This window comes from Macaca nemestrina, chromosome 5, assembly GCF_043159975.1.
Source record: "Macaca nemestrina isolate mMacNem1 chromosome 5, mMacNem.hap1, whole genome shotgun sequence".
NCBI lineage: Eukaryota > Metazoa > Chordata > Mammalia > Primates > Cercopithecidae > Macaca > Macaca nemestrina.
Genome location: NC_092129.1, coordinates 135508870 through 135580958, shown reverse-complemented (window position 1 = coordinate 135580958; position 72089 = coordinate 135508870). Strand labels below are relative to the sequence as shown.

The window sequence follows — 72089 nt, the reverse complement described above, 5'->3', positions numbered from 1 at the left end:
CAGATCCTTCTGATCCCCTCCTATCCCCAACTATCTCTAACTGCCTGCAGGGACTTGTCCCTTCTCTTTGTTCTCCACTTTCCTCATCCTTTAAACGAGTTGTTAACAAAATCATCTCTTGGCTTACATTTTTCTGACAACCAACAGCAGTAAAATATCGAGTTAATTGACCTCTTTTCCTGCTAAGACTCAATTTACTTGAATAAATTTGGTTGGAAAGCATTCTAGGGGAGAAACAAACTTCTCTGACTCTTAAATAGGTCATATTGATCCTACCCTTCATCAACATCTTTTCTAGAGGACGTATAAACGTCAATGATTAGGCTAAGCACAGTGGCACGTGTCTGTAATCCCAGCACTTTGGGAGGCTGAGGTGGGTGGATCACCTGAGGTCAGGAGTTTGAGACCAGCTGGCCAACAGGGCAAAACCCCGTCTCTACTAAAAATACGAAAATGAGCTGGGTGTGGTGGCATGCACCTGTAATCCCAGCTACTCGGGAGGCTGAGGCAGGAAGATCACTTGAACTTGGTAGACAGAAGTTGCAGTGAGCCGAGATCACGCCACTGCCTCCAGCCTGGGTGATAGAGTGAGACTCTGTCTCAAAAAAAAAAAAAAAAAAAAAAAAAATCAGTGATTCATTTTATGGTATTTTAAACCCACTGACTGCCTAAGGGCCAATAAGGCATATAGGACTGCTTTCTCTTTTCATAACTGACCCCAATCTGATTCTTCTCTCTGTTCTTTCTAGCTTTTCTGTTACCTCCATTGGTAGTTACGGCTTGCAGTTGTCAAGGTTACTCCTAAAGGTAAAGCTGCCAGATAAGAGTTTTCTGTGTAGGTAAGGGCTCACTTAGTGCTTTGATACAAACATATGTATCTTCCCTGGGTTATGCAGGAGCTGATGTGAGAGGAATCATCACAATTTGAGAAAGGCAAAATAACGTGTGAGTTCTAGGAATTCACAATAAACTGATCATTCATCAGTTGTCTAAAAGTATTTTTCAAGATTTGAATAAAGGGTTAAGAAATGTATGCTATTTAACTTAGAAAATAAGTCTGAGGAATGATTAGATCTTGCTTTTCAAATATTGAATGCTTTTAGAATAAGAGAGAAGCGATGCTCATTGATGAGACATGCCCTCTGAGTGCAGGAGGGAAGGAAGCAGATGGGAGAGGAGCAGAAATGCCATCTATGCAGCAGGGCTTGGCCAAAAGGGCTTCATGGGCTGCTCAGACTCTCAACGAGGAGGAAACTGGCACCTCATGGAACAGGGTTCAGATGGGGTTGAGGAAGTGTAGATCGGCTGAAGGTCTCCACAGAGAGAAGTGGGGTTTTGTGGCCCTCCCCATCTCTTCCACTTGCCATTCCCCTTCTCCATCTATTCATTGCTTATCTCTATCCTCCTCCAGTCCCAGGTAGACTGACCTCTAAGTGCAGATCGCCTGGGCTTCTTTGCTCTCTGACCCTAGTTGGATTAGCCAGTGGGAGGGACCATCGAGAGATTGGAGGGTGGGAGTAGAGAGAAGTCCAGCCCTTCATTCTCCTATCTTCCTGTGGCTTCTTCACAATTTAGCTGCATCCTGCTGTCACCATTACTCCTGTCCAGAGCATGGATCTTGCTCTCAAGAAGCTCCAATAACATGATATCCCCCTTTGCCCCTTCAACCCTGGAGACAGTGATGGCTTCCTACAGCTGCTGGTCCCTCAGGGCTTCACCCTTGCTTGCTGATGCCCTCAATCCTGCCCTCTTCATTAAACAGTCCTCAGGAAGAAAAAAAGCGCTTTTTGGAGAATATGCAGCTCAGATGAGAGAAAAGGAGAGTTAGAATGGATGAAGAAAGAAAGAATGACTATGAAGGTTGCTTGAAATGCCCTTGTGAGGGAGTTATAGAATCACCAGGGCTTGCAATCTCTAAAATTAGGATGACTTACTAAATTTACATGCACTCCTGCCTGAGGACAGGGGGATGGATGCTATGGATTCTCAAATTTCCTTCTAACTTTATGATTCTATTTTCCCATATGCCTCTTGCTACTTTAAACATGCTTGAGCTATGTTACCCATAGGTTACCAGTTAGATCTAATGTCCTTCAAAGCTTCATTCTTTTGGGAGTGTTACAGAGAAGTGAAACTGTCTACTGTCTAGGAGAAACGGAAATTCTGGGTTTTTAATACATAGTGTGAGTTCTGGCCTTTGGAAGTCCTTGTGCCCTGAAATGCCCAGACTCAGTTATCACAGCACCAGTCCCGGCAGCATCTGAGGCACTCCTTTGCATTACGCAATAAGGACATACGAAACATCAGGAAGCAAATGAGCTAAAAGCCAGGGCTTAGGAAAGTACCTAATATATTCCAACAGGTCTCAAGTGGACATACTTACACATGAAGAAGCATAGGCATCTCGGGTTAAGTTTGGGAAGCTGAGGTTTACATCTCATCTCCTTTACCAATAACTCCAAGTGCATTTTTTTCACTTCTCAATGTCGTACTTCCCTTTATGAAACATGGGACTATTATTCCTTGATTTTATGTTTCTATCTCAAAAGCCAACATTCAAGCAGTGAAATATGAAATGACTGTCCTTTGGCTGCCTAGAATTGGTCATGCAAGGTAACTGCTATTAAAGAAAAAGTGTCCTCCCGTCATTCCCAGGAGCCCCTACTTTCCCCTGTGTTAAGGCCCTCTCTTAACTGAGTCATCACTCCACCTAACTCTAGAGGAGGAGGCATCAAACAAATGATTCAAAACATTTTCTTTCAAAAATAACAATAAAACTGACAATACCTTTCTTTCATGCCACAACAAGGAAATCTTTATTGCCAGGGAGAAAGACAGCTTGTTACCTGCACGAATTGGCAAATGGGGCCCATTGCCATGGGGGAAGTTTGTCTTTGGTGCCACACTGGCTGAGAAAAGACAAATATATCCTTGGAGAAACTGTTTGGTTTAATTACCCAAGAGTCAATCTAGCCAAAATTGCTTGCATTTAGCAATTTTTGTTGATTATAGTTCTCTCAGTAAACATCAGGTGACAGGAGACAGCAATGAAGAAAGCCAGCTTTAGGGTTAAAGGAGGCAAAAAAATAATCTTTTATAAGCATTAAAAAAAAAACCCAACTCACTCCTCCATTTTCACAAATATACTGGTTTTAAGACTGATCTGCCAATTTCAGGTGTAGCTAACATTGAATATCTTTGGTCCGATATCCAATTAGAACATAACAATCATAGAATTTTGCAGCTTCAAGAAACTTTAGAGATCATAGAGTCTAACTCCATTCTACAGATGAAGAAACAGACTTAGGGTCTGTTTATTGTCAGTGTTTCTAAAGTGGCTCGCTGAATATTCAAGAAACTGAGTAAAGATTAGAATGAGGGTCTTTCAGCTAACAATGCAGTGACCTTTTTCACATGTCATTCAAGGGTCATTTTTGGCTTAATGGCTTAAATGATGGGACCCAGGCTTTAAACTAGATCCACTTACTAAAAGCAGGGAGCCCTGGAATACCAATTTTTACAAGAACCTCGCATGGAAGCTTCAGAATCACTTTGTACCCATGGGGTCCCCACTACCATGCGAGGGCACACTTATCTTCTTTGCCAGGCCCAGCAAAATGTTGAAATGTGTCTGGGGGGAAGCTAAATGCCCATGCTTTTGATGGCGGTTCAGACTCCCCAACCTCTCACAACAACACCCCTGCCAGCCCTGATGTACTGACTCCAAACACTTTCACACAGTCCCCTTTGAGACAGGCCATGCCTCAAGTGGTCACAGCCATCCCCACTGGCTCAAGAGAAGAAGGCAAGACACCAGGTACCTTTGGTCTCCGTCATTACCCGCTGTGCACTGGCAGGACAGGAAAGGATTCGCCATGAAGAACAGTGTTTTAAGACAGAAATGAAGCTCATATTTCAGGGGAAAGAAGGAGTTCGGTTTCAGGGTTGGTGAGAATGGGATGCTAAAGGACATCGAAATGTAAATGTCAACAGACATCTAGAGATACAGAACTGCAGCTTGAGAGAGGAGTAAGGGCTGGAGACCCAGAGAGAAAGTCGTCCACAGCAGGTGGACAGTTGAGACTCTGAGGTGTTCATGGCCCAAAGACAGCAGCAACAATGAGGCTTTGGAGTTGGATTCCTCCTGGATTCAAATTCTGGCAGCACTGCTTACTTGGCATACGATTTTAGACACAGTACTTAACTCCTCTCTGCCCCAGTTTTCTCATCTGTAAAATGGAGATAGTAATAGGACTTTACTTATGATAATTAAAGGAGTGAAACCACATAAAGTTAAGCTAGAAGAGTGCCTGGAACATATAAATGTTAGCTAGTACGTTTCTCTTGTTAGTCTCAATAGTAAAAGCTTTCAGTGGTTCTCACGCCCCTCAGGGCAAAATTCAAATTCTTTTGCAGGGTCTCTCTCTCCAACATTATGCCTTATTCTCAAGCCTCCTTCTCTGCTATTCTGCCTGTTAGGGGTCAAATTGTGTCTTCCAAAATTCATAAGTTGAAATCCTAACCTACAGTACTTTAGAATGTGACCTTATTTGGAAATAAGGCCATTGCAGATATAATTAGCTAAGATGAGGTCATACTGGAGTTGGATAGGCCCTTTATCCAATATGACTGGTGTCCTCTTGAAAAAGGGAGATTTGGAACAGACACACACAGGGATAATGCCATGTGAATATGGAGGTAGAGGTTGGGTGATGGGTCTGCAAGTTAAGAAAAAACAAATATTGCCAGAAATCCACAAGAAGCTCAGAGAGAGGCATGGAACAGATTTCACCTTACAGTCCTCAGAAAGAACCAACTCTACTGATACCTTGATCTAAGACTTCTAGCCACCAAAACTGTGAAACAATACATTCTGTTGTCTAAGCTACCCAGCTTGTGGTATTTTGTTATGGCAACCTGAGCAGATAAAAACAGTGTCTGTCCCTCCCCCACACAGCTACAGGGTACGCCACCCCCCTGCCCCATACTTCCATGCCTTGGCACTGGCTGATTTCTTTGCATGGAATGCACCCCATCCCGCCCTCTTTGTCTGGCTTGATAAATTGCTGCTTGTCCTTTGAGATGTAGCTTAAGCATCTTTTCTTCTGTGACTCTTTCACAGAACTTCCCTTCCAAAAGCAAAATTGATCTCTTCCTCCTCCACCATGACCAACCAGCACTTACGCATTCCTCTCATAGCACAAGCATATGGAATTGCTGTGACTGACCGGTGCTGCCTTTGCCTTTAGATGAGATCAGGTGCGTTCAGGCTGGTAAGGCCATGGACTGCCTTTGCCTTTAGATCATTGTTCTCAACCTTCCTTGCATACTCATTAGAGTCAACTCACCTGATTTTTTTTGCTCAGACCCTACCCCTGAGATTCTGATCAGGTGGTCTGGGGTGGGGCTCTGGCATCAATATTTTTCAAAAGCTACCAGGTGTTTCTAATGTGCAACTGAGGATAAGGACAACTGTATTAGTGTTTCCAAAGGACAGGGTTTCAGCCTTATTCTTTGGTCTTTTATCACCCTGAACAGTGGCGGGACATAAGTGGGCACCTAACAAATGTTGGTTGAGCTGGATAAAGGAGCCCAGGTCCCCTGTCCATCTTCTGCTTCTACCCTGTCCTCACCATATTTATCCCTTCACCTCTCCTCAACAAAACACCTGAAACAAGTCTCGTGGACAAATACTGTCTCGAGATCTAGAGAATTAGACTGTCTGAAATCAGCATAGCCTGGGGGAAGTAGAATAATGTCAGTAGTACCTTTTTTCTAAAAAAAAAAAACAAATAAAAACAAAAACAAAAACAAAACAAAACAGAGTCTTGCTCTGTAGCCTGAGCTGGAATGCAGTGGCATGATCTCGGCTCACTGCAACCTCCGCCTCCCTGGTTCAAGGATTCTCCTGCCTCAGCCTCCCGAGTATCTGGGATTACAGGCCTGCACCAACACATCCGGCTCATTTTTTTTTTTTTTTTTTTTTGTAAAGGTAGGATTTCACCATGTTGGCCAGGCTGGTCTCGAACTCCTGGCCTCAAGTGATCCTCCCACCTTGGCCTCCCAAAGTGCTGGGATTACAGGTGTGAGCCACCACGCCTGGCCAGTAGTACTTTTAAACAAGGCAAAACAAGCAAACATGTAGAAAGCACTTATTTTAAATATTCATGTCCCCACCTTCAAATATCAAAAATAGTCTCTTTTCTGTCTCTGAATGTAGAACGTGGGAAAATGGCTCATCAGCCCCGATTTCTACCCCCTCCATGCCTTTCCTTCCAAGATTTCAAAAGGAAATGCAGTGCTGACTTTATGTTTCCCCAGTGTTTTTAATCAACCACCCCTTTGTGAAAATGGAGTATGGAAAGATTTTGGACCCCCAGTTTTTCCTTCTAGAACCTCCAGATTGCTCCTCAACATTTTTTCTCCCTCTCTCCTTCCTCTATATAAACACTAAGATGAAAACAAATGATAAGGGGTTATTTGCTTTCTTTTTCCTGAGGATAAAATTAATATGTGCTCCTTGCACAAAGTTTAGAAAATAGTTTTTAAAGGCATTAAAAAGAGCCATTGATAATTCCGCCATCAAGAATTTGGGGGCTGAGTTGGGAAGCTCTCTTACGGCCAGGAGTTCGAGACCATACTGGGCATCATAGTGAAACCCTGTCCCTACAAAAAGCAGAAATAAAAAAAAAAATTAACCAGGCATGGTGGCCTGCACCAGTAGTCCCAGCTACCCACAACATAGCTGCAAAGAGCCATGATCGTGCCACTGTACTCTGGCCTGGGCAACAGAGTGGAATCCCATCTCTTAAAAAAGAAAAAAGAAAAAAAAAAAAAAGCAGAGAGAGAATTAACTGCTAAGGTTTTTTGGTGTGTTTTATCAAAAATTACATATCTATGTAAGGAAAATATTTCTGTAAATATATGTAATGTTTCCATAAATAATATATGTAATGCAATTGTGTAAGAGAGAGAGGAGACAGAGAAAGGTAATGAAGCATATATTGGCTATGTCCTGGTGGAGACATCTGTCTTCACACTGTGTTCATTTGTTTTTTGCACATCCAAAGAATAAAGACTCAACCCTACAATGCTTTAGACAAAATATGTTCCTGAAGATTCCGAAGAGGAGACGGATGATGGTTTCCCCTAGCTATTGGAAGATAGGCACACATAGTGCAAAAGTATTCAAGGAGGACATAAAACTAAAGAAGAGCAAAATTATGTTCTTCTTCCTCTGAACTGGCCATTAGGGAAGATTCTGTTTTAAGCTCTAGAAGAGGGCTTGGCGATCCACAGCCCGCAGATCAAATCCAGTCACACTCATTCACTTCAATATGTCTACGGCTGCTCTCACACTACAATAGCAAAGTTGAATAGTTGTGACAGAGATGTGACAGAGACCATATGGTTCACAAAACCCAAAATACTATATTAAGTATTAAATATTACTGGTCCTTTATAGAAAATATTTGCTGATCTCTGACCTAGAGAAATTTGTTCTAGTTCCAGGGACTCCAAAATTTAGAATTCCTATTTGTATTTTTGTTGTTGTGTGGTTGGTTGATTTCTGCTGCTAGGGAGGAAACTTCATTCTTGGTGGAAGGGAGGAATGAGGAGAATCCCCACTATTCTGGTGGGGGTAGAAGGGTTTCCCTTGAAATATGAGACTTGGAGCCTTAGTCTGTAAGAAGAGGAGGGAACAGGTTCTTTAGGATTAGATCAGTAAAAAGTTTCTCTAATATCACCCTGCCCTCCACACCCCAAACCGCAATAATATCCCTTATCAACATCCTATGGGGGTAAAAGTGGATTAAATTGTCCTAGAGATAAATTAGGCACATTTCCAAAAAAATCAGATAGCAAAGGAGATTTTACACATTGCAAAGACCCATAAGAAATGTATTTCTTGAAAACTAATGTAGTATGGTGGTGAAATGCTTTGGCTCTTAAGTCAGACAGACATGGATTTGAGTTCTACTAGCTGTGTGACCCCTGGAAACCTCTGCTTTATCTTCTGAAAAACTGGAATAATAGTAGCCTCCTCATGGGGTTGGTATGAGAAGTAGATTTGATAATTCTTGAAAAAGATTTAGCACCATGCCCAACACGTTAACAGAATTCAATAAATGTTTGCTGTTATTTTGAAGACAGTTTTCTGGCTGATTCATGTACTAGGAGTGCTATAATTGTAATTTCCTAAAAAGATTTTTAAAGTATTATTATTAATGGGCCTGACAGTTTTTAGGCCTTTAATAAATGATACCAATAAAGATCTATTTTGGCCAGGCGCGGTAGCTCACACCTGTAATCCTAGCACTTTGGGAGGCCAAGGCAGGCAGATCACCAGAGCTCAGGAGTTCGAGACCAGCCTGGGCAACATGGTGAAACCCTGTCTCTACTAAAATACAAAAATTAGTGGGGCATGGTGGCACATGCCTGTAGTCCCAGCTACTTAGGAGGCTGAGGCAGGAGAATCACTCTGCCACAAGGCAGAGGTTACAATGAGCCAAGATTGCACCACTGCACTCCAGCCTTCAAGACCTAGTGAGACTCTGTCTAAAAAAAAAAAAAAAAAAAAAAAGCGAGATATATTTGATAGATTACTTTGGCTAATGGAGCATCTTTCAAACTTCTTTGGTTGAATCCACGAGAAGAAACATATTTTGTAATGAAACTCATCACATATGCTTGTGTGTGTGTGTCTGTGGTTATAGCTGGAAAAAAAAAATGCCCATGAAATAGTACATAACCTTCCTACATGCAATGCACTTTGGTATTTTCTATTATATATTTTAAATGGTGATCATAATCTAATCAACTAATTTTGCAACCCACTAAAATGTTAAGACCCATGGTTTGAAAAACATGCAGCATGGGGCCATCCAATTGAGCATCCTGCCTACATGATTGTCTCTTACCTCTAACACAACCATTCTTTGCCATTTTGAGACCTGTAATACCTTTTGTTGTGGTTTATTTTATGTTTCTATGTCCTGGATCCTTAATTATATCTTTTGAAATAAAAATAAAGTTTTAGGCCAGACAAGGTGGCTTATGCCTGAAATCCTCAGCACTTTCGAATGCCAAGGGGAGTGGCTTGACTTGAGCCCAGGAGTTTGAGCCCAGCCTGGGCAATATGGCAAAATCCTACCTCTACACAAAATTAAAAAAAAAAAAAAAAAAAATTAGCCACGCATGGTGGTGCATGCGTGTAGTGCCATCTACTTAGGAGGCTGAGGTGAGAGGATCACCTGAGCTCATGGGGCCAAGGTTACAGTGAACCACGATCGTGCCACTGCATTCCAGCTTTGGCAACAGACTGAGACACTGTCTCAAAAAAATGTTTTTATTCTTACTCAGAAACTCACAATTTTCTATCACAATGAAGGAACCGAAAGAACTCTCAAAAATTGTTTTGGGAAGAGATTTTATATTTGCAGAAAATTTAAGGGAGTAGATTGTTCTCTCTTCCACAGGAAATTTCATAACACAAACTATAGAAGATAATCAGAAGCAAAAATTATCTGCCTGTTGAAATCTGAATCAGGATGTGAAAGTTGCTCAGAGACAATTGAGCAAAATATATGAGGAAAAAAAATTCAGTCCTACTGGTTCCTATCTCCACCTACCCACCTCACCAGGATTGCTAATGGTGATTGCTAGTGGGCTGGATTCCAAGAACTTAGTATCAAATAATTTAAAATTTTCTGTTGTATCTCTACCTAAGAAGAATCAGTCTTCTTCACTCTTCTCCCCCTGACTGCACACATTCAAATTTTGTAAAGTATGATTCCCTCTTTCATTGACAGAAACACAACCAATATCCAGAGTTTTTGTTTAGATGACCTAAAAACATGTAAAGCGGTGAAAATCCTAGAAAGAGACTCCAATGCAAATAAATGCCAGAACTCTACCTGCATTCCTGAGCCAGGATGGAACTGTCCTGAGCCAGATGAAACCAACTTGCAGAATCCCAAATCCTGAGACTTCCTTTCCTTTCTGTTTCACATACATATTTTCTAATGTTAGTGTGTATAACCTGCTGACCTTTGCCCCCACTGGAATTTCTGAACAAGCTACACAAGCTCAGCAGGGTTAGGGAAGCAACCTGAGTTTCAACCACAGTGTTTTAAATTTTTGTACTTTAATTTTTATCCTTCAAACATGATGCCTTAGATAAATGCTACCCCGCAAAATCTCAAAATATTAGTGATAGAATGGTGACCCCTTCTCTCCCTTTTTCTTTTTTTTTCTCTCTTCCAATTTGCTGATTTTCCTACATTTTCTTCAATGAATTATGAGGTGAGGGAGGTTTTCTTTAATTGCTTGAGGAAAATTATACTCTTCTTCCTCTTAAAATATCAAGGAGCTTGTGCAAAACTCTTAGCTGGTTTGTTCTTAGCTGAGTATCAAAGGCAAGGTCAGGAGAATATGACACTTTCATGTATAGTAGCATTTTTTTAAGATAGGCTTTCTTTCTAAGCAGCTTAGGTCCTTCAGGTTCAGATCCTGTATCCCTTTGCCATTTGGTAACGCTAAGCCTCAGTTTTTATATCAGGAAAATGAAACTAATAATAGTATATTATTCATGGTGGTGTCAGGAAGGATTACATCAGATCATCACAGCATGCATGCAGCACTCTCATGTCCCCTGAGCAAGCACACTGTAAATGTTTTCATTATTTTTGTTATTACTTTTGCCTTAGGAGTCCTCTTCCGAAGCCAGATCCCCTAATCCTGGATAGAGAGAGGACTCCAGCAGCATAACAGAGGCAAAGTTTTACTCCTAGCCTTCCCAGGAATTTCTCCCCAATGAACAGCCAGTCTTATGACTGGAAACTGTGGGAAAGATCTCTACGATGAAGACATGACCTAGTGAGCATCCCATGACAGATCATCAAAACCTCCGAATAGCACTGGCCTGCTGCTCCAAACAGGCTCCCCGGGGACAAGAGGTCCTAAACGTTCACCCTGCCCTTACTGACAGTCCCCAGAAAGCATGCTGTTAGTGACGGAGTGAAGGTGAGTGAAGCCTCCCTGAAGATGCCCAGGTGGGGAAGTGCACCCACAATGTGGGTATCAGGAGCAGACAACGTGAAGCAAAAGGAAGCCTGGGGCCGCAACTCATGTTGACAACATTACTCAGATTTTCCCAGACCCCACAGCTTTAACCCTATGTCCTAGAACCACGAGCCAGGAACACATGAACTCAGAGCAGGGTTCACACATATCCCCAGATCCCAGAGTTTCCTACCACGCCTCCTGGCTGGGAAATCTTTGCAGACCCTTAGGGAGGTGCCAGGGCCATCTCTAAGTTTTCCAGATCTATTAAAAAGATAACTTCCTGGCTGGGAATATTCAAAGTAAACCACCTAAACTGGAGAGGGAGAGACTTTCAGATTTCCTAAGGCCCACTGGCTATTGTTTTGAATGCCCTGCACCATACCTAAGCCTTTAGAGAGACTGGTGAAGTAAATGGTGAACTCTGGCTACTCTCTCAACCCACAAGATTAGTCTAAGAAAAGGTTTCATGATATAAATGTTAGAAACTGATTATCTGAACCTCAATCTCAAGAAATGGAGCTGCAGACACAGCACAACATTCCCGTGCATTTCCCAGTCTCCACATTTTGGCCCAGAGCCCTGGAGACCCAGGAGGCTGAAAACAGCAAAACAAGACATTTTGCCTCATGCTTCATTCCCATCTCCTACAAGTTCCTGTCAAATCTGCAGCTGTTTTCTACACCAGGGCTTTACAAGGCTCACAGTAACCTCCCTCAGAAAGAGGAAGACTCTAGGGTTCAACTGGGCCATCCTCCTGCCTCTCGGCAGCTACACCCAACTCGTGAGATACACTCACATCTTTGTGAATTTGACTTCCCTTAAATATCTTTCAATCTTTTTCCAGGTTGACATTTTATAGATGTCAGGGTTGCACATTCTGATGCACAGTAAGAAGGAAGGAGTTTTTCCCCAAATTTTCCTTTCTTCCCATGTGCAGAGTTTCTGATTTGCACTTAACAGGAGGCTTTGTAACGTACACCACAGCTATGTATTACAAAAACCACAGGTTTCAATGAATACTCCTGCGTTGGTTCAGTCCATTGTGCAATGTACAAAATCTGGTTGCATTTCAGGTCCTGGAACTTCCTGAGATATAAGGGATGATGGAGAGGAAGTGTTAAAGGTAAGTGTGGTTTTGAGTCAGGATGATTAAGGTGTGGTCTCTGATAGAATAAGCAAGTCAAGAAGCAGAAAAACATTATGAAAGTTAAGACAGCAAGAGAACAGATTTGTGGGTACATTTTAGTTCATCAATGGGAGTGGAATCATTTATTTATTTATTTAGAGACAGGTTCTTGCCCTATCTCCCAGGCTGGAATACAGTGGTCATGTGTGATCACGGCTCACTGCAGTCTTAACCTCCTGGCTCAAGAGATCCTCCCACCTCAGCCCCTTTTCCCACACTCCCAGGTGGCTGGGACTACAGATATGCACCACCATGCCTGGCTAGCTTTTTTTTTTTTTTTTTTTTGGTTTTTTTTTTGTGTGTGTGTACAGACAGGGTCTCACTATGTTGCCCAGGCTTGTCTCAAACTCTTGGGCTCAGGTGATCCTCCTGACACAGTGAAATCATTTTAGAGGGCTTTACACCTTCATTTTGGATTCAGAAAATATGAATCTCATTAGATAAATGAGATTGTTTCTAAAGACTTGGAGCAGGGAAGATTGCTGTGCTGCAGAAACTATTTTTTGTCACAGGAGGTAACTGGAAGAATAGGAAGGAGATCCTGCAAGATAATACCAAAAATTATTTGACATTTATATATATATTTAATAATTCCTCCATTTCTGGCATAAGGGAAATTGTAGGGGTGATGGTAGGGGAACTAACAAGGCTTCCTCTCCCTAAGTCAACTCTGAGTTCTGAACACATCTCAGTATTTGAGAACAGTTCTCAAGTCCCCCAAAAGCCTTCTATTTTTTAGTAGAATAGCCTCAGTTCCATCAAGTGATAGTTTCCAAAACCTTCAACACTCACTCTCTTCTGGATATGTTTTAGTTCATCAATGTTCCTCTAAAAATGTAGCATCTAGAACATTAGAAAAGTCTCTAAATGCCATCTGATCTGGTAAAAATTCAACAGATCTATCATCTCCCTTGTGCTGGCCACATGTTTTCCCTCAATGCAACCTAATGTCACATTGGATTATTTGCTGCAATGTGGCAGTCACGATTGGCTTGTATTGCCTTTGCAGTCAATTAATTCCCATTTGTCTTTTTCAAATAAATTACTAGTTTATACTTATGCAATTATTTTGTTTTGTTTTTTGTCTAACTAAAGGCAAAAACTTACCCCTGTTAAATTATACTATGTAGATTTTAGCTGCCTGCCAATAGAGCTTGTTAATGCCATTTTAAATCTGGATACTGACTTCTCATTAACCATCCTTCCCAGCTTTGTGTCATTCCCAAATTGGTAATCAGGCCAGTTACGAGTTCTCTCAAATGTTCAACAAAAATGTTCAGTTGTGGGGAGAGAAACAAGCCAAGACCACTGTGGCATATGCTTTTATTTTCCTCCTTCTCAACTGGGTTCTTCTTCAGGGTCATATTGTTAGTGTTCACTTCATTAACTTAGAAAATAATGCCATTCCATTATATAAGTCATTGAAAAACTTAACTTTTTTCACAATACCTTTTTGATAAACTTCAATGGTTTGACAAAATGTAGAAGTAGTTACTTCATTAAGAAAAATGTGTCTATGTTATTAAACTGAATTAAAGAATAATGAAGTATTTTACTTGAGGCTCACATGTGGGTTAATGACATAATAATTTTCTAGCACTAGATCAAAGATGAAGGCCAAAGGGAGAGTTGAGAATTCATAAAATGGATGTATACCATAGGCTAGGAGGTAGCTACTCAAAGCTCAGCAGCTTGTTGACATCACAATTACCAAATGATATTTTTTATGATTGCGTAGGCACTGAAATCACTCTGGGGCTTAACATAAACAGAGTAATAAAAGGGAGCCATCTAAAATAGCACTAACCTTTTAAAATGATGTTTCCCATTGAGCGTAAGTTAAGGAATTGGGGTAATTGAGTGACTCATTTTGGCGTGATGATAAAAGGGGCAGAGGGGAAACATGAGCAAATATGTTGACATTCACCTAAAAAATATTTTTAATGAATTAAATTGAGTCTATCCCTGGCTATGGATTCCTGAAAAATAATCACAGTTTCTCAGTTAAGCAATCTCCAGCCTAACCTATACCCTCACCTTCTCTCGTCTCCACCAAAGAAAATAATGGGATTTGCCTTGCTGAGATGGATATGTATCTCACCCCAGCTATGACCTAGGCCTCTTTGACCAGTGAGCTTATGGGAAGGTCCTTTCCTTGCCAGGGGATCAGAGACCACCTGCTCTAAGAAGAGCAGGGAGTAAGTTGGACACGCACACAGAAAATGGGGCATAGGGCTGGGTGGGGAACCTATTGCAGGGTAATGACGTTTCTCATCCCTCCTTGGGTCCGCCTGGCTGGCCTGGGTGTGGCAAGAATATTTCAGACTCATTCAAAGAAGCCTTACACTAGAGTGACCAACCTTCCCAGTTTGTCCAGGACTAAGAGGTTGCCGGGAACTGAGAGGTTGCCCAGCACAATGAACTTGTAATGCCAAAACTGAGAAAGCTCCAGCCACGCTGTGATGAGTTGGTTACCTCATACATACAACTGAACAGGAGGACTGTAAGGGCTTATCCAAGTCAACAAATCTCTTACCTTAATTCTCCCTGAAACCAAAACTAATGAGGGAGTGGATCGGGGGTGGAGACCTGTTCTTAATGTTACCTGTCAAAGCTCAAGGTACTGAATTTGTCTCCTTCCTACGAATTCCTGAAAATGTGCGGGGTTAGTGGTTTATCATGGGCCATATAACATTGTGGACAGGAACACTGATTCTGGTCTCAACTGCCTGAATTCAAATGCCGTGTGACCTGGAGAATTTTTCTTATCCTCTCTGTGCTTTCATGTTCTCACTTGTAAAATGGGAATGAGAGTAAGGCCTAACTCATGGGTTTGCTGTGAGAAGTAAATGAGTTATAATAAAGAGCTTAGTACATTACTGGTCACATAGTCCATAAGCATTTGCTATCATGTCTACCTTTAGCAATCCAGCAGATCTTTGTTTGACCTTTGATTGTTGCTTATGGCATGCTTTGTATGATCATTCTTTTTCAGCTCCAAGCACCGTGCTAGATACTAAAAATACGCTCCTGAATAAGACTAAGTTCCAGCTCTGCTACAGCCACAGCGTAGTGGGCAAGATAGACAAATTGGCAATTGTGCCAGTAAAGTAAGAAGGAGAACAAGAGTTAAGGAGTCTGTCATGGGATATCTTAGGGGGTGACATAACTCTGTCTTCCCAATTAAGAAAGTGATATCTAGAGTGAGATCTGAAGGAGAAGGAACTGGTAGCACGAAGACAGGGAGGAGGCTGGTAGGAGCATTTCAGGCAGAGGGAAACAACAGCATTTCGATTGCTGTAAAGTATGAGAAACATGTCACTAAAACATTAAATTCCATGCCCTGTGAGTTCCACCGATAGACCTAAAGCTGCAGAAGAAAAAGAATTGTCTCCTATTCTCCCCTTCTTTCTTTTGGTAAGAAGACCCTGATCTCTGCTGGGTTTTAGCCAAGTACTTAGCCCCCGAGATTTCCTTGAAACTAAGCATGACCTTGTGACTCAGTTTTGGCTAAAGTGCCAACTTCCAGGATCCTCTTTTATTTCTTTTTTTTAAGGAATGTGCTTGCCCTTCAATTCCTCTCTCCCTCTTTCTGTGGGCTAGAATATGTGGATGTGGAGTGAGCCAGGTTCCACAATGCTGATATGTACAATACTTCAGGAGACATGAGAACAGCATTAAGAAGAAACCTGGATCTACAAGTGCCTGGCAGTGAACAGACCCCACCAACACTGGGCCACTGCTTCTGGACCCTCCTAATAAAGTAATGCAAACAAACACGTCTCTCTTTTTGAAGCCATGATATTTGAGCGTCTCCTTATTACGGCAGCTTCTCTATACCCTAAGTAAGAAAAAGGTAAAGGGAAAAGAGGAATAAAGTTGAAAGAGGAAATGGAAGTAGGTAGGAGAAAAGAAAAGGAGAAGGAGAAAGTGTGAAAGCTGGAGAAAAATAAGACTGACAAGAAAATTAAAAAATAAAAAAATACTGTTTAAGCTTTCTAGTGCTTAAAAGTGACGGAGGATAGTAGTATTTCCAAATAAGCAAATCTGGCAATTGAGGAAAGGTGGCCTGAATGAGTTCAGGCCACAGGCGAGTGAAAAAGAGGCATGTTAGTGAGCTGGCCCAGGGACTACGCTCCACCCTCTGGCATCACGGCCTTCACTTCTCCGTGTGGAAGGCAAACTTCCCTGATGAGCACTAAATTTATGTAGATACTTCCTATATGCTGAGTGCTTCGCGTGCATCACCTCACTCAATCCTACAAGGACCCTAGAGCTAAGTACCATTATCATCCCTACTTTCCATTTTAGGACTGAGAAATTCAATAATTTATCCAAGATCACACAGAGAGCAAGTCACCGAGATGGGATTTAAATCCAGTCAAGTCCCTCCATAGTCTGTTTGTCTAACTGCTGCCTTATACTTCATATAGGTTGGAGAGTCTTTAGGGGAGTCCCTGAGGAATAGTGATAATGCCTCAAAGTTTCAAAGAAGTTGAAGTCTAACCAAAATTGGGATACATTTTCAACTGCCTTAAAGAGAACACAGAAGAAATACAATTTGTGTCAGTTTATCCAATCCACCGTTCATAGTTGATGGGTTCACTGGGTGGTGGGGCTTGGGGGTCACCTAGCCCAAGGGCAGCCGATCCCTAGTGTCACCACTGAATATGCCAGTTGCTACAGCTGCAAAAACATAAGCTGACCAATTAGAGTTACCCCATTATAAATTTGAAGTTGAGAACATCAGCAGAATATGCAGTTATCTACAGGAGCTAATGTCTTAATGTTGACACAGAAGCTAGAGAAGACATGAATCAGTTTGAAGTTAATAGCAAGCAAAAGTATGAGAAGGGAGAAAAATGCGTGAAGATGGTAAAGTTTCATGGGAAAGAGAACGTGTAGTCCATGAACATGGGCCAGGAAGAACTGCACAGGTTAAGTTCAGGTCATTTGTATCCATAAAATAAAGCCATATTTTCTGAGCTGACCTGAGCAAGTCTTTTTTTCTATGTAACCATGAGAGTCAAAAGAGAAAGAAAGAAAGAAAGAAAGAAAGAAAGAAAGAAAGAAAGAAAGAAAGAAAGAAAGAAAGAGAGAGAGAGAGAGAGAGAGAGAGAGAGAGGGAGGGAGGGAGGGAGGGAGGGAGGGAGGGAGGGAGGAAGGAAGGAAGGAAGGAAGGAAGGAAGGAAGGAAGGAAGGAAGGAAGGAAGGAAGAAAAAAGAGTAGAAGGGAGCTTATTTATCTAAGACAATGCTGGGAACCCCTATGAACCCTAATATTTGTTTAGGGTATCTTTGAGGTAAAAACTATTTTAATAACAATAATAGAAAAATAAGGAGGGGGAGGAGGAGGGAGAGTAAAAAGAGAAGGAGGAGACATAATTTGTCCTTTTCACTCTCATCTCTTACATTTATACAGAGTATAAAAAGTTCATCGGCCGGGCGCAGTGGCTCACGACTGTAATCCCAGCACTTTGGGAGGCCGAGGCGGGTGGATCACAAGGTCAGAGAGATGGAGACCATCCTGGCTAACATGGTGAAACCGCATCTCTACTAAAAATACAAAAAATTAGCTGGGCGTGGTGGTGGGCGCCTGTAGTCCCAGCTACTTGGGAGGCTGAGGCCGGAGAATCACGTGAACCCAGGAGGTGGAGCTTGCAGTGAACCGAGATCGTGCAACTGCACTCCAGCCTGGGCAACAGAGCGAGACTCCGTCTCAAAGAAAAGAAAAGAAAAGACGTTCATTAACATAGTTTGAGATTTCACATTGTGGCTAATCTTTAAGAAACAACCGCCTGGCAAGTTTAAGTATATTATTAAAGAAGAATATCCATAATTACCTAAAAGGTTATTAAAATACTTCTCTTTCAACTAAATAAATGTGTGAAAGGCTAGATTTTCAATCAAAATGCTACATCACGATAGATCAAATGAAGAAGCACATATGACAATCTAGTTATCTACTAATAACCCAAACATCAGAGAGGTTTGCAAAAATGTAAAGCAATAAATGTAAAAGTCTTCTCACTTTGTTTTGGAAAATATATTTTTCATAAGAATTTATATTATTTATGCTACCAAAAATGAGTTTTTATTATTTTTAAATGGATTAATAAACATTTTAAAATTTTGTCAGCTTTAATATTCACTAAGGTAAGTAAGATATAGTCCACATAAATCTCTTTGGGGTCTCCAACAAGTTTTAAAAATGTAAAAGAGTCGGCCGGGTGCGGTGGCTCAAGCCTGTAATCCCAGCACTTTGGGAGGCCGAGATGGGCGGATCACGAGGTCAGGAGATCGAGACCATCCTGGCTAACCCGGTGAAACCCCGTCTCTACTAAAAATACAAGAAAATTAGCCGGGTGAGGTGGCGGGCGCCTGTAGTCCCAGCTACTTGGGAGGCTGAGGCAGGAGAATGGCGTGAAACCGGCGGGGCGGAGCTTGCAGTGAGCCGAGATCGCGCCACTGCACTCCAGCCTGGGGCACAGCAAGACTCCGTCTCAAAAAAAAAAAAAAAGTAAAAGAGTCTTGAAACTGAAAATTTTGAGAATTGCCACTCTTGTTTTTATTTTTTAATAGACTTTATTTTTTAGAGCAGTTTTTGGGTTCACAGCAAAATTGAGCAAAAAGTACAGAGATTTCCTGTACAGCCCCTTCCCTGACACATGCAGATTCCCATTCACTCACTATTCCCCACCAGAGTAGTTCACTGGTTATGTTTGGAGAACCTACGTTTAGAAGTTATTATCACCCCAAACCCACAGTTTATATTAGTGTTCACTCTTGATGTCGTGCATTCTGTATATTTGGACAAATATTTAATGACATGTGTTCACCATTAGATTATCATATAGAATAGCTTTACTCTCTAAAAATCCTCTATGCTCTGCCTATTTATCCCTTTCTCTCTTTAAGCCCTGGCAACCACTGATCTTTTTACTGTCTCCATAGTTTTGCCTTTTCCAGAATGTCATATAGTAGTTGAAATTATACAGTATGTATAAGGAATATGCATTTTGGGCTCCTCCATGTTTTTTCATGACTAGATCCTTCATTTTTGTGTGTGCTAAATAATATTTCCTTGTCTGGATGTATCACAGTTTATCATCTAAATACCAAAAGACATCTTGGCTACATCCAAGTTTTGGCAATCATGAATAAGCTACTATAAACATCCATGTATAGGCTTTTGGGTGGACATAAATTTTCAACTCTTTTGGATAGATATCAAGGAGCACAAATGCTAGATTATATGGTAAGAGTATGTTTCGTTTTGTAAAAAACCACCAAATTATCTTCCAAAGTGACCATACAATTTTGCATTTTCACCAGCAATGAATGAGAGTTCCTGTCGCTCCACACCTTTGCCAGCACTTGATATTGTCAATATTCTGGATTTTGGGCACTCTAAGAGGTGTATATTAGATTGGTGCAAAAGTAACTGTGGTTTTGACTGTGAATTTTGAATCATAACTAGGCTCAAACACATCTTTATTAATTAACACATTTTTGCCAAGGAGAAATGTTTGTCTATTCCTGTAGCATAGAATTCTGTGCTTCAGGGTTCAACAAACTCTTGGAAAGCATTTTCTGCATCTTGCTGGTTGTGCAAGTGTTTTCCCTGCAAAAAGTTGTTGAGATGCTTGAAGAAGTGGCAGTCAGTTGGCTAGAGTTCAGGTGAATATGGTGGATGAGGCAAAACCTTGTAGCCCAATTCCTTCAACTTTTGAAGCATTGGTTGTGTGACATGCGGTCGGGCGTTGTCATGGAGAAGAATTGGGCCCTGTCTGTTGACCAGTGCTGGCTGCGGGCACTGCAGTTTTCAGTATATCTCATCAATTTGCCCAGAATACTTCTCAGAGGTAATGGTTTTGCTGGGATTCAGAAAGCTGTAGTGGATCAGACTGGCAGCAGACCTCGAAACAGTGACCATGACCCTTTTTTGGTACAAGTTTGTCTCTGAGAAATGCTTTGGAGCTTCTTCTTGGTCCAACCACTGAGATGGTCATCATCGGTTGTGGTATAAAATCTGCTTTAAGTTGCACATCACAATCCGATCAAAAAATGGTTTGTTGTTGTTGCATAGGATAACAGAAGATGACACTTCAAAATGACATTTTTTTAAATTTTCACTCAGCTGATGAGGCACCCACTTATTGAGCTTTTTCACCTTTCCAATTTTGCTTCAAATGCCAAATGACCATAGAATGGTCGACACTGAGTTCTTTGGCAACTTCTCCTATAGTTGTAAGAGGATCAGCTTCGATGATTGCTCTCAATTGGTTGTTGTCAACTTTCGATGGCCGGCCACTATGATCCTCATCTTCAAGGCGCTCATCTCCTTTGCAAAACTTCTAGAGCCGCCACTGCCCTGTTAAGTTTGTTAACAGTTCCTGGGCCAAATGCATTGTTAATATTGTGAGTTATCTACACTGCTTTACGACCCATTTTGAACTCGAGTAAGAAAATCACTCAAATTTGCTTTTTAAGTGAAATAACTCAAAAATGGAAAACCAAACATCATATGTTCTCACTGATATGTAGAAGCTAAGTTATGAGGATTCAAAGGCATAAGAATGATACAATGGACTTTGGGGACTTGGGGGGAAGAGTGGAAGGGAGGTGAAGGATAAAAGACAACATATGTGGTGCCGTGTATACTGCTTGGGTGATGGGTGCACCAGGGTCTCACAAATCACTGCTAAAGAATTTACTCATGTAACCAAATAGCACCTGTACCCCGATAACTTATGGAAAAATAAAATAAAACAAAAATAGTAATCATTTGCTTTTTGACTAACATCATTTCCATAGTCTAAAATAAACATAAAATAAAGAACAATTAGTAAGTCATTAGCAAAAGAAACATAAAGCAAGAATGCACATTAAAATGGTGTATCACATAACTACATTTATTTAAGAATGTATTCCAATATGAACAGCCAATTTCAACAATGCAAAAACTGCAATTATGTTTGCACCAACCTAACAGTCATATCTTATTGTTGTTTTAATGTGCATTTTTCTAATGATATAAAATGTTGAGCATCTTTTCATGTGCTTATTTATTACGTGCATATCTTTTTGGTGAGGTATCTGTTAAGATCTTTAGCCACTTTTTGATTGGGTGGTTCATTTTCTTATTGACTGAGTTATAAGAGTACTTTGTATATTTTGGGTAACAGTCTTTTATCAGATATGTGTTTTGCACGTTTTCTCCTGGTCTATGGCTTGTCTTCTCATTCTCTTGACACTGTCTTTTGCAGAGCAGTTTTTCTTTTTAATGAAGGCCAGCTTATCAATTGTTTCTTTCCAGTATTATGCCTTTGCTATTGTATCTAAAAAGTAATCACCAAACCCAAGGTCACCTAGATTTTTTTTAGTTATCTTGTAGGAGTTTCATAGTTTTGCATTTTATACTTAGGTCTACTTTTTCTCCATTGTATTACTTTTGCTCCTTTGTCAAAGACCAGTTGACTATATTTAGGTGGGTCTGTGTCTGAGCTCTCTTTTCTGTTACATTTATCTGTTTGTCTTTTATTTCACCAATACCACATTGTCTTGATTACTGTAACTTTACAGTAAATCTTGAGGTCAGGTAATGGCAGTCCTCCAACCTGGTTCTACTTCTTCAGTATTGTGTTGATTATTCTGGGTTTTTGCCTTTTCATATAAACTTTAGGATTAATTTGTCAAAAATTCACAAAATAACTTGCCAAGATTTTGATTGGAATTGCAATGAATCTATTGATCAAGTTGAGAAGAACTGACATCTTGACACTCTTGAGTCTTCTTCTTTAATTTTCTTTTTTTTTTTTTTTGAGACAGAGTCTCACTCTGTCACTCAAGCTGGGGTGCAGTGGTACGATCTTGGCTCACTGCAAGCTCTGTCTCCCAGGTTCACGCCATTCTCCTGCCTCAGCCTCCCGAGCAGCTGGGACTACAGTCGCCCGCCACCACGCCTGGCTAATTTTTTGTACTTTTAGTAGAGATGGGGTTTCACCCTGTTAGCCAGGATGGCCTCGATCTCCTGACCTCGTGATCTGCCTGCCTCGGCCTCCCAAAGTGCTGGGATTATAGGCGTGAGCCACCGTGCCTGGCCTCTTCTTTAATTTTTTAAAGCAGTTTGTAGTTCTCTTCATACATATTTTTTACATATTTTATATAATTTACACCTAAGTATTTCATTTTGAGGGTGCTAATGTAAACAGTATGGTATTATATTTTTTTATTTCAAATTCTACTTGTTCATTGCTGGTATAAGGGAAAGCAATTAATTTTTTATATTAACCTTGTATCTTGCAACCTTGCTATAATTGCTTATCAGTTCCAGGAAGGATATTTGTTTTTCTTTGGTTGATTTTTTTTCATATTCTCTACACAGACAATCATATCATCTGTGAACAAAGATAGCTTTATTTATTTTATCCTCATCAGTATACCTTTTGTTTCCTTTGTTATCCTATTGCATTAGCTAGAACTTTCAGTATGACTTTGAAAAGGAGTGGTGAAAAGGTACATCCTTGCCTAGTTCTTGATCTTGTTGGGAAATCTTCTAGTTTCTTATAATTGAATATGATGTTAGCTGTAGGGTTTCCATACATATCTTTTATCAGGTTGAGCTTAGTGTCTGACATTAATCTGGGGGAAATTCTCAGGTTTTTGGTTTTTTTTTTTTTGAGATGGAGTTTTGCTCTGTTGCCCAGGCTGCAGTGCAGTGGTGTGATCTCAGCTCACTGCAACCTCTACCTCTTGGGTTCAAGCAATTCTCATGTCTCAGCCTCCCGAGTAGCTGGGATTACAGGTGTGCACCACCACTCCTGATTAATTTTTTTGTACTTTCAGTAGAGATGGGGTTTCGCCATGTTGGCCAGGCTGGTCTTGAACTCCTGACCTCAAGTGCTGGGATTATAGGTGTGAGCCAGGCCAATTCTCAGTTATTATTGCTTCCACTATTTATTCTGTTTCTTTCTCTCTTTCTTCTTCTGGTGTTCCCATTTTGCATGGAATACCTTTTTAGTTGTCTCACAGTTGTTGGGTATTGTGTTCTGGGGTTTTGGTGGTTGGTGTTTTTTTTTTTTTTTTTCCCAGTATTTTTCTTTGCTTTTCAGTTTCGGAAGTTTCTATTGAAAAAATCCTCAAGTTGAGAGATTCTTTCTCAGCCTCATTCAGTCTACTAATAAGCCTATCAAAAGCAATTTTTGTTTCTGTTATGGTGTTTTGATCTCTAGCATTTCTTTTAAATTTTTTCTCAGGATTTCCATCTCTCTGCTTGCATTGCCCAACCATTTTTGCATGCTATCTACTTTATTTGTTAGGTTCCTGACATTTTAATCATAGTCACTTTAAATTTTCAGTCTGATAATTTCAACACCCCTGGTGTATCTAAGTCTCGTTCTGATGCTTGCTGTCTTTTCAAACTGTGTTGTTTGCCTTTCCGTATACCTTGTAAATTTTTGATAGTTAGTCATGAGGTACTGGGAAAAAAGAACTGGTGCAAATGGGCCATTAGTAATGTGGTGGTAAGCTGTGGAGGAAGGAGAAACATTCTATAGTCTTATAATTAGGTCATAGTCTTTTAACAAGACTGTGCCTCTAGACGATGAACTTTACAAATGCTTGTCAGTTTTCCCCACTCCTAGGTGGGACAGGGTGGCTAGAGTAGGCAAGAGGTAGGTAGTTCCCTTCTCCCAGATCAGTTAGGCTCTGGTAAAATCCTAGCAAGTGAGGCTCTGGTTTAATAGTTTCCCTGAGGACAGGCCTTGCTAAGAAGAACAAAATGCTGTGGCATCTTTCCAAATGGCTATTTTTCCCCTCCCCCTGCCAGAAGCATGAGGCAATTTTTCTTACTCGCTGTGAGAATCTGGTTACATTACTAGAGGTAAAACTGAGACAAGTGTCTCCCCACTTGGCTGGATCCCCCTGAAGTTTCTAACTCATCAGGTTGTCCACGTTGAGCCTCCATCTTTGGTCCATCACAGTTTTGTCTTTCTACCCCAGCACTGATTCCCATGGAAGCCTCTGCTCCTGGGTTTCTGCTCTAGTAAGCTGTGATTCTCTGTATTTGCCTGTCTGTCTCTCCAACTGGGGGACAGCAGTTTGCCCTGTGACCTCGCTTCTGTTATTGATTTTTCAGTCTGTTCAGCATTTTACTTGTTAAGACAGAGTGGTGACTTCCAAGCTCCTTATGTGCTGGACCAGAAACTGGAAGTCTGCCCTAGCGTTTTTTAAGCCCCCTTCATCTCTTTGAATTTTATCCAGCCTGCTCACACTGGTCACAAACTCCTGGGTCACTGCTTTTTCACCATTTTAATCCAATATACTCTTAAGGTGCATTTAGAAAGAAGGAAAGTAAAAGCCAGTATGCATAGCATTCTGTGAGGTCTCTATGTTTTAATTCTCCCTTCAATTATAATCTTAAGTTACAGCTCTCCAGCTGATTTCATTTAGCAGAAGCTTGATGACCAATTCAGATGAAATACTTTCAAAAGTAAGATCATGGATGTTGGCTTACATTGAAATATCCTTCTCCCCCGTCACTCCCCGCTGCCCCGGTTAAATTCTTTATTTCACTCCAAGGCATACTGACTTCACTTTGCCCCCTCTTTATGGACGCAAAATACTAAGTAGCCTTGATTGAATCTTAGAATAGCCAGGCCCAGTTTTAAGGGCCTTACATGCATGGCTTCACTTATTTATACCAATAACACTCCTGAAGTTGTTGTGAAAATTAAGTGTTTAGAAAGAGAAAGTGTTCAGTAAGCAGGACATGCTCAAGAAACAATGAACATTATTAAATCTTCTCAAATGCCTTGTGAGTTGCTTATTGCTATCATTCCCATTTTACAGATGAGCAAATAGATGTTAAACAACTCTCCAAGGTCACCCATGTGGCACAGCCAACCTTGGAACCCAGACACTCTGGCTTTAGAACCTATGCTTTTAACCACTATATTTACGACTTTGATTTACTAGAAATTTATGAAAGTTTTAGATAAGACAGACTTTTAATATTTTTATTTTAGACCCCAATGGTCTCTAAAATTGGGGAAATAATCCTGTGTATTTAATTCCCTTTCTTTGTTTTTTTCAGAAACAATTATAAATAAATTAATTTATAATTCCTTAATATTATCCTTATCAACATTGCAGAAAGGAGAGTAAACAGTTGACAATCACCTGATATCATGGAAATTATATGGATCAGTCTTCCCCAAATATCTTCTCTCAAAAAATGAAAACCCTTTTCTGGTAAAATTATCGTTATTTTTTTCTGGATTATGGATTCTACAGGCTTCAAAACAAGATCAACTGATTTGGCTGACTTCATACACGTCCAAGTCATTTGACTGACTTCATACAAGGCCAAAACTCAAGTTAGATCCTTCAGGGGTCTTTCCACCAGAGTATGCATTTAGTTGGTGCACAGAAAACCTATGCCAAAAACATTATAAGCAGAAGTTAAAAGAGTCCACATATGTTCACGTTGCTGAGGTGTCAGTTATTATTAATTATAACAACCATGGTAACACTTTCACCTTAGGAGACCTTCTGCTCTGAAGATACAAACACATTTTACAATTCACAACTATCTCCTGCTATGGTCTGATTGTTTGTTCCCTGACCCCCACCCCAATTCATATGTTGAAACCTAATCATCAGATTAGAAGGTGGGGCCTTTGGTGCATGATTAGGTCATGAGGGCTCCATCCTCAAGAATGGGACTCATACCCTATAAAAAAGTCCCAGAGAGATGCCTTTCCTTTCAGCCACGTGAAGACATACCATAGCCATCTATGAAGAACGGGACCTCAGCAGACAATGAGTCTGCTGGCACTTTGATCTTGGACTTCCCAGCCTCCAAACTGTGAGCAACGCATTTCTTTTTTCTTTCTTTCTTTTTTTTTCTTTCTTTCTTTTTTTTTTTTTTTTTAAACAGAGTCTCACTCTGTTACTTAAGCTGGAGTGCAATGGCACAATCTTGGCTCACTACAACCTCCACCTCCTGGGTTCAAGAAATTCTCATGCCTCAGCCTACCGAGTAGCTGGGATTACAGACATGCACTACTACACCTACTAATTTTGGTACTTTTAGTAGAGATGGGGTTTTACCATGTTGGCCAGGCTGGTCTCAAACTCCCAACCTCAGGTGATCCGCTTGCCTCAGCCTCCCAACGTGCTGGGATTGCAGGCATGAGCCACCACACCCAGCAGTAAACAATGAATTTCTATTGTTTATAAATTAAACAGTCTAAGGAATTTTGCTATAGCAGCCCAAACTTCACATCCCACTGAATAACTGAATAGTTATTTTACTAACTGTGGTACTAAAATGATTAAGTACAGAGCTGAGATCAAAAACATAATGAAGGCCGGGCACTGTGGCTCACGCCTGCAATCCCAGCACTTCGTGAGGCCGAGGAGGGCGGATCACCTGAGGCCGGAGTTCAAGACCAGCCTGGCTAACTTAGTGAAACCCTGTCTACACTAAAACAATACAAAAAATTTAGCCAGTCATGGTGGTGCACTCCTATAGTCCCAGCTACTCAGCAGGCTAAGGCAGGAGAATGTCTTGAACCTGGGAGGTAGAGGTTGCAGTGAACCCAAATTGTGCCACTGCACTCCTGCTTGGGTGAGAGAGCAATACTCTGTCTCAAAAAAGAAAAATAACAATAATGAAGTTAAGTCGGGGGAATCAGAAGCCTGTGTAGTTTGAAACTCAATAACAAATAGATTATTTAGTGAGTAAGCATTAGAGTCAAACTCAATTTTGCCTGAGAGTTACAGTTCCAAGTGTAACTAAGACAGTGTGAGAAGGCACCCAAGTTCTCAGAGCCAGCATACTCTTTAGGAATATAGTGTCATTTTCTTTTAGTAGCAGAGTAATATACCCTCAGTTAGAATAGATGGGAGCAGGAACCAGCTTTGGTTTCTTTTAATATGTACAATTAATGGGAAAAATAAATAAAAATGTAAAAGTAAACAGTGAAAAAAAAATCAAACACGGAGCTGAAAGAAGAAATTAAGAGTTTTGTCGCAAATAAGAGAAGTTCCAGGAAAATTATTTTTAGGGAATTGGCAACAACTGAATTTGTACACATTGAAAGGAAAAAAAGAGAAAAGGTAAAGGAGCGCATTGCTCCAGGCCTAAGTTCTCTCTCCAGTGTGCTTTGTAAACTCAAGACACACAGTGCTGAGGACTTACAAAAGGCTTGCCTTGGCAACTAAAACATCTTTCACGAAAGCAAATATAAATAGAAGTCATTTACAATTATTAAAAGGGAAGTGTTTAACTCATCACAAACTAAACTACTACTAGAAGAGTAAAAGGTCAAGAGTCGTAGAGTACCAAACAGGACCTCCGTGCAGAACGGCAGCATTGGGTGGGAATGCCACCTGGGAGGCTCTGGCAAATCTGATGACGAATAAGCAACACCTGACAAGGGGAGTGCTAACTGTCCCTCTGGGTATGATGATGTGCCAACGTGCCCAGAAGAATCTTCGGTTCATGGGGAGTGATGCTGAGTGCCTCATTTGCACATGCATTTAAGCAGAGTAAGCGGAACACGGAACAAAATCTGATGCAAAAATGCAAAAACCCAGATCTTGGCCCAGGAGCGAGAAACCTTTATTCTAAGATTGCTATTGGGTGAGACAAGTGAGAGGAAGTCCTTTGCTCCAGATATTTCTGTGACCTCCTTTTCAAGGCTCCGTGGTGAGGACTTGCAGATTTCTCTGTGTGGATGACAAATATTTTTAGCACACTGGAGCTATTTTTATGCTGAATGTGGATAGCAAATTGACTCTCCCTGACTCCCCCCAGCCCACATGGAAGGGATAAACAATCGCTACATAACTCTTCACACTTTGGAAAGCACTCCTTCCTTTCACCATGATAATAATTCTGTAAGCAGAGCAGGAATGATTGGGGAGGACCTTGGTCACAGGGCAAAGCAGCAGCTGTCCTCTGTGCATCTCATGTCTGCTTCGTCAGACCTGCAATAGCTGAAAAGAAAGAGAGAGAAAAGAAAATGTAAGAAAGAAATTTCAAGGGAGAGGAAATGTCAGCAAGCCCATCTCAGTCTCCATCTCATAGCTTAGAGACTGGGGAAGATCATGCCTCATTTTTTGTTCTGTATTGATGATGCTAGGTATTAAGAAGCAACTGCGTGGCCGGGTGCGGTGGCTCAAGCCTGTAATCCCAGCACTTTGGGAGGCCGAGACGGGCGGATCACGAGGTCAGGAGATCGAGACCATCCTGGCTAACACGGTGAAACCCCGTCTCTACTAAAAAATACAAAAAACTAGCCGGGCGAGGTGGCGGGCGCCTGTAGTCCCAGCTATTCCGGAGGCTGAGGCAGGAGAATGGCGTGAACCCGGGAGGCGGAGCTTGCAGTGAGCTGAGATCCGGCCACTGTACTCCAGCCTGGGCGACAGAGCAAGACTCCGTCTCAAAAAAAAAAAAAAAAAAAAAGAAGCAACTGCGTGTAGCCACAGGCGTTCGGCTGGCAAAATTGCTTGAGGCGTTTCTCTATAGCCCTCAGTGCCACCACAGACAGCAAAAGTGTTCAGAGAGGATTTTTTTCCTCTTTATTTGTATTTAATATATGTGGGGTCAAAGGTACATATTATTCTCTACAGTGCCAAGCACTTGGCAGATGGTGGAAAAACCCAGCACGGACAGCCAAAGCTCTGCTTTCAGGACTGGGGAATGGGCCAGGGACAAATTACTGAGTGCCCCCACCAAGATGTAAACACAGGTGAGAAGGTTAAGTCACATGAGCATCAGGGATAGTCTTTTTACAAATAAGTTGTTGGGTTGAGCTTTAAAACCACAAAAACAACAGTGTGATTTGCAACAGGCCAAACAATATGGAAATGTACACTTAGCTATAAGGCCAAGTCTCCTCCCCTTCTATCCTTCCCTGACCTCCGGGTAACTGTTATTAATGGTTTCATATGTATTCTATCTACATGCTTCATTATAACCAAGCAAACATACATATGTATCATATTGAGATTTTTTTTTTCTTTACTCCACGTCTAATTCATCAGGAAATCCTTTAGCAATACTTTCAAAATACACACAGAATCTGAACACTCCCCCAATCCAGGGCCACCACCAGGTCGGAGCCTCACCATCTCTAGCCTAGTTTATTATGGTAGCCTCCTAAATGTTCTTCCTGTTCTCTTTAAGATTTTTTAAAAACAAAAACTGCATGTCCCTTCCCTGCCTACATCCTCTGAACAGTCTCATTTGCCTCAAAGTCGAAGTCCTCTTTTTACCTGACAAGCCTACCCCATTGCTGTCCCTCAGCTGCATCTCCTACTCCTTCTGCCATGCATTCCATGCCAGAGCCTGAGCTCTCCTGCTCACACTCCACCACAAACACACCAGGCACGCTGCCACCAACCATGAGCCTTTGCCACAGCTGGGCCCGTCTGTCTAAAAACCCTTCCACAAAGACCCAGATTACCCTGTCCCTCACTTCCTTCAACCCTTTGGTCAAATGTCACCTTTTCAGTGTAGCACACCCTGCAAACCCAATTTTAAATTTAAAATGTGTCCCGCTCTCCCTCCCCCTTAACTCCACTTTATTTTCTTAAATAAAGTAGAGTGACCTTCTAGTATACTGTGTAATTTACTGTAGTTAGTATTTACTGTTCTTCTCCCAACTAAGAGGTATGCACGATTTTCATCTGTTTTTTGGTATTCCAAAGGCCTAGATCAGTGCCTGGAACACAATAAATTTTGGATGACGAAGGAAAATGATTACATCATATCCCCATAGGTATGTGTTGTTATATTTTAGTCACTCTTGATAAGGAACTAAACAACAACAACAAAAGATCCCAACAAAGAACAAAGCTCATCATGTGGAATAGAACGAGGAAATTATACAAAGCAGGACCAGATGCCTCAACTCTAACATGTATTAAGACTAGACCTTTTAAAATGTAATAAACACCACCTTCTCTGAGTGTTGTCCGGTGTTGGTGGTACCACTGGAATACTGGAAATAAATAGCAATAACAGAATTAAATGCAAAATATCTGAAAAAATAATTACGGTCAAGCCTCATGATTTAGGAAAAGTCACTCTCTTTTGGTGGGGAGAGAGTCTCACTCTATCACCCAGGCTGGAGTGCAGTGTCGCGATGTCAATTCACTGCAACCTCCACCTCCTGGGCTCAAGAGATTCTTGTGCCTCAGCCTTCCAGTCACTGGGATCACAGGTGAGCACAGGCTAATTTGTTTTGTATTTTTAGTAGAGAAAGAGTTTTACCATGTTGGCCAGGCTGGTCTTTGACCTCAAGTGAGCCACTGCCTCGGCCTCCTAAAGTGCTAGGTTTACAGGCATGAGCCATTGCGCCTGGCCTTAGGAAAAGTCACTCTTAACTCTCTGATCTCTTTTTGAGCTAGCTTTCCAAAAACTGGGAGTTATCAATGCTAGCTCTATAGCACTATGAGAACTAACCCAGCCAAAGGGCTTTAGAGAGGAGAAAAGGAGAAATACTAGAAAAGTCTATGTGAGATCAAACCCCTCCACCCTCCACTGTGCTAATTCTGCCAGCTAGACACCTTTGTTGTAATTCATTTTGTTTATTGTTGCTCCGTTTATAGTCTCCGCATGCTGTGCAGTTGCTAGGGAAACAATAAAGGGTGTCAGATATGGCAAGCGTGAGGAAGGGATTAGAGTACCCACACTGCTGGGTGAAATTTATTTAGGTTACAGGAGGGGAGGAAATTCACTGCAGGAATTATTGTGATTGCTCTCATGTCTCTAACAGTCTATAAATATAGATGCCAGAGGTTCAAACCTCTCTCCTTGCTAGAGCTCAAGCGCCTTAAAAGACAATTGAGTCTGGTTGGAGGGAAGAGAGTCCTAGCAGGCATGCAACTGAAACATATTAAATTCAACGCAGCTGTTAAACACCTAGCTAGTATTTTAAATGTCTCCATCCAGGCATATTTTTCTTTCTCATACTCTCCACTGCCCTCAGGAAATCAAATATTCTTTTGATATACACAAGACTATCATATGATTACTGCAGTATTGGCTCCACCGAGACAGTCAGACTGGCAGCTAGCCCCTCTCTTTCACCATCTGGTTAAATACTGCCCAGCATCCCAAATTCTTCCAGATCCAGGGTTTTGTCTCCTTCCAGGTGATGTGGTCTAGAAGTGAGAGTGAGAATGGAACAAAGCAATGTCGCGGGATCTAATCTGGCTGTTTCCCTGGCAACTTGCTATTGAGTCAAATTCCAGCATGGATGGCCGAGTGGCACCTGTAAGAAGCAAATTTTGGGTTCATCCGTTCATTCATTCAATTCATCCAACAAATACTTATTAAACGTGTTAATATGTACCACAGACTGTGCCATCATGAGGATAATGACTTTAGTTTGGTGTTCCTTAACGTTGTTATTGAACCATACAGGGATTCATAAGCGTAGGCCCTACCCTTAACGATCATCTTCTCCTGTAAGCGAGACACTGTTTACTTTTATAACTACAACTCAATGTAGAAAGTAATTGTTGCATAGGATTAACTTGGAGTATTGTTTTCTGATAAAGTGGTGTCAGAAGTTCTGCCCAACTAGGGTTGAGGAAAGAAGTAGAATGTGGAAGGATCAAGCCTTATTGCACAGATAACACTAAAACTACACTTTGACTGGACGTGGTGGCTCATGCCTGCAATCTCAGCACTTTGCGAAGCTGAGGCAGATGGATCACTTGAGATCAGGAGTTCGAGACCAGCCTGGCCAACATGGTGAAATCCCATCTTCTACTGAAAATACAAAAATTGCCCCAGCATGGTGGCGCATGACTGTAGTCCTACCTACTCAGGTGACTGAGGCAGGAGAATCACTTGAACCTAGGAGGCAGAGGTTGCAGTGAGCTGAGATGGCACCACTGCACTCCAGCCTGGGTGACAAAGCGAGACTCCATCTCAAAAATTAAAAAAAAAAAAATTAAAAGCAACAACAACATGTAAAAGGTGGATTTGGCTAGGCACAGTGGCTCACACCTGCAATCCCAACACTTCGGGAGGCTGAGGCAGGCGGATCACCTGAGGTTCGACACCAGCCTGGCCAATGTGTCCAAACCTAGTCTCTATGATAAATACAAAAATTAGCCGAGCATGGTAACGGGTGCCTGTAGTCCCAGCTACTTAGGAGGCTGAGGCAGGAGAATCACTTGAATCCAGGAGCGGGAGGTTGCAGTGAGCCAAGACTGTACCACTGCACTCCAGCCTGGGCGACAGAGCGAGACTCCATCTCAAAAAAAAAAAAAAAAAGGTGGATTTGTTGGTGAACAATAAAACAGGAAGTCAGAGGAAGAGAAAATGAAAAGGAAAGAGGAGAGGAAGTGACATTTGTGTTCGGATCTATAGAGAAGCTGCTAGAACCAAGATCAGTTCCTAAAAACCTAGAGAAATGTATGAAGTTTGACCCCACTTGCACATTCCTTCCCTGCTTGTGTCAGCTGCACATCAAGACTCCACCCCACCCCACCCCACTTTCACATCCTCTACTTTTCTAAAATTGGGAAGCTTTGAAACCAGATTCCTTCTCCACTCCCCTCCCCTGTCTTTTCTTCAGGGTACTTTCACTCCCAGCCCTTTTCCCTCCACGGTCAGATAATCTACTCTCGGGAAATGACTCACACCAAGGTATAAATTACCAGTATTGACACAGCATGTTACACTTAAGCAGACTGTTCACTTTACAAGATAAGTGGCCTTTATCCAAAGAAATGACGTTGGATCTCAGACTGCAGGGTGCTTGTAGGAGTGGGAAGCAAGCGTTGCTAGGAGGAATAGAAATGTTCATCTTTTCTGGATGTGGGGTCTACTCTCCCTTCTTCGTGTGTTTATTTTGGGTCTATCCTCCACTAAAGTTAAGTTCTCTGAGGGCAGTTTTATCCGTCTGATTAGAATAGTGCCTGGGCAATAGTAGATACTCAAAAAGTATTAATACTTGTTAACTGGCTTTTAGTGAATGCTGTCTGTTTCTAGTGCCCTGCAGCATAGATCAGATCAACTGAGGGAGAGAAGGGGAAGTAAGAAAGCCTGAAATTTAAAACTAAATATAATTTTATTTTAAATGAAGTACATGTTTATTGTTGAAAAAATTTAAACACAGAGAAGCAAAAATAAGAAAGTAAAAGGCATTCATAATTCTCTCTCCAGGATCAATTCTTGTTAAGATAGTGATGTAAACCCATCCAGATTTTTATCCATATCTATGCATACCAAAAAAGCACACTGTATTTAACATTCTACACTTGTTTTTTAAAATACAATAAATCATGATCATCTTGCCACATAACAACATATTTTGTGTCCTTTGAAACGACTGCCTAATAATAATCTAGGCTGCTAGATATACCAGCAGACCCTATTCTACCAATTCTCTATTGCTGGAATCAGGTTGTTTCCAACTTTTCACTACTACTTGTAAAAACACAGCAAAGAATGTCTTTATCACAAAATCTTTGTGCTTATTTCCTCTTACAAGTGAAAATATTGTCATCATTACTCTTAAAACATTGACAATATTTATCAAATACACTCTCTGTGCCAGGTACTTTACAAAACATTATTTAATCCTCCCCCAAATCCTACTATTTACAGATGAGGAAACTGACTTTGGAGATGCTGAGTCATTTGTCTGAGGTTACCATTAGTCATATCTTTAATGTTTTTGATACCTATTGCCAAATTGTCTTCTGGAAACAGGGTTTGGAATGCTGTAGGGAATACTAGAAACCTGTTGTTTCAGATAAATCCTTCATGAAGGACAGATTACACAATCTCCTTTTAGTGAGCTATTCCCGTTTTATCGGCCTGTCAACATTTGTTTTCTCCATATGTTTACCCAAAACCTTTGTGATAATATAATTACCTTATACTACCAGGCAGTGAGGTATCCTTTTGATTCACAATCACATCAGACTGCATTCCAGAGAAGCAGAACATTCTGGGGCTCAGAGTCCTAAAACATGGGTTTGAACACTGATTTTATCTTTCCTGAAGTGAGGTCCTGAGACACATCAGTTTACTTACCCAAGACTTGGCTTTCATATAAAATGGCAAAACTAATATGAACCTAAATGATCTCCCAGGGTTGTGATGGTGGGATGAGATGATGAAATTGAAAAGAGCTTTGCATGCTGGAAAGAACAACAGAAATGCAAGGTATTATAATTATCAATGGCATCATCATGATCATCCCCATCTTTAAATCAATTACCTTGCTCTTATTCAGGCCTTTGCTTTCTTAGACAGAACCAGCTTGCTTTTTGACATCAGTTCATATGTAAAACAAACATATTCTATGTAAATTCATATAGAATAAAGGGAACCATCTTTTACTGGCATCTGTTAGTAGTGAGAGTTAGGGAGCCTTGTTCTTTTGGGCTAGTGACTGAGAGAGATGAGAGCTTGAGATAGAGATGTGCGTAGATCCTGAGAAGAGACAGAAAAGACCAGAGCTGGGGACCACAATTGAGAGAAGTGCCCATTCCCCAGGAAGCAAAAAATGTTGGCGCTTTTACTAAGTAAAAACAATCAGAGCAAAAGAAAATAAAAGATGGGAGGGAAAGGAAGATAAAAGAAGAAAATGGAAATCAGAAAGGAATGAACTGTGGTATTGAGGAATACTTGGGGTTACCGTTTGTAAGAAGGAACAATTAATTGAAATTTAGACCAGGCTAATGAAACTGGATCATACATTCCTGTGCCTATATCCAGAGGACAGTGCATTCGAGAGAGTACTAACAGGGAAATCGAATCAGACCTGTATAAACCTTCGGGCTTCGACTACAATTAGGTTTGCATCTCATTGTCTTAATCTTTAAACGAAGAAGTTCCAGTATATATCTGGGCTTTCTAGTCCTGAATTCTATAATTATTTACAGTGTTTTCTATCAAAATTCCTTTGTCCACCAGGCTACGAACATTTCTTCTTCTCTTTCCAAGACTCTGGACTTCAAAATCACTGAAATCTCATCCTGAAGGGACAGAAGAGTCGATTTATGGCACCCAGTATGTTATTCAAGTTGATGTGGTCCAAAGCGCATTTTGTCTTCCTGGAGACCACAACACAACATGAAATAAAGGCTTTACAGGAGAATCCACTCATATGGCCTACAGGGTCTGAGGGTCTTGAGAAATCTACTGTGCAGAGAAGTTAAATTTTTAAATTTAATTTCTGCTTGCTAATTAGTCATTCCCAAAAGAAAAGAAAAAGAGAGGTTAATCTAATACAGGCTTTGAAACAAAGCAGAAGATTAAAGTTAACTTCTCAGGAAGAATTCTGAGGACAGCACAAAAAGAAGGGAAAAATAGATAATTGGTATTAAGCACGACATGTCAGAAAAAAAGAAAACTTGAATGCTTTGTAAATGGAACTATTCTCTCCTATAATTTATTAAAGATGTATTTCCCCCCCTAAGGATGGATATGAGACTAATGGCTTTCCTTCCCCCTCTTTAAATCAGAGAGCTAGATGTCATTTAACTGCCAAATTCTTGCAACGTTATTATTTGGGTATAAAAACGCAAAATGGCATGTTTCTACAAACGGTTTGAGACTGTAAAAATGCAAATAACTCAGCCTAATTTACAAATTGGTGGGCGAGGGGGCTGAGCCCAGAGAAGTGTTCAATCACTAGTTTTCCCATTCTGCCAGAGCCAAAGAAGCTGTTGCATGGATCTCTGATTTTTTGTGTGGAAAACTGGCACTTGGTTTTCCAGCCTGTCATTTCAGATTGAAAAGCTTTGTCTCAAATCTTTTAGACATGAAGTTGGGCAATGATGCCTCTGAGTAAATTCAATTCCTGGAACCAAATAGATGAAAAAAAATCTTAATGATAGGAAGCTACGTGTCTTGGAAGTAGTATTTCAGAAAGAAATTTATTGGAAATGATGAGAACGTAATTAAAGTTTAAAAAGTGGATCATCTCGGTTATAGGAGCTGAGCTGGGTTTTACAGAGTTACCGCGAGGATTTCTGTTGTGGGAAAATACCCAGGAGGTGACTGAGCCCAGCCAGACGTCACTGGAGGCATGTAGAAGAAAAGGCAAGATTGGTTGTGACTCTTCTCTTCTGGGAACATTCTAGAAAGGCGTAGCAAGGATGCTGAAACCAGGTCAGCTCCATAAGACCTCACTTTGCAGAAATAGAGAGAAGCAAGGAGTGTAGGTAAAAAGAACAGAGTGGTACTGAGAAATCTCAAGGAAGAGAGTGAAGGGGAAGAACAGCATAGAAAGCGTGGCTCCTTTTGTGTGGTGATCCTACTGCGCACAATGGTTGAGTTCCATGGTCCTTGTCAGCCTCCCTCATGGGGGGAATGCACAGATCTCCAAATAAAATAGCTTCCTCTTCAGACTGCCCCGAAATCCCCACCTATTTCCACAAGGAAAATGCAGATTTTCCTGTGGAAAAGCAAATAAACTGTTCTTGGGAATGAATGTTGAAACAAATTAAACCTTGATGACTCATTCATGTCTTGGAAAATTTTTATTTACCAGAAGTTATCTCTTTTGTAGGAATTCTGAAAACAAGGAGGTGTTTTTTTATAATCCATTTTATTTATGTATTTATTATTTATCGGTTTATTTATTTTTGAGATGGGGTCTTGCTCTGTCTCCCAGGCTGGAGTGCAGTGGCGTGATCTCAGTAACAGCAGCCTCCACCTCCTAGGTTCAAGCAATTCTCCCACTTCAGCCTTCCTAGTAGCTGGAATTACAGGGGCACGCCACCACGCCCAGCTAATTTTTGTATTTTTAATAGAGATGAGGTTTGACCATGTTGGCCAGGCTAGTCTCGCACTCCTGACCTCAGGTGATCCACCCACTTTGGCCTCCCAAAGTGCTGGGATTACAGGTGTGAGCCACTGCCCCTGGCCCATTATTTCCATTTCAATGGTGGAGAGAATAACATGGGAAAAGCTTGTAAAGGGTTGTAGTCATGTATTTAACAGTGTTTGCAAGCACCCACTCTGCAAGGTCTTATACTTGAAGTGGAGACTTTCAAAGAGCCTTAAGGCACCATCCCTTTCCTCAGGGTCTTACATCTCCTTCGGGATCTAAGTAAGACCTGAACTGCATGGAAGGAAACACTCAACAGAAGGCAGAATATAAATCCCAAATGAAAAGCGGAAGGTGTTCTAAGTGCCAGAAGTCAAAGGGGAGAGAAGACCTTCAAGGAGGTTCACAGCTACCCCAAGAGAGGGGCTTGAGTATATTACTGCGAACAGCACAGACAATACAAAAAAGGAAGGTGGACGTGGGGCCAAGGAGGGGCTCAGAAAGAGGCTAGCTGAGGGGAGGGCACAAAACACAGGGAAAAAAACCCATGGAACAAGAAAGAGAGCTCCTAAGGGGAATTCAAAGATGGGAACCAACTTGAACAGGCCAACAGCCATACTTTTAGCAATGCAATTCTGTCTAACAGAAAGACAGTGTACAGTCTTGGAGTCAGATAACCAGCTGTCTTGTGTTGGGTGCAGCGTAGTGTCTTGGTGTCCTCATTTGTAAAACTGGGATAAAAACCCTTATTTCAAAGGATAGCAAAGGATAAGTTACACAGCAATGGGCCTGACACATAGTGAGATCTTCACACAAGTTCAGTCCCTTCCTCTGACCTCCAGATCTTTTCATCCTGCTCCCCATTGTACTCAGTAAGCTTGAAAAAGAAAGAACATTCACCATACATTTTTGGTTAGCTTGATCCACAAATCACTTCTTTTTCTTTCTTTCTTTCTTTTTTTAATAGAGACAAGGTCTTGCTATGTTGCCTATGCTGGTCTCAAACTCCTGGGCTCAAGTGATCCACCTACCTCGATCTCCCAAAGTGCTGGGATTACAGGAGTGGGCCACCGCATCCATCCCCACAAATCGTTTCTATAAACTGTCTTTGGGAGAAGGAAAGAGTGGAGGTATAAAAGTCCACTCTGAATATTTGGGGATATAATATCTCCTAGGATCTGTCCTTTAAGAAAAACCACTATTAGGAGTAATATAGAAAACAAGTATGTCATATGCACCCTGAATGGAGGGCATTATCCCTTGTTAAAGTTAGCACTTTCCAAGTAGGAATTTTGTCTCTACTAATTTTGTCTCTTCCTGTCTCTACTAAAAATACAAAAATTAGCTGACTGTGGTGGCAAGTGCCTGTAATCCCAGCTACTCAGGAGGCTGAGGCACAAAAGTCACTTGAACCCAGGAGGTGGAGGTTGCAGTGAGGCAAGATTGTGCCACTGCACTCCAGCCTAGGTGACGGAGTAAGACTGTCTCAAAAAAAGAAATCTTAAAGTTTATCTCAACCTTCTTAAAACTCTACCTGCAGTTTAGATAAGCTTCTCAAAGATTTACTAGCTCCGCTCTGCCCAGTTATTAAACAGCTATGTATTCCTTTCATTTGGTTAACAGCACACACATGTTTTCCTCCATTATCCTTTTAAATAGAAATGGAATATAAAAGTTAAACAGTATGTCAGGAAAAAGTGTGAAAAACTCTGAAATGAGCAAAAAAGTTACGGAATATTCTTTCAGTGGAATATTACATAGTGTCTAGTGCACCTTTCAGAGTCATCTGATTCTCTAAGATCAATGCATTCAACTGTCATTGTCTGAGCCATTTTACAACTTTAAAAATTGTAGAAAACTGATAGTAATGGAAATAAATCTTGCCCATAAAGATTTGAGAGAACTGTGTTCAGTAGAGATTCAACTGATTTCTCCCTGGTAATAGTGGCCAGTTTTGCATTTATCAGGAAATTCACTTCATGATCACTTATTGCTTATTTATGTCAGTTTTACGGATTCCCCTTTGTTTTACTAGTTTCCTCATTAATTGATGATAATAACATCTTACTAGTTCCTCATTAACTGATAGCTTAAATAAAATCTTTGACATGTATTCATTTTATATTTTATGTAAGTCATAATTTTACCATTTAAAAAGTTTCCTTTAGCAATAGGGAAGTATAATTGTTGCAAACTAATTCTGTACTTAAAAGAATGAAAAAAATTAGAGCAAGACTTATCTAATGTATTTAAGCAGATAATCTTAACAATGATAATTCTTACCAAGCCCTCCAAAAGAATTGTGAAACCCCTGTGAGCTCTATTTCCATGTGATCATTTCCCTCAGAAAATCTATCAGTTTAATTATCTTTTCCTGAAGGAATCTCAGCTGGGCCTTCCTTACCCCTCTTCCACTCAGAATTACTTGCACTACTGTGGCCCTGGGACTTTCCTTTCCATCTCTGTATTTCTGGTCTTACGTTTTCCTCTTTCTTTGTGTAGCCCCTTATTTTTGAGATGCACATCCTACAATATCTTTTGAGAAAGAGTTCACAGGGAATAGATATTAGAGACATTGCCAGTGTTAAAATATATCCTTATCCCACTCTTAGTCATGATTTGTTAGTTTGGCTAGGTATAGAATTCAACAAACCTTACTCCCAACCCCCTCCTCCAAATGATGTCTTTAAAATGGTAAATGTGTTGCTTTACTTTTTAAAAAATTGTTGTATTTATTTATTTTTAAGAGACAGAATCTTGCTATGTTGCCCAGGCTGACCTCAAACTGCTGGGCTCAAGTGATCCTCTCATTTCAGCTTCCCAAGTAGCTTGGGTTACAGGTGTGTGATGCCACACTCAGCTTAGAATGGTAACTGTGTTTCTTCTTTGACTTGTTTCCCATTTCCTTCCTTCCTTCTTTCCTTCCTTCCTTCCGTCTCCTTCTTTCTTTCTTTTCTTTCTTCCTTCCTTTCTTTCTTTCTTTTTCTCTTTCTTTCTTTCTTTCTTTCTTTCTTTCTTTCTTTCTTTCTTTCTTTTTCTCTTTCTTTCTCTCTCTCCTTCCTTCCTTCCTCCCTCCCTCCCTCCCTCCCTCCCTCCCTCTCTCTCTCTCTCTCTCTCTCTCCTTCCTTCCTTCCTTCCTTCCTTCCTTCCTTCCTTCCTTCCTTCCTTCCTTCCTTCCTTCCTTCCTTCCTTCCTTCCTTCCTTCCTTCTTCTTTCTTTCTTTCTTTCTTTCTTTCTTTCTTTCTTTCTTTCTTTCTTTCTTTCTTTCTTTCTTTCTTTCTTTCTTTCTTTCTTTCTTTCTTTCTTTCTTTCTTTCTTTCTTTCTTTTTTTCCAGAGTCTTGCTCTGTCACTCAGCCTGGAGTGCAGTGCCACAATCTGGGCTCACTGCAATCTCCACCTCCCAGGTTCAAGCGATTTCCCTGCCTCAGTCTTCCGAGTAGCTGGGATTACAGGCATGTTCCACCATGCCTGGCTAATTTTATATTTTTACTAGAGATGGGGTTTCACCATCTTGGCCAGGCTGACCTCAAACTCCAGAACTCAGGTGATCCACCCACCTCAGCCTCCAAAAGTGTTGGCATTACATATGCGAGCCACCGTGCCCAGCTACAATTTTTTTTTTTTTTTTTTTTGACATGGAGTTTCACTCTTGTTGTCCAGACTGGAGCACAATGGCACGATATCTTGGCTCACTGCAACCTCTGCTTCCTGAGTTCAAGTCAGTCTCCAGTCTCAGTCTCCCAAGTAGCTAGGATTACAGGTGCCCACCACCATGCCTGGCAAATTTTTGTATTTTTAGTAAAGATGGGGTTTTACCACCTTGGCCAGGCTGGTCTCAAACTCCTGACCTCAGGTGATCCACCCACCTTGGCTTCCCAAGGTGCTGGGATTACAGGCGTGAGCCACTGTATCCGGCCTTGTTTCCCATTTTCATATTGAGAAGACAAATGCCATTTTTAATATTTTTCTTCTGGGAATCATCTATTTTTCCTCCCAGAAGCTTTTAGAATTTTTCTCTCTATTCCAGTTTATGGAAATTTCACAATAAAGCACATTGGTATGAGTCTTTTTTTTTTTTTTTTTCATTGTATTGGTGCTCAATGGGTTCTTATTATCAGGAAACTCAGATTATTATTCTGTTGTGATATATTTACTGGTATCATTTTAATACTCTTCTCCCCTTGGTATTTTGTTTTCTGTTTCTGGAATAAATTGACCCTCCTCCAATTTTCTTTTCTCTCTACTTTTTAAGGTATTTTTTGTCTTTTTGTTCTGTATCCAAGAAGATTTTTTCTAACTTTACCTTCCAACCCTCTTTTATTTTTCTTCTGTCGTATTTGAAACTTCTAAGAATTTGTTCTTGTCTTTGCTCCTTTCACTAGGACGTTAGTTTAATTCTATGGATGCTGTAAATTTCCTTGACTCTGAAGATTTTTAATTATAGATTTTTAAATTTGTCTTTTATTCCCAAATTAACTCTATTTCCAAAACAATCTCCTCAACTCAGGGAGTCAGCTGAGCTCTGCTTGGTTTCCCTTCTCAGCTCCCCAGCCTGGAAAATCTCTAAAGGCAGTAAGCTTGGGCAATCACAGGACTTACATCATTTGTTTTCCATGTCTCAGGATTCACTGTCCTTCATTGACTAATGTCCATTGTCTCAAAAACAGATGTTTCATATATTTCATCAGTTTTTCAGTTGTTTCCTAAAGGAAGATAAATTCTCTCTTATCCCATCTTAGAAAAAAACACAAGTTTTGTGTGTGTATGTGTGTCCCCTTATTAATTTTGTTATTAAAAGGTACATTTCTAAGATTTCTTGTTGTATTAATAGTTTTTCAACTTATTTCCTTTAGTTTTCTTGATATAACATTTATGTCTCTTATTTATACTTTAACCTAACTGTAATAGACTGTGCTTAGCCAATAATGTCTCAAAATAGTGCTATGTGTGGGAAACTTTGTCTTTTAAAGCTTCTGGTGTTTTCACTGTAAGCCTAATGCTGACTTCGAGCTTGTAATATCTTTTTATTGTTATTTGGTGAAGACAGTATCTATTAGAGTTTTATTGTCTGTGTGTTTATCTGTGTTTTCGAATGAGAACTAGTTATAGAACTTTACTAAATGTCTTTGCCGTTGATCAAGATGAGTATACTTTTTTCCTTTGATCTATTTTTAATATAGTACAATATATGTCAAGTGCTGAGCTGTAGTTCATTTTTGAAAATAAATTTCATTTGTTATATTTTAATGTTTTGCTGAATTTTGTATTCTTAATACTTAGGATTTGTCATCTCTATCTTAAGTGAGATTAGATGTTAGTTTTCTTTTTTAGTACTATGTTAGTAAGGTTTTGGTACAATGTTACTTTGCCTTTCTAAAAATAATTTGAAGGCTTTGTATACTTCTCAGTGCTCTGGAACAGTTTAAATAGCACTGGAATTATCTGTTGCCCCAAACTTAAATGTTTGAAATAATTCACCTATGAAGTAATCTAGGCCTAACGTTTTTAGCCTGACACCCGTAGGTGTAGGAGTCAGAGAAGTGGGTGGATAGGTCTTCAATAATCTTTTCAACTTGTTCTGTGGTTGTTGCTCTGTTTTATGTCTTTATATCTTCTGAGGTTAATTTTGTAAATTTACATTTTCCTAGAAAATTCCTCTCTCATCCAAATCTCCAAGTTCATTTGCATATCATTTTGAAAGGTGCTGTTTAATAGTGCTTTAGTGTCAGAATGTGTGGTTATTTCTAATTTCTTACTTATAATTATATACACAATTGGTAATTTTTTTTCCCTTTGTCTTCTTGATTAAACTGGGTAGGGGTTAACATGTAGTTAAGATGTAGTGGACTTTGGAGTAAAAATTCCTGGATTCAAATCCCATCTCAATTATTGTTTGTCTTTAGTGTCTTTATCTGTAAATGTGTGGATTTATTAGGACAGATTAGGTTATGCCATGGAAACAAACGTTTCCCTTTAATGTAACTTTTTAAGTGGTAGCAGGGCATGAGAGAAAAGGAGTGATTGGGGGAGAGATCACTATTTTTTTTAACACCTACCATTTGCCAAGCACTGTGTTTAGGAGCTTAATGTAAATTACCTTGTAGGTTGGTGTATTAACACAAATGAAGAAACTGAGCCCCAGCAAAGTGAAGTAACTTGCTCAAGGTCATACAGGTAATAAGACACAAGCCTCTCTGGTTCCAAACCCCATGATCTTTCTATTACACCACGTAACCAGGTTGGGGAAACCAAGCACCAAGCCAGTAGTTCTCCAAGTGTGGTCCTCAAGCCAGCAACATCAGCATCACCTAGGAATTTGTTAGAAATTCAAATTCTCAGACCCTACCCAGACCGACCCCAGAATCAGAAATTCAGGAAGCAAGACCCAGCACTCTGTGTCTTAACAAGCTCCCTGGTGAGTCTGATGTCTACTAAAGATTGAGAACCAGTGCACAAGGCCAATTGTACTCAAGGGTATTTGATGATGAAGGGCTCCTAAACCTCCATTTAATACTTTCCTAGCATCTCTTCTCCTTCAAAAATAAAAAGCAGTCATAGAGGTGCTTCCTAGGAAGGAAGGAAGGAAGGAAGGAAGGAACGAAAGAAGGAAGGAAGGAAGGAAGGAAGGACCTCCTGTTGCTTCCACAAATCCATTGTCAGCAGCACAGTGGCTGCTCTTACGTTCCCAAATGTTATTGCACTGATATAAGGAGTCCAACAGAACCCTGCCCCAAGGGCCTGTGAGTAACAGCATGTACATTCTCCACTCCCCTGGATAATAGAGAGCCCAGGAGGGCTATAAAGAAACTTCCTGTCCCTTTGTACTTATAAAAATGTAAAAGAACTGGGGAGTGGCTTCAGAGCTCAAGAGAGGATTCTTACCATCCTTAATAAAGGAAATCCAGCAAAAGAGGCCCCTGACAGAACAGACTTACGCCTAGGGAAGCATGAATCCATCACTCACTCATGCATTTTTGAACAATATTAACATCTGAAACTTGGTTTAAAAGAGCAGGGAAGCAGTGTGGTGGGCAGGGAGAATCATGAAAAAGAGACGCAGTCCATGGGGTGCCTAGAGGGAGTCGGAGATGGTGTTGCCTGTCAGTCCATTAGGGTCTGTGGGCTGTGGGAACTTGTTGTAGCACCACAAGACACCACCTTTTTTCACATCAGCTGATAAAACTTCCTCCTTTCTATTCACTGCTCCCCTTCAACTATTACCCTCACCTGCCAAGGCCCCTGACAAGTTCAAGGTTTCTCTAAAGCATCCAACTCAAGACAAATGACCCAGTTTACCATGCCCTGAGAGAGCCTGGAATTGGGGAATTACAGTGCAGGTCACACTGCCATTTTGTAATTTGCTCTAGACATGTGTCAAATTTCAACTTGCTGCCAAGACAGAGCCCAGATCTGAGGGTACGCTGGCAACACTAACCATACAAACTTTACTTTGGATCCAAATCCTCAAGCAGAATTATGCTGACCTTTGAATGTTCAAACAGTGTTAAGTTTAGAGAGTTGGTAGAGGAAAGCATTAGGTTAAGCAGGAACCAAAAACCATCAATCACTTTGGTCAACCGTGATAAAAAAAAAAGAGGAAAATTCAATTATACCTATGGGAATTGTCTTTATTTCTCTAGTCACTGCAGAGCAAGGCCAGCCTGTGAAATCTCATTCGCCTCTTCATTTATTTGCTAACAAAAGGAAGAGTGAGAAGAAAAATATATTTGCTTTTTACTAAGCAAACACCACAGGTGGGTGTTGGTTATTTCTCTTTCTTTTCTTGGAGAACAGTTTTTGGGGATTTTTTTTTTCTTTTTGAATAGGTACTGGTTATGAGGAATGGCCTGGATTCTAAATGAGTATTTTTCTATAACAAGGCTAGTATAACAATGCACTATTTGTGAATTATACTGCTATGATTACATGAGGAATGGAAGTGGGGATGTAGGCTGATGTTAAAAAGCAAGCTGAATTATTTAGTGGACTTAATCATATGGCTGCCTCTGCTTGCCCTTAAAAACTAGGTCACCACGCTCTTGCAGAAGAAGAAAAATTAACACTGAGTTTAAACGAATCCCATCAATATGAATCAAACTCGACATTCCCCAATCAGTGAGACCAGAGGCACTGCTCCATGTTTAGCCATTTCACCAGCCCACAGCTACAAAGGCGGCCCCTTCCTGCAGTGTCTATGCCCTTCTCATTGCCAAACTGAAGACCCTGCTCTCAAATATGAACTGCAGACTCATACATGTATATAAACATTTGTCACTTTGTTTCAATCTCCCAGCACTTTTCAACACCATTCTTATGATTGGGAAATTCTTCATTATACACACCAGTCATACTCTCATGGACTCCCTTGAAGGTAGGGCCTGGCATGTGTGACTTAGATATTGTCATCAGAGCCACCTCCTTTCGAAGCCAGTGGCATGAAGGAGCAGATACTACACTGAATCCATTTCAGCAAGGATGTTAGCAGCCGGGTTCAGTTTCCTGAGGCAGCAGTGAGGGGGAGTTCTAGCAGCAGTGTCTAGTGTCCTAGGACAGAGAGAAGGGCAAATTCTGTGAACACCCTTACCGTCAGACCAGATCTCTTATCCAATTTTAGGTGTTTCTGACTACATAGCCTCTAATCCCACCTCACCAGTCTTGATGGACACTGTAAATTGTTCATTTTCAATGGGTAACACTGTAAGTTACCCATTTTCAAGTGAATTCTTTTTCCGCCTAAGCTGATCCAAACTGAATTCTGTTGCTTGCAACCAAGAATCCTAACTTGTACAACATGTATCAACTCAATCAATCCCCAGAACAACCCTATTTAGCAGAGCTAACCTCATTTCACAGATGGATTTTTTGTTTGTTGTTTGTTTGTTTTTGTTTTTGAGATGGACTTTTGCTCTTGTCATCCAGGCTGGAGTGCAATGGTGCAATCTTGGTTCATTGCAACCTCTGCCTCCCTGGTTCAAGCGCTTCTCCTGCCTCAGCCTCCCCAACAGCTGGGATTACAGGCTCCTGCCACCACGTCCGGCTAATTTTTGTATTTTTAGTAGAGACAGGGTTTCACCACATTGGCCAGGCTGGTCTTAAAACCCTGACTTCAGGTGATCTGCCCACCTCAGCCTCCCGAAGTGCTGGGATTACAGGCGTGAGCCACTCACTGTGCCCGGCCTGGAAGACAGAGACTTAGCAGTCACTTAGCCTAATGCATAGGAAAGCTGAGATACCATGTCTTTTTTTTTTTCTGGTTCCATGGACTTTCAACCACACCACACTACCTATCTTGACGGTGAACTCAGAATTTAGTTTCTTCAATTTATCAGCCTGCAGCATTCTATCCTTAACTCATGCAATATTTTTTTATTCGTTTGGGTACTTAAGTCTTACCTCTCTGTGTAAATGTTCAGCTGCTAGGACTCTAGTATCTATGTTTTATCACAGCTAGCTTTTTTTTTTTTTTTTGATACAATCTTGCTCTGCTGCCCAGGCTGGAGTGCAGTGACGCGATCCACGCTCACTGCAAGCTCCGCCTCCCGGGTTCACGCCGTTCTCCTGCCTCAGCCTGCTGAGTAGCTGGGACTACAGACGCCTGCTAATATTTCGTATTTTTTAGTAGAGACGGAGTTTCACCGTGTTAGTCAGGATGGTCTCAATCTCCTAACCTCGTGATTTTGGGAGGCCTCAGCCTCCCAAAGTTCTAGGATTACAGGCGTGAGCCACCGCACCCGGCCAACAGCTAGCTTTTTTAACTTTCCTCTCTTCTTTATCATTTTTATACCACTAAAATCAGATTAAAATGAAAATGTTATAGGTAATATTTTGGTATGTACATATTATAATCAGCACGCAGCCTATAAAAATCCTTGGAAGGAAAGAGGAGAATATAGTTGCCAGGTTCCCAGTCTCTATCTTCCCTGCTGGTGGGGTGCTAAAGAGCATCACTTCTACATTAGCAACTGCGTCTTGCTACCATCCACCCCTTCCCTTCATACACACTTGCAGGTAGCCTCCCCAATTCATCCAAGTCTTCTTGCCCCCCAAAGAAGCTCAGATAAAGCTCTCATTACCTCCAAACTCTTTCTGGGTCTACCTCTTCTAACCTCTTCCTATCAGCCCTGGGGCCATCAACCTCATAATGAAGGAGGACCACAGCTACCCCAAGCCCCATCTTGGGACTGCAGACAAGAAGGTCTGCCCATACTGGCAGTCCAAGTGGAGTTGGCAACAGCTGCTAATTGCCTAATGTACAGCCTGTGTTCTAATCCTGGTGTCACCAGCCACAGGCCGTTGGGTCCACCCTTGCAGAGAAAGGCTGTTTAACACGTGAAGGATGTACTGGGTGTCATCTCTTCAACCTCCCTTCAATGTCCTTCCTCCTTCTCAGCTCTAGGGAAATTTAAGGGATCTGTACTCTCTAAAGTTCAACAACTCCTCAGGGTCCTTTGAAGTTTAGAATTCTGTCTCTGAACTCCACTGGTGAGCACGGGGCAGGGACTAGAAATGAGACTCACTAGAAACGGCAAGAGAGAAAGCTGTAGTATTTTAAATTACTGTCTGTCGCCTAGATGTCATTCCATCACCAACATTATTGGTTCATTCTCCACAGCATTCATGAAAATAGGAGTGGAAAATAGGCTAACATCTCCTGAGTGCCTGCTATGTGCAATGCTGTGCGCAGACGATTTAGGTTTTCACTTAATCTTTACAAGAACCCTACAATGTCATCTCTTTTGTTTCAGTTTTATAAATAAGAAATTGAAGCCAATGAGAGAACAAGTAATCAGTTATATAGGTAGCATCCAATAGAATTAATATTACTGTCCAAGATTTTTAATACCAAAGTTCCTAACCACAGTAAAACAAACCTATGAACAATACCTGCATTCTCAGAGTGTCCACAGCACATCAAAATGTGGATAAGCTAAGATTTTATATTTTAAAATCCAGAGTGCTTGTTTTTACTTTAGAGATATTTAGAGAACTGTAGATGCTAGTTGTTTCTTCCTTAAACTAGCTGACTTTATTGAATCACTCACAAAAATTGTTCACTGAGTTGACAAGCCTGGAAATTCACCACACCTCATTTATTCTAATATTCCTTACAGTGACACAACTAGCAAAATGCATCACAAAAATAAGAATCAGCCCAGGATGGCCTTAAAATGTAGAGCAGAATGGACAAAGTCTCATTATCGTACTGTCAGACCATACTCTTTGGGGCAAGTTTTATTTTATTTTATTTTGTTTTATTGTATTTTATTATATTTTATTGTATTTTATTATTTTTCTTCTTATTATTATTTTATTTTATTTTATTTGAGACAGGGTCTTGCTCTGTTGCCCAGGTTAGAGTATACTGGCATGATCATAGTTCACTGCAGTCTCAAACTCCTTGGCTCAAGCAATCCTCCCACCTCAGCCTCCTAAGTATCTGGGACTACAGGCACACACCACTACTCTTGGTTAATTTTTTTTTTTTTTTAATTTTTTGTAGAGATCGTATCAGCCTGTGTTGACCCAGGCTGGTCTTGAACTCCTGTCCTCAAGTAATCTACCCACCTTGGCCTCCCAAAGTGCTGAGATTATAGGTATAAGCCACCATGTCTGCCCGTGAGGCAAGTTTTCAATGGACTGCAAATAAAAATCCTGAAGCCAGAAAAACAGGAAATTTTAGAGTTCCGCCCAAAAAATTCCTTGAGTGTCATTTCAATTTGCATAATCTAGAAATTAAAAAAAAAAAAACAGCAACAGAAACCAAATGTTATGCATGGAATCAATTTCAAAAGTCTGAAAAACAAAGAGGAAGACGCCGTCTTCCCCCCGGCCCTAACCTTCAATTGAGTGTGTTCTGTCCAAGATCTCATGATTCTAGGAATGTGGAAGATGGCTTTGCTAAACAAATGAACAAACAAACAAAAATAGTAATGCTGACTCACTCCAGATCCAGAAAGGCAACAGAAACCTTTTACTCCTTGGGATGAATTCAAACAAAGATATTGAGAGAGACTGAAACGGAAGGAGAGATGAGAGAGATATTCCTCTCCCAATCTGTCACCTTTAGGATCATAGCGCTGTTGGTATTCCCCTTCATCTGCGTCACCTTCCTCTCCCAATGTTCTTCCATACGACAGATACCCAGGCCAGGCCCGATGGCTCATGCCTGTAATCCCAGCACTCTGGGAGGCGGAGGGGGGGTGGATTGCTTGAGCCCGGGAGTTCTAGACCAGCCTGAGCAACATGGCAAAACCTTGTGTCTACAAAAAATATAAAAACTTAGCCAGGTGTGGTGGTGTGTGCCTGTGGTCTCAGCTACTCAGGAGGCTGAGGTAGGAGAATCAATTGAGCCCGGATCAAAGCTGCAGTGAGCCGTCATTATGTTACTGCACTCTAGCCTGGGCAGCAGAGCAAGACCCTGTCTCAAGAGAAGAGGAGAGGAGAGAAGGGGAGGGGAAGGGAGAGACACCCAGCAAATTAAAGTGAAAACCTGCCTTGCACCACACCTGGGATTTTGTGGATGTAAATCATACCCATTAGCTGGGTTAGAGTTCAGCTGACTGGCAAATATGCATTTTCAAAGACCATAGCATCATTCCAGGTGCTGTAGGAAACAGACATGTTTGACCAGGAATGGTGGCTCATGCCCCTAGTTCCAGTAATTTGGGAGGCTAAAGCAGGAAAATAGCTTGAGTCCAGGAGTTCAAGACCAGCCTGGGCGACATAGCAAGACTCCGTCTCTACAAAATAATTTTTAAAAAGGTGTATTTGAAAACTGATCCTTACTCTGGAACAGTATATGTGCTTTACAGAAAAAAGATAATCACAAATGAAACAAGAGTGAGCAAAATCAAATGATATTCAATTATTACATTTTATGGCATACCCTGCAAGTGTTGTATGCTTTCAGTAAATATGGGAATTAATTTGAACAGCGTTTGTAGGCAATCCTGCTTAGTAAATTCCTTGGCCGCAACCTATCACTTCACTGTAGCAGCCAACTCCAAGCCTGGAGGCTTCTCTGCCAGGTCAGTTGGCCCTTCACTTTGGTATTAACCCTGAAGTCTTCAGACATTTATTCCTTACTAGCTTCCAGCTCCAATAAACAGAAAAGTATTAATAAACTACCATGTACAAAGTACTTCCTGTGTTTAGAAGACACAGCAATCACTAAGAAGCTGGTATTCTCCAACAACACTTTTCTTTCATCTTTGGATGTGGGCTGCTACAGAAGGGAGACATGTAACCTGGGGCAAGGAAACTCTCTTCCGTCAGCACAAATATTGCAAAGGGCTGACAGCTGAGGGTATCTGCACACAGCACTACCATCAGATAGAGGAGTAAGTCCTCCAGTACGGATGAGGGATGCAGGCAGTACATTACAGCATCCACTCTGGTCTCTCCTTTATACTGCCTGGATCCACTGTTTTAAGTTCTAGAAGCGTCTCCTCTAGGAGTCCAGCTGTGAGGTTGGAGGATGGTAAAGATTCTCCTAAGGGAAACATAAGAAGAAACGGTTTGTAGGACAAGCTGCAGCCTTGGCCCTTGCAGCCGTGGCCACTGCAGCTGGTTTCAGGGTTACAACTGATATCCGTGATCTCTTTCCTCTTCAATTACTGTATTGACTCCCCTTTCTCTTGTCTAGCATCTCTGCTAATTGTGGTGGCTTACCCAAGGCATATCCAGATCCTGGTTCCCAAGGAATCTCAGTCCCTGTTCCCCTGCTGCTGCATTTAACCATTTATCATCAACAATGAACAAGGGAGTATGAAGAATGAATTACTTGGGTGACAAACATTTTTCTCCCTGCCCATTGTGTAACAGAAGTGACACTTCCTCCAGATATTCAGCGTTAATTACCCCTGCTAGAATTGTGACTTGAATTACTATGTTAGGCCAACCCATTCTTGAATCAAGTTCAGACTTTTGCCTCATTCATTCGCTGATTGTTACAGAGGTGTAAGTTCAGAGGTTGCTATTTAGCCTTCCTCACTACAATAACTCTAATCCACAGGCCAAGGAACCAGTGTGAAGATTGTGCCTACTACCAAACGTGTCTTCTCCAACTATACATTCAGGGACTGGAAAAAGGACTTCTGACTGAGTCTGTGGACCCAGTGGCACATTGAAATCCATATGTGGGCAGAGATCCATTTAGTACCAGATGTCATATGCCCCTACTCTAACAGAGAGCCCATGTTGATGCTTTGAATCTCTGTGTATCAGTCAACTCAGACCCTGTGCCCAGTCTTGAAATCTTGGGATACTCCCTTTTTCACAGCATACAATTTCCTGAATAAATGCAGATTCCTTTGGGAAGTACTGAGGGAATCCTTAGCTGTTAACTCATTGTGGTGTTGCAGAATTCTTTCTCTTTGGGACCTGACCTCTCCTTCAGTGGGTTCTGGGTTTGAAACCTGGCTCAGATCTAGAACTGGGAGACAGCTTATGACTTTTTGTTGGAGCAACTGCCGTTAGCATTCTGATCATCTGCTCTTGATTTCTTTTGTCATGTCCATCGAGTGAGAGTAGTGACTTTGTTGCCTGCCCATCTATTTTGTTAGTAGCGATAAAGTGTTGTGCTAACCATCTCCATCGTTCTCTGTGGGTCAGATTCCCTGGCTATTCCTCTGTCCTTGACCCTCCTTATGGTAAGTTTTACCCACCTGGCTTCTACAGATGCAGTGGCACCACCTGCAGCTACTGTCATGACATCCTCCCATCACCATTGTTATCAGAGAGTGCAGCTCTGCAACGTCACATTCCTATGATCAGCCCCGACCTGTAGACAATAGCTACCTCTGACCTTGATGCAGGTGCCACTTCCATCCACATTTCTTAATGCTTTGACCAATGGTGTATCATATGGGACCTCTGTGGAGTATAGTCATCAGGTGGATTTTCCAGTCTTACATAATGTATCTATCACAGAGTGCCCACCTTTGAGTCTTTTCAGCCCTTCTACCATAGCTATGACAATAATGTGTCTCTACTTCACTTAATGTTTTTTTTCCATGCCTGTGGGAACCATTTAGTAGCATGTTCATGTCATCTGCAGGTGTCCTAGACAAAATATGAAATCCTGTATTCCATAATTCTCCCCAATTGATAAATCTTCCATCATTCAGTTTTATATTCTGACATCCCTGATGCAGGACCTACAAAATCCAGTCTTATTTATAGTCTCCTGGCTCCCACAGGCACTTGCTGGTTGAATCCTATACTCCTAAAGCTCTGGAACCTTTCCCCCTTTATCTGGCCCAGCTCAGTCCTCAGCCAAGTCAGACTGTGATTTAACTCTAGTTATTGTCCTGGTGACCAGGAAAGTCAGGGACAGATTCCGAGAGGGACACATGTTTCCCTACAGGGGAGAGAACTCTGCACGATCTTCCAATGTGGGAAGAGCACTAGTGCTTAATGGGAAGGAATCAACCCCTTCTGGGAGCTCAGGGCCTATAGAGAAATCCTGGAATTTAAGCTTTTTTAACTGCAAACTCCAGCATAATCTCATGTGTCAGGGTCTTATTCCTTTCCAACCAAGGTGAGGATTTTAACATTGCAGATTTGCCCAAATTGAGATGTCAGCCTTCTTGGGAGTTCTGCTAATTTTCTTTTCTTTTCCTTTTTTTTTTTTTTTTTTTTTTTTTTTTTTTTTTTTAGACAGATTCTCACTCTGTTGCCCAGGCTGGAGTGCAGTGGCGCGATCTCAGCTCACCGCAACCTCCACCTCCCAGGCTCAAGCGAATCTCCTGCCACAGCCTCCTGAGTAGCTGGGACAATAGGCATCCGCTACCATGCCCGGCTAATTTTTGTATTTTTAGTAGAGACATGGTTTCTCCATGTTGGCCAGGCTGATCTCAAACTCCTGACCTCAAGTGATCCTCCCACCCCAGCCTCCCAAAGTGCTAGGATTATAGGAGTGAGCTACTGCCTCCTCACCCTGTTAATCTTGTGATTAAATCATGGGCCTCAAGTTCTCAGCCTTAGACTATAGAAGATGAAAACTTCTTCTTTTTTTTTTTTTTCCTTTTTTTTTGAGATGGAGTCTTGCTCTGTGGCCCAGGCTGGAGTGCGATGGCACGATCTTGGCTCACTGCCACCTCTGACTCCCAGGTTGAAGCAATTCTCCCACCTCAACCTCCCGAGTAGCTGGGACTATAGCCGTGTGCCACCAGGCCTGGCTAATTTTTTTTGTATTTTTAGTAGAGACAGGGTTTCACCACATTGACCAGACCGCTCTCAAACTCCTGACCTCAAGTGATCCACCCGTCTTGTCCTCCCAAATTACTGGGATTGCAGGCATGAGCCACTGTGCCCGGCCAGGAGCTTCTATATAAACTACCAAGGAAGTTCTCTGGCTTTCAAACTTAGCCTTTAATTGCTGCTTAATCCCTCATAGCTTTTCATTATTTAGTTCCTAAACTGTCCATTGTGCTTAGCAACAGCCACCCACTTCCACTTAGAGTTACTTTTCCCCCTACAAACCCCTGATGCATGGCACCTGCTGGAGCATCCTCTTCTTTCTGGAATATCTTTCCAGTTCATCTCCAGTACGAGTGTTAATAAGTGCACTACTACCTTGTACCAGGTGCTATCTGATGGTTGGTAAGGTCATCATTGCCAATGAGCAGTGAGTGAGCCAGCTCCGAAAATCCCATTTTAGCATCTGGTTTCTCAAACTACTCCTGGCACCGACTGTCACAGGCTGGGTTCCTAGGAAGCAAACTTAGTGATAGAAAGTCATACACAGGAAATGTGTTACAGATTGTTCTGGTGGTTAATATCTGTGGAAGAGGAGAAGAAGCAGGGCTGGGTAGAGAAAGAAGTTGGGCTGTATTGCAGGTTCAACAAAGCTTCAGGGGACTCCTTGGGAAGCTCTGAATGTGGGATGGTCAAACACAATTGTGCAGAATCTGGCCAGCCTTTTCACCTTTTTACCACTAGTCACTGGATACAGGCTGACCTAGGAAGGGGGTCTTGAATTTGGGTGAGGTGACCCTCTTTAAATAATTCTGAAGAGGATTGACAGATGAAGGCTCTGTGGACAATATTCTCTGCAGCCGGGGGAATAGAGTCTTTTGGTGCTAGTTGGGGACCTAGGTGGCCCATCTCAGCACCCACTACAGCTTCTCTATTATATAAGGACATGGGATGATTAACACAGGCAAGAAACTGAGGACTAACTTTATTCTTCTTTTAGTAGTTTTTAAATTAACATATAATAATTATAGATACGTATGGGTACATTGTGATGTCTCTCTATATAATGTATAGTGATCAGATCAGGATAATTACCATATCCATCATCTCGAACACTTGTAATTTCTTGTTTTGGGAATATTCCATAAAAGCACCAACTTTAGACAGCTCACCCTGGAAGGCTGTGTGCCCACGAAAGGAGAGTTTGGTTCAGAGAAGTTGTGTGGGCTAAATAGAAGGCAGGTCACTGAATCAGAGAGAGGTCAAGGCTAGATGTGGGGAGAGCACTGCATGGAGGCTCAGGAGACAGAGACTGGGGCCTTTCCTTTCTCAACTACTAAAGACAGGGAAAGTTGATTTACCTCTCTGACCCTCTGTTTCCTCTTCTGAAAATGAACGTGATGAATCAGTGGTTGCTTGTGTCTAGAATACACAAAGGTTTCTCAAAACTCAACAATTAAATGAAAAATTCAAAAATTAGAAAAGGGGCAAAAGGCAAGCAGACATTTCACCAAAGAGGATATTCTGATGGCAAATAAGTACACAAAACGTCAAAGTTCAACGTCATTAGCCATGACAAAAATGCAAAATAAAACTACAGTGAGATATCACTACACAACTATCAGAATAGCTACATTTAAAACAAAATAGTGATAACACCAAATGCTGGTAAGGATGTGAGGAAACTGTATCATCCATATATTACTAGTGAAAATGTTTTGGTTCAGCCACTCTAAAACCAGTTTGGCAATTTATTTAAAAACTAAACATACGCTTACCATATGACCCAGCAAATGTACTCATCGGCATTTATCCCAGAGAAATGAAAACTTATTTTCACACAAGAAACTGAACATGAATGTTCATAGCAGATTTATTTGTATGACCAAAAACTGGAACAAACCAAATGTCCTAAGTGAATGGCTAAAGAAACTGTGATACATCCATACCATGGCACACTACTCTGCAAGACAAGGAGAAAAAACTGCTGATAATGCAATAACTTAAGTGGTTCAAAAAGAAGTCATGCTGAATGAGAAGAGCCAATCTCAGAACTGTATATACCATTTGATTTAATTTATACAACATTCTTAAAATGATAAAATGGTAGCTATGGAGATCTGATTGTTGGCGGCCAGACACTGGGAGTGGGAAGCAGAAGGAGCGAGGTGTCTGTAGCTCTGAAAGGGTAACATGAGGGACTCTTCTGATGTAACTGTTATATATTTTACTGTGGTGGTGATCTCATGAATCTACACATATGACAAAATTACATGGAAGTAGATACACACACACACACACACACAGAGAGTACATGTAAAACTGATGAAATCTGAATAATATTGGTAGATTCTATCAATGTCAATTTCCTGGTTGTGCTATTGTACTACAATTATGCAAGCTATTGCCAATTGGGAGAAACTGGGCAAAGAGTATATGTATTATTTCTTACAATTGCATGTGAATCTATCATTATCTCAAAATAAAGTTAAAATGTTATCAGAGGTGGCTTTAGGATTGCATTAATTGATCGTCAATCAGGAAAGTGATCATCACCCTCCGATTCGAACAGTGGAGAGGTTCATTGGGAAGAGAGTCATTTAGCCAATTGTATATTAATTCATTCAACAAATATATAGTAATTACCTATTACGTGCCAGGCACTGTGGAAGAGGCAAAGAATACAACAATAAATAGGACAGATGTGATTTTTCCCTAATGGAACTTACAGCATAGAGAGAAAGCCAGACATTAAACAGATAATTACGTAAGTAATAAACTCAAAATTACTGCGTAATTACTGGTTTGGGTACAATGGGAAGCTTGACCATATATATGGGGCTACGGAAGGCTTCCCTGAGGAAATGGGGTTTAAGATGAAACCAATGGAAGTACAATTACTTAAAGGTAGAAGAGGAGAGGCCAGGTGCAGTGGCTCGTGCCTGTAATCCCAGCACTTTGGATGGCCAAGGCAGGTGGCTCATGAGGTCAAGAGATCAAGACCATCCTGGCCAACATGGTGAAACCCCGTCTCTACTAAAAATACAAAAATTAGCAAGGCGTGGTGGTGCACACCTGTAATTCCAGCTACTAGGGAGGCTGAGGCAGGACAATGGCTTGATCCCAGGAGGCGGAGATTGCAGTGAGCTGAGATCGTGCCATTGCACTCCAGCCTGGGTGACAGAGCGAGATTTTGTCTCAAAAAAAAAAAAAAAAAAAAAAAAAAGAGGAGGTAGCTCCAGGAGAAGGAAATAGACTAGAGCCATGAGAGCAAAGGGGCTGTGTGGGGATAGTTCAGGGACCTAAAGTGAGTCTAGAAAGGCAGGCAGGCAGAAACTGGATCATGTGGGTCCTCCAGGGACAAGAGCAATGGGAAGATACGGAAGGTTTTAGGCAGAGGGAGAGGTGATTGCAGCTGTATGAGAAATGTAAGCTATTTCAGGAACTTTGCGATTACAATAGAAATTCAGTACTGGAATAGACTATCAACAGAGCTTGGGGGAGCATTGTCCTCAAATAAATCGAGTTGACTGCTAAGGAAGATAAATAACCTCACATGGGAAAGTGTGCAGAAGAGAGCTGCAGGGCTTTGTAAATTAGGTCAGAGTGAGGGAATTGGACAATGCAAGCATATCAGGCCTGATATCACGCCTTTAAAGTAAGAAAGAAAAAGTAGACATTGTGCTCCTTTTGCCACAAGCTGGAAGTTTACTTTGCAAAGCTATAGTACCGTTTTCCCATTGTTTCTTAGGCTCACTACCATGCAGGGTGATAGGGCAATATTTCAAAAGGGAAGGAATGGTTATGACAGCCAAAAGAACATGCCCACAAACTTCTGCAAAGAGATTTTTTTAATTTTTTTTTTCTGAGACAGGGTCTCACTCTATCACCCAGGCTGGAGTGCAAGTGTGCAGTCTCAGCTAACTGCAACCTCTGCCTCCTGGGCTCAAGTGATCCTCCCGCCTCCACCTCTCAAGTGGCTTGGACTGAAGGTGCGCATCACCACACCGGGCTAAGTTTTTGCATTTTTGGTAGAGACAAGGTTTTGTCATGTTCCTCAGGCTGGTCTCAAACTCCTGAACTCAGATGATCCACCTGCCTTGGCTTCCCAAAGTGCAGGGATTACAGGCGTGAGCCATCGTGGCTGGCTGCAAAGACTTTTTCAGAGACTTCTCCACCCACATCCATGGATGATTATTTTCCTAGAGCAACACCTGTGTCCAATAGGTGGGCAACTTGTGGGGAAGAGAATAAGGAAGAAGATGATCTTAATTTTCAACAAATTCTCAAGAAATTTTTCCTTTTCCTATACGGTTTCCCCAACCTCAGGCTAAACTCTGTGTGAGTCCCTTTGTTCTGTTTCAAAATTGCTGTTGCTTAAGAACAAATAGTTACAATGCTGGAGTGGGGAAGCTTGTAAAATCTGTTGTCACAGTGGTCAGTGGTGATAATTTCTAAGTACAGTTTCATTGTATTTAATTATTGATAATTACATTAATGGTTATTGAGAGCTACATGCCATGCTAAGTGTATATTGTTTTATACATGTAATTTATAGAAAAGTATGAGTGCAAATGTTTATTGAAAAAGTGACTGAACAATAAACAAAACACTAAGATAAAAGTGATTAAACTACAATAATTCTCATTAGGTAACCAGAAACTGACGACAGAATTAGGGAGTGAATGAAAATGAGTCCTACTAAGTTAAAGAACCCTAATTTGGCGCACATCTACCAGAGAATACACCTAGCTGAAGGAAAAACAGACAATAATAATCACTTAATTACCCACATTGAGAAATCTCTAACTTGGCTTGGAATTTTGTAAAGCTCAAGTACGTCCCGGTTACTAATTGATTTGAAAGGATTATCAAGGAAAAGTTAAGCAAATTAGCAGAGACACCTGAGTAAGCTTAGCTATTGTGTAAAAGAACAAGGAATCATTTTGATTGCATTTGATGGGAATCGCTAATGAAAATCCCTTTTAATAAGTATGAACAGAGCTAGACACTGAAGGGACTATGGAAATTGTGACCTCGATGTGTAGGAGAGGATGTGTGTATATATGAATAAAATACTGTGAGAATTGAAACTTCCACATTTACTAGTACTTCAAACAAGCCTTTAACCCTAATATATATTTTTTTTTTTTGAGATGGAGTCTCGCTCTGTCGCCCAGGCTGGAGTGCAGTGGCCGGATCTCAGCTCACTGCAAGCTCCGCCTCCTGGGTTCACGCCATTCTCCTGCCTCAGCCTCCCAAGTAGCTGGGACTACAGGCGCCCGCCACCTCGCCCGGCTAATTTTTTGTATTTTTTAGTAGAGACGGGGTTTCACCGTGTTAGCCAGCATGGTCTCGATCTCCTGACCTCGTGATCCGCCCATCTCGGCCTCCCAAAGTGCTGGGATTACAGGCTTGAGCCACCGCGCCCGGCCTAACCCTAATATTTTATTTGGTCTTCTTTGATATTCCTCTTAACTGAGTATCAACTCCTTTCTTTCCCTTCACTGAACCTAGGCTTAGAAGTTAGAGAAAAGTCTGAGAATCTATTGAATGGCAGAGATCAACATACAGTAACCAGCAACACCCAGCATGTTGGTTGTTCTATCAGCCTGATTCCCTAAGCCAAGGCCCACTGTTGACTCATAGTTGGCATACAATTTGAGGAAGGAAAAAGCCTTTGTGGCAGCAACTCACTGAGAGTTTATAGTTGCTTGTTATTGCAGAATAAATCTAGAGCATAGGGCCCAGCTCTCACTAGGAGCTCAATAAATGTTTTATTTTGTTTTCTTGAATCAGGCTCACAGAATTGGAACATTCATAATCCTTGGTTCATGAAACAGCATCAGCAGTAATCCATGCATGACCCTCTTTCATTTTATTTATTCTTTTGAATTTAATTATTTTTATAATGAGCATCTATGAGCCTATCACCCAGCGCAAGAATGAGAACATTGTCAGTAAATTCATCTCTGTGTGCTCTTTCTTTACCCCAACCTCCCTGCACTGATAATTTGAATTTACTTCTTTTTTAATTTTGAATTTTCTTTTTCTCATTTCATTGCTTAAAAAAAATCAGTTTATACATATATATATAAATGCCTAACCAATTTATTGTTTTGGCCTCCAAACTTTGTTAAAAGGTTATTTTACTGTCTATATTTTCCTGGAACTTGCTTTTTTCATTATTCAATCTTATTCATTCATGTTCTTATCCATAGCAGTAATTCTTTAATTTTCTTCACTGTATAATATTGTTTTGCATGAATATCCCAATTGTCTCTGGCTTTTTGCTATTATGAATTATGTTGCTATAAACATTCTTGCATATGTCTACTAGCATACATCTGTAAGAATAATAAGATAAATACAAAGGAAGGGACAATTAGATATCTTTCGTTATAAAATTATTTGAAATATCAAAAATTTAAAAATCTACCAAGATTACGTGTTGGAATGGTAAGTAGCAATGAGATCTTGTATACACATTGCTGGTAGGAATGTAAGTATAAGCACCATTTAAAACAATTTGGCATTATTTTTAAAGTTGAACACTGGTAAATCCTATAGCAAATCTCCATAAATGTTGAATGAACAAATGAATGAGTAATCACCCAGCAATTTAGTCAAAGATATTTTCTATCTTTTGTCCCTGACAAGTTTCCTGGTGATTTTTCCATATTCATGCATTTTGCTTCCTGGCCCACCACGTTCTTCTCTGCCATCATTTAGATTGACATCAATTCCCAAGTGAATGACCCATGCTAGACTTCTCTTGACATGACAACAGTTACGAGGACCAAATAAGCTAATAAATATAAAGTGCTTATAGCAGTGTCTAGCACAGAGTAAGTGCTATATAAATGTTTATTATTATCATATTTCCTTCAGAGCTCTTATAGGAATTGTGACTACGGTCTGTTACATAATTTAGATGTTGTTGGTTCTTGGCCAAATGTTATATTTGTATGCTCCTTTCTATTTCTTTCATTTTGAGTTTGGGGCCCAAATATTTGTTTTCCTTTGTTTTGCAGATTTTCCCTTGGGTGTCACTCCACAATGAGTTCTGGGTCTGGTCAAATCACGCATTATTCAAGTAAGTCACAACTCCCTTCCTTTGGGAGAATTGTTTTACCCAAATGTTGCCTGCCCTCGGTCATTACAATACCTAACAGAGGTCTGAACTTCATCTCTGCCTGTATCTGCTTGAGAGCTCCCTTTGGAGCTCTGACTTCATTAATTGTCTCTGCCTGTTGCCTCTTACTCATTTCCACTTCCCCATTCAATCACACTGTCACCTTGAAACTTACCAACCAATGCTTGAAATAGCCGATGCTGATCTTCTTGTTCTTCCTCTCTCCAAAGTATCCAGAATATATCTCCCACCTAGTGCATCTGTCCCAGTCATCAAAGGCAGGTTCTGCCATTGATTTCATTATTGATTCCTTGTCTATAACTTTCAGAGAACTGCTAGAAACTTTCCTTCTGGGTCAGAATCAAACATGCATTAGGCATTGCTATTTTGAGATTTAAAGCACATGCTATTGGCTCTGGCTTCACCATCTATTCCATCTAAGCCAGGAAGGACTTGGAGGGTGTAGCTGGGATTTAGTGAAGTGGTTACCATACTAATCTTGTGAGCCATGGAGTACAATATTTCATTTTTGTCTCCACCAGGCAGAGGTCATCAAAACAAGTCAACTACCAAGGTCCGGGAGAGGATTGTGTCCTGGGCAGCCCGGATACATTGTTTACAGGCTTCTGGGAAAGGGCTTGGAATGGGACATGTGTCTCACAATAGCACCTGGAAACGTGGTTTACTCAGTCGGTAACTATGGGCATGAACTGGTCTAGGTTAAGAAGAGGATAGAAAAAATAGGTGGATTAATAAAAAGAGTGCCAGATCTGAATCAGATAACAAGTGGAAGAGGGATTAACACTAGATCATGCATGCCTTCGAGTCATTGAATTTCAGAACCGAAAGCGACCTCAGAACCTGTCTAATTTAACCAGCTCGTTTTACAGGTAGGGAAGCTCAGATCATAGAAATGAATAGAGTTGCCCAAGGTCAGACAGCTGTCAGCTGGAGGGAAAACTCTTTCCACACCAAGGTGTCTTCTTTCCACTTCCTGTACTATAAGGTGGTAGGGGCGGGGGGAGTAGGAAATAAGCTAAATGGCTACAAATAGGAAGGAAGTAAGGAAAACATTTGGTTTATGTCAAGCAGTTTATCATAACATGAAAAAATGCTTGCTATCTTAAGGGTTAAAAATAATGCGGAAATGTAGTGTAATAAGGTAAGAATAAAACTAAATTAACCAAAGGTTATTTTTGGTCCCTTGGCCAAAAACTATTACAATTTTACCTTGGTTTTTAACCATGGATGGAGGTTTTCTCTGGTCCAGAGAATTATAGGTATTTTTACTCTTCTATTCTTCTGTATTTCCATTATAATCACATATTTCTTTCAGAATGATTAAAATACATATGGTTTACCCTTTGACCTAGCCTTATTGGTCCCCATCAAATTGAGCAGAAAAAAACAGTAAATTAGATAATCCATCATCCCATTTTATGATATGCAGGACTCGGCAAACTTCTTTTAGTTGCCATTCTTAGCAGAGAATCCATTTTAACCTTCTGCTTCACACAGAGTCTCAGGTACCCTCTTTACTCTCCATTTTCAAAGTACTAATATAGAGTGAGCTAGAGGATGGAGCAAACCCGCTATGGGATCTAAACATTGTCCTACCATAATAAAAAGCAGAACTTCCCACCACTTCTAGATGCAGATAAAAATTCTCCCTGCTCAGCTTCTATCTGCCCTCAACCAGGTGAAGATAAACAGAGGCCAGTCACAAATGAAGTTGCTAAATCTTCCAACTTAGTCTCTGAACCTCAGTACAGGCCAAGATGCCTTCTCCAACCTTTTTAACTTTCATCCAACCCCACCCTCTGTTCCAGGACAACAGGTGATCACCTAAGTTTTCAGAAATACTGCTTTTTAAAATAATCTTGAATGTCATCTACTGTTTTTATTTTTATTAACATAGCTAGAAACTTTAGAATATACAGAAAAGCAGAAGGAAGAAACTAAAAGTCATTTAAAATTTCACCATCCCAAAATGACCTCTTTTAATATTTTTTGCATATTTCCTGGCAGTCCTTTTATTATTTTTTGCACACACATAATATAGAAAACTGAGATCATATTGTACATACTCTTCATATACACTGTAAATTTTACAGATCATTAAATATTATTCCATAGCACATTTAATGCCTGAATAATAATCATTTGGAAGTACAGTAATTTATCAAGCCAATCTTTTAGGGTTGCACAATCAGGCTGTATTCCATTTTTCAACATGCTGTACCACACTGCTGTCAACATCCTTGAATAGAAACCTTCACTCATATCATTGTTTTCCCTGATTTGCTATCAAAGTCAATATTTAATATGTTTAATTCCCCTGTCCCCCAGGTGTTGGAAAAATGTCCCTATTTTGTCTACAGAAATTCTACCTCTGATTAGGAAGTTTCTACCTACACTTAGACATGTCTATATAATGTATATTATGTATTAAGAGACATAGAATTAATGCTCATTACTTATAGTAGTTATGGTCTAAAATGTTGCCATGAAGATTGAATTAGTGAATACCAAACCATTGCTCCTAGGGGAAATACAGGATTAGGTTCCTGCAAGCCTATGATCACAAGATTTTCATCACTCAATCAATGCATAACCTTGTTTTATGTTTTTCTGTTTAAAACACTATATTTAAAATATAATACTGATTCATTAACATTGAACTCAATCACCAATGGCACTATAATTCAGGCCTGGATAAAGCTTATCTGGCCTGGCGAGTTGGCTCACGTCTGTAATCCCGGCACTTGGGGAGGCCGAGGGGGGCAGATCACGAGGTCAGGAGATTGAGATCATCCTGGCTAACACAGTGAAACCCCGTCTCTACTAAAAATAAAAATAAAAAAAAATTAGCCGGGCGTGGTGGCGGACGCCTATAGTCCCAACTACTAGGGAGGCTGAGGCAGGAGAATTTCGTGAACCCAGGAGGTGGAGCTTGCAGTGAGCCGAGATAGCTCCACTGCACTCCAGCCTGGGTGACAGGGTGAAACTCCATCTCAAAAAAAAAAAAAAAGGCTTATCTAATCTAATGCATATCTTTCCTCCATTGCAGCCTTCCTGTTCTTTAGGAAATCAAACAGAACTTCAGCAGTATGCATTGAGACCATTTTAAACAGTGAAATCACCAATATAAAGCACAAATATTTGAAAACATTACCTTAAATAGACCACAAAAAGGAAACCTGTTAACAGTATAATAACTGAAACAAGAAGGCAGAGCATCACCCTGTTTGACCCCAGCTGGGAACACATCTATCAGATGACTCAAATGTTTTCTTGCTCTGTGCATGTCTGCAAATGACCATGAAAGCCACCTATACTGATTTTGGAGTTACAAATAAATTTTAGCAAGTAAAAAATTTGCAAATACATACAGAATCCACAAGTAATGAGGGTCAACTGTATTTTGTTTTCACATATTTATTCACACTTCATTATATGTGGCTTATAAATATAAATAATTATATGCTGCTTATCTGCATTAACTTTTACACTCATGTATAAGATTTCAACTGAGACTTGGTTAATTCTTCCTCTTCATTTGTTTTCTGCAATTGTGCCTAAAAGGTGATCAGCACAGGACAAGCATTCAGAATAAACCTTTCATGGTGTGCCACATTGTGCTTCAAATGTATTATCTTTAATAATAAATCTATCCTGCTTGATATATAAGATCACATAAATGCACCAAGATGCCAAGAAACTGAAGGACTTGCAACATCAGTCATGGCTGGTTCCATACCTGACAACCATTCTTTCTTTGCTGACAGAACCCTGATTTTGTGTTAGCAGCATTGTGCTCAAACCCACTGGGTGAATTGTGAATTATCAATGCTAATCATGGCAATCCATATTCTTTAGCCAGTGAGTCTCCTGGAGATCTAACCAATGAGAAGTAAAGAGACATCTGCTGGAAACTCTGGCAAAGTTTCTTCTGCCTGATAAAAGATATGTGGAGAAAACCCTCTTTGGCATTGCCTCTTTCTCTCTCCTTTCTTCCTTCCTGCTTTTAGAAGCTGTCATGTGAGGACCTAATGCCTAGAGTAGTTGATGCCATGTTGTGTTTAAGAGGAGGGAATGAAGAAAATTGCAAAGATGCCAAGCTTGTACTCTGATATCACTGAGGTGTTTCACGTAATTTGTACCAATTAGCTCCAGACTTTGTGTTAGATGAGACAATTAAATGTTCATTTATGGCTAAAGCAACTGCTGGTTGGGGTTTCTGTGACTTGCAACCCAAAGATATTCCTAATCAATGCCATTGGCTGACGTCATCATATTATTAGCAGAGCTGGGCTTGAATGCAATCTATCTGGCTCCAAAGTCCCTTCTTCTTTTTTCCTTAATTTTGGATTTTTTTTGAGAAAGGGTCTTACTCTGTTGCCCAGGCTGGAGTGCAGTGGCACAATCTTGGCTCAATGCAAACTCCATCTCCCAGCTCAAGCAACCCTCCCACGTCACCCTCCGGAGCAGCTAGGACTGCAGGTATGTGCCACCATGCCCAGCTAATTTTTTTTTTTTTTTTTTTTTTAGTAGAAACAAAATTTCACCATGTCATCCAGGTTGGTCTCGAACTCCTGAGCGCGAGCAATCCGCCCACCTAGCCTCTCAAAAGTGCTGAGATTACAGGCATGAGCCACCCTACTCAGTCATCCCAAAGTTCCTCTTTCTGTTATAACGTGCTAGTTTCCTTCCTCTCTAAATAATGAGTGATCAATTCTCTTAAAATACTTTTAAGTTTTTGAAGGGGAGAACCTAGGTCCTGTGTAATACCACCTTGTTTCTATAAGACTATTAAGATCATTTTTAATTTTTCTCTGGTCTTCCTGACTACTAAGCATATTACCTTATTTAGTACCATTATCAAATTTAGTTAATGCCATTTTTACTTTTCTCCAGTTATTCATAAAGATAGAGAACAGAATTTTCTCCAAGTCAGCCTCAAAGGAATACCATTTGAGTTTGAACTTCCCTTCTCCCCATCCTTGCACCCCCAGCATGCCTTCCTCTGAGCTGCCTGTCCATCTGGGTAGCCCTAATACTAGTGATTCTTGCTACCTACTCTGCTGCAGCTGGCAGTGACCAGAGGGCCTGCATGCTCTCTTTTTGCTTCACGAACCTCTGAAGAGTACTCAGTCTGGAAACTGCTCCATCTATTCTACTAGTTGGCTTAATTTTACCAATCACCTAAAATATCACACAGCAAGTTAAGACATTTTGCTGCTTATACAACCTGAATTCCTAGAGTAAAAAGAATAAGGTTAGTACTAACTGCAGTAAGCTTTTAATATCCCATACGATATATCATCCTTCCTAAGGAAAGACTTGACTGCTAAGCCACATGATTATGATGTTATCACTTTCAGAAAAATAAGGGTAGAGAAGGCCCTCCAAAATGGTGTTTCATTCCAAGTTAATAGGTTTCTTGATCCCAAACCACAGAAATGGACCTTGATAAACTTAAGCAAAAAAGAAGTTCCGTAATAAGTCCTGGATAACTCACAGAATAAAATATAGTATTGAACACTCAGAAGGATGGGAAGGGAACAGCTTTGGGAATCTTGGTAACCGGGACTAATCCATAGGCCCTGCTGGTCACTACTATTGGAATGACACAAAGCCAGAAGGATCATTGATTCTAAGCAGATCACATGGAACAGGGAAAGGAGAGTTTCCCCAAGAAAAGTGGGGCTCTTTTCAAAAGATAGAGGGAGGAATACTCAGTGCACTAGTGTACGTGAGTGTGCATGTGTGGGTTGCGAGTGAAGAGAGGAAAAATCCATTGACTGAAACTCTTTATGTTGCAGACTAAAAGGAATCACAGGAGCAGAGTTGGCATCTAAATGAAGGCAACAAGGAGACCACAGAAAGGTGTTATTTCCCAGACTTTACCAGCTACTGGCTATCATAAACCATCTAAAAAACTGATTTCAAAGTTAGGAAGTTTTGTCATTTGGAGAGTGCTAGAGTTCCTGGAGAATGGGAGATGAGGTTACATAAAACTGAAATGTACCTAGAATACTGACCACAATAAGCTTGAAATTTCCCCCAAGGAAGTCCATGAGCTGTAAGCTTCTCCAGATCTGGTACTGACATGCACAATTTGGCCATGCCCAGCCTGGCAGGCATCAGGGCAGCCTCAGAACCTACTCCCTAGTATCCTATGATGATTCCCTCCAGCAAAATGCACTTGACTCACGTCTTCTGCATTGGGGAGCTCAAATTCCCTCTGTAGGGGAGATGGAGGCCTTGTCAGACTATCCATATAGCTTAACTTCTTAGTCAGTGCTGGAGAGAAGGTTTTATGTTACAAAGGGTAATGAAACTTAGCCTGAGGGCCCAGAATGGTACTACAGTGTACATTTTGTCATTGGGTAGCTTCTTTAGCTTTGCATAATCAGAACTTTCCCCCTTTCTTCATGTAACTGTTTAAAGCAGAAATCAGAGTCCCTGGCTCCTAAGTTAATGGTAAGGAGGGGAAATGGAGGCAGTGAGGAACACTACCTGAACCTTTATGTGGCAATAGTCATTGTTGTAACTTCCCGCCCTGGTCACCAACATTTCTGCAAGTGACACAACCATCTGTCCGTTAAGACTGGCTATATCATTTGTAGAAACCAGTGCAACATGAAAATGTGGCACTTCTTATTCAAAACTTATTATGAATTTCAAGACTGCAACAGCAGAACATAAAATTAACTGTGGACCACCCTGAGTTCAGGGCCTAAGTAAATGCATAGGTTTCATTCCCATGAAGCCAGCCCTGTGACCATTACTTCCAGCTCACTCATCATTAAATTTCCAGCATTTAAACTATTTATGGAGCTGAAGAGTTATTCTTTTCTCTCTTTCCAATCTCTCCCAGAGCTGTCTCTATTCACAACTTTCATATGGAGGTATCAAAGTAAAGAGAATGTAGTAAAGAGAAGAAAATGCTTCTATTAGTCAGGGTTCTCCAGAGAAACAGAACTAACAGGAGGTACATGTATATGAAGAGTTATACTAAAGTCATTGGCTCATATGGTTATGGAGACTGAAAACTCCCACAATCTACAGTCAACAAGTTGTAAACCCAGGAGAGTCAATGGTATTGTTTTGGCTCAAGTCTAAAGGCTTGAGAACCAGGAGAGTTGGTGGGAGAAGTTCCAGTCCAAGTCCTAGTCCAAGAACCACGTCTAGACCGAAGGCTGGAGAAGATCAATGTCCCAGCTCAAAGACAGTCAGGCAAGGAGAGCAAAGTTTTCCTTATTCCATCTTTTTGTTCTATTCAAGCCTTCAATGGGTGGGATGAAGTCCACCCACCTTGGTGAGGGCAATCTGCTTCCCTCAGTCTACTGATTCAAATGTTACCCTCATCCAGAAACACCCTCACAGACACACATCCAGAATAACATGCAATTAAATATATGGGCATCCCATTACTCAGTCAAGTTGATGCATAATATTAACCATCATAATGGTTTTCTCTCTTTCCTCTGCCCATCACTAGAATTCCCATGGTCGTTTTATTCCCTCCAATGCAAGAGGAAAACTAGGCCTGGCTTTCAAGATAACAAAGAAGCCTAGGAATAAAATCTGCCTATGCACACTGGCCTCCAACCAGTCCTCCTCACTCAGAAGTTGGCAGGTTGATTCATTGTCTATACTCCACCAGAAACTTCCTCCTATCCTGTGCTGGGCATCAACCCCTCATGATTCAGGGTTGTGTTTTCTTGGCTTCCCTGAGCCTAACTACTTGGTACAGCTAATCCAGCAGAAAACCTCAGCAGACCATTCTATACTTCTTCACACCCAGTGTGTAACTATTTCCATAGAAACTTCCTGATAACAAAACTAAACTACTTTTTCTTTTTTTGGTCATTTCATCCATTTGTGATACTGGGGCTAGAGCTAACATGTCAAATAGGAAGAGCAAGGGTAGGTCACTGGAGACATTTGGGAGCAAATAGGGAGTCAGGACTTGCCTGTACTTGCTAGAGGGGCAGGGTTGCTTCCACCAACATATCTCGGCTGTATCTGCTTGGTGGGGAGGAAAGAGTTTGGTTTTGGGGTAACCGCTGCCTACATCATTGCTAACTTACTCTGTGGCTTTGGACACATTCCTTAGTACTTCTATCTGGGCCTCAGTTTCACCATCTGCAAAACAGGGAGGCTGGTATCTATGCTGTGAAATTGCTTTGAAGATCATAGATAAATGCATGAAACACCTGGCACGAAATAGAGCCTAAGGAAATAGTTACTCACAGTCCATCTCCTTGTTCTACAACTAGATCTTGCTGATTCATTCTAAAGAACAAGAGAGAGATGAGATGAGCACATACCCTCAGGGAGTCCTTGAACAGACCAGACGTGTCTTCCATCTTCAAAAGAGGACGCTTGGGCTTGGTTAGCGTCTTGCTTTCCTTTCCCCAAATCACTTCCCCTCTTGGTTTCCTGCAACTCATACCACTCTGGGGCAATCACTGAAGCTGCTGACAGCGAGCCCCGCTCCTTCACTCCTTCCAGGGCAAACATGTCAGCACTTCGTGCTCAGAAACAGAGTTTGCGGGCCCTACTGACATGGCCAAAGGTCACAAAGAAGCACTTGGCTTTGTTTCACATTTGGCAATCAGAGGGTAGCTGGAGATGTTTAGCTGAGATATATAATTCAGGTAAAAAAAAAAAAAAATCCCCTTTCCCCTTTCTCCATTTACAGAATGCCATCCACAATTGCTTAATAATTACATACATGATCCAGTATCCTTCTGCCCCAGACCTCCGCACTGAAGGTCACACATGTGTTAAACTCTCAAGGCTTGTGGGCAGCTAAGATTTATTTCCCATACCCCATACATAAAGGTTAAGTAGGCAATGCCTCTGGGTTCCAAGGCTCCTCTGGGGTCACTTGAGGTGTCCATCTGGCTATATTTAATAGGGACAAAAAACTGGCCTCCTTTCAGTTACCAGGCCCAAGACTGTGTCCTACTGAGGCTTCCCTGGCCTCCCTTACTCAACCCCTCAGACCTCGTGCTCTGCAGTGGTCGACCTGCATGGCTCCCCACTGCATTTCAACCTCAGGCTGGCCAAAGGCCTCCTGTGTGGGGTGCAACTGCAGCAGAGTTGGCAGAGGCTTTCTGTACAGGGCCTGATAATTAATATTTTAGGCTTTACGACCCAAGAGGCAAAGTCAAAGATATCATTTGTGTATTAACATAACACTTTAGGCTGGGCATGGTGGTTCACAGTTGCAGTCCCAGTACTTTGGGAATCCAAGGCAGGAGTATCACTTGAGGTCAAGAGTTCGAGACCAGCCTGGTCAACATGGTGAAACCTGTCTCTACTAAAAATACAAAATCAGCCAGGCATAGTGGCAAGCACCTGTAATCCCACCTACTTGGGAGGCTGAGGCAGGAGAATCTCTTGAACCAGGAAGGTAGAGGTTGCAGTGAGCCAAGATTATAGCACTACACTCCAGCCTGGGCGATAAGAGTGAAACGTCATCTCAAAAATAAAATAAATAATAATATAACACTTTTAAATGTATTTTTGGCCGGGTGTGGTGGCTCACCCCTGTAATCCCAGCACTTTAGGAGGCTGGGGCAAGTGGATTCCTTGAACTCAGGAGTTTGAGACCAGCCTAGGAAACATGGTGAAATCCCATATGTACTAAAAATACAAAAATTAGTCAGGCATGGTGGTGCACACCTGTAGTCCCAGCTACTCGGGAGGCTAAGGTAAATAGATTGCTTGAGCCCAGGAGGTCGGGCCTGCAGTGAGCCAAGATTGTGCCACTGCACTCCAACCTGAGCAACAGAATGAGACCCTGTCTTAAAAAAAAAAAAAAAAAAAAAAAAGGACTTTTTTTACTTTTAATAATTTTAATTTTTATTTGCAGAAGTTCTATTTGGTTGTTTGTTGTCGATAGTCTCTTATTTTTTGCTCAACCATTTGATAGCATCTCTTCTGTGTTAAGCATATCTAACATGCTTGAATTTGTTTCATAATTAATAATCAAGCATTTAAAGTGTTTGTCAGCCTATATCTGCTGTTTGTTGTTTTTTGCTAGTTCTTTTTCATGGTACCTTGTTTTCTCAAGTATATTATGATTCTTTCCTTCAGTTGCAAGCTCCAGTTCAATAGAATTTTATATCTGGAAATCTTTTGATTTTTATTGTTGTGAGTACATAGTAAGTGTATATATTTACGGGGTACATGAGATATTTTTATATAGGCATATAATGATGTGTAATAATCACGTCAGGGAAAATAGGGTCTCTATCCCCTCAAGCATTTATCTTTTGTGTTACGAACAATGCAATTATACTCTTTTAGTTCTTTTTAAATGTACAATTCAATTGTTATTGACTCTGGTCACACTATTGTGGTATCGAATACCAGATCTTATTCATTCTGTCTAAGATCTGGGAATCTCTGAGGCCTGTGATAACAGTGGTTCATCCAGTGAAGATTTGTGCTTGTTTCTGGACTTGAGAGTACTTCCAACTCTGAGTCACATTAAAACACATTTTCAGCTAGGATTGTTCAAACCATAATGATATTATAAATTTGGTTACAAGCCTGCATAAAGCTAACCTATAGTTACAAATTCTCAGATGTTTCCCTACCATCAGAGTGAACAGGCAACCTACAGAATGGGAGAAAATTTTTGCAATCTACCCATCTGACAAAGGGCTAATATCTGGAATCTACAAAGAACCTAAACAAATTTACAAGAAAAAAATCAAACAACCCCTTCAAAAAGTGGGCAAAGGATATAAACAGACACTTTTCAAAAGAAGACATTTATGCAGCCAAGAGACACATGAAAAAATGCTCATCATCACTGGTCATCAGAGAAATGCAAATCAAAACCACAATGAGATACCATCTCACATGAGTTAGAATGGCGATCATTAAAAAGTCAGGAAACAACAGGTGCTGGAGAGGATGTGGAGAAATAGGAACACTTTTACACTGTTGGTGGGACTGTAAACTAGTTCAACCATTGTGGAAGACAGTGTAGCGATTCCTCAAGGATCTAGAACTAGAAATACCATTTGACCCAGTGATCCCATTACTGGGTATAAACTCAAAGGATTATAAATCATGCCACTACAAAGACACATGCACACATATGTTTATTGTGGCACTATTCACGATAGCAAAGACTTGGAACCAAGCCAAATGTCCATCAATGATAGACTGGATTAAGAAAATGTGGCACATATACACCACAGAATACTCTGCAGCCATGAAAAAGGATGAGTTCATGTCATTTGTAGGGACATGGATGAAGCTGGAAACCATCATTCTGAGCAAACTATTGCAAGGACAGAAAACCAAACACCACATGTTCTCATTCATAGGTGGGAACTGAACAATGAGAACACTTGGATACATCACACATTGGGGAACATCACACACTGGGGCCTGTCATGGGATGGGGGTTGGGGGAGGGAGAGCATTAGGAGAAATACCTATTGTAAATGACAAGTTAATGGATACAGCACACCAACATGGCACATGTATACATCTGTAACAAACCTGCATGTTGTGCACACGTACCCTAGAACTTAAAGTATAATTTAAAAAAAAATAAAAATAAATAAAATCTCAGATGTTTCCTCTTGCTATCTAGAGCCAGGGTTGAGGCAGGCAGATTTCCTTTCTATTCTTGTGTGGG

The 72089-nt window shown here is 40.9% G+C and overlaps 2 long non-coding RNA genes across 2 annotated transcripts; both read right to left on the bottom strand.

The window, feature by feature from the left end:
* Window positions 1–27601: 27601 nt before the first annotated feature.
* Window positions 27602–49950, bottom strand: LOC105490914 (uncharacterized). Its single transcript, XR_011623684.1, has 4 exons — window positions 48640–49950; window positions 45417–45618; window positions 34328–34434; window positions 27602–28260 (listed from the first exon to the last, which is right to left on the bottom strand). It is a non-coding gene; the product is annotated as an uncharacterized lncRNA (long non-coding RNA).
* A 21-nt stretch (window positions 49951–49971) lies between these two features.
* On the bottom strand, window positions 49972–61318 carry LOC139363394 (uncharacterized). Its single transcript, XR_011623685.1, has 4 exons — window positions 60585–61318; window positions 54636–54696; window positions 53653–53787; window positions 49972–50566 (listed from the first exon to the last, which is right to left on the bottom strand). It is a non-coding gene; the product is annotated as an uncharacterized lncRNA (long non-coding RNA).
* Between the last annotated feature and the right edge of the window lie 10771 nt (window positions 61319–72089).